This window comes from Bidens hawaiensis, unplaced genomic scaffold (genome assembly GCF_021521415.1).
Source record: "Bidens hawaiensis isolate Kalapana, Puna unplaced genomic scaffold, B.hawaiensis_p1.1 tig00008479_1, whole genome shotgun sequence".
NCBI classification, from domain to species: Eukaryota; Viridiplantae; Streptophyta; class Magnoliopsida; order Asterales; family Asteraceae; genus Bidens; species Bidens hawaiensis.
Window position 1 is genome coordinate 70428 of NW_027491602.1, and position 71937 is coordinate 142364.

The 71937-nt window shown below is 38.1% G+C and overlaps 7 protein-coding genes across 7 annotated transcripts; 5 read left to right on the forward strand and 2 right to left on the reverse strand.

Annotated features, from left to right (window-relative positions):
• Positions 1-8808: 8808 nt before the first annotated feature.
• LOC143529091 (disease resistance protein UNI-like) lies at positions 8809-11950 on the reverse strand. Its single transcript, XM_077024962.1, has one exon. The coding sequence runs from the start codon at positions 11842-11844 to the stop codon at positions 8977-8979; it is 2868 nt and encodes a 955-aa protein (XP_076881077.1). The 5' UTR covers positions 11845-11950; the 3' UTR covers positions 8809-8976.
• A 2475-nt stretch (positions 11951-14425) lies between these two features.
• LOC143529097 (probably inactive leucine-rich repeat receptor-like protein kinase At5g48380) lies at positions 14426-16917 on the reverse strand. The gene is made up of 2 exons (XM_077024967.1): positions 16110-16917; positions 14426-15503 (listed from the first exon to the last, which is right to left on the reverse strand). The coding sequence occupies exons 1-2, from the start codon at positions 16908-16910 to the stop codon at positions 14487-14489; spliced, it is 1818 nt and encodes a 605-aa protein (XP_076881082.1). The 5' UTR covers positions 16911-16917; the 3' UTR covers positions 14426-14486.
• A 14911-nt stretch (positions 16918-31828) lies between these two features.
• Positions 31829-34770, forward strand: LOC143529100 (ATP-dependent zinc metalloprotease FTSH 12, chloroplastic-like). The gene is made up of 4 exons (XM_077024969.1): positions 31829-31858; positions 31939-32181; positions 32282-32422; positions 34738-34770. The coding sequence occupies exons 1-4, from the start codon at positions 31829-31831 to the stop codon at positions 34768-34770; spliced, it is 447 nt and encodes a 148-aa protein (XP_076881084.1).
• Positions 34771-34935: 165 nt separating this feature from the next.
• Positions 34936-37210, forward strand: LOC143529101 (ubiquitin-like-conjugating enzyme ATG10). The gene is made up of 5 exons (XM_077024970.1): positions 34936-35163; positions 35921-35980; positions 36056-36161; positions 36802-36899; positions 37016-37210. The coding sequence occupies exons 1-5, from the start codon at positions 34936-34938 to the stop codon at positions 37208-37210; spliced, it is 687 nt and encodes a 228-aa protein (XP_076881085.1).
• A 1600-nt stretch (positions 37211-38810) lies between these two features.
• Positions 38811-40389, forward strand: LOC143529099 (photosystem I reaction center subunit XI, chloroplastic-like). Its single transcript, XM_077024968.1, has 2 exons — positions 38811-39118; positions 39804-40389. Exons 1-2 carry the CDS (start codon positions 38969-38971, stop codon positions 40293-40295), a joined length of 642 nt encoding a protein of 213 aa, XP_076881083.1. The 5' UTR covers positions 38811-38968; the 3' UTR covers positions 40296-40389.
• Positions 40390-42750: 2361 nt separating this feature from the next.
• LOC143529092 (glutamate receptor 1.4-like) lies at positions 42751-50026 on the forward strand. Its single transcript, XM_077024963.1, has 6 exons — positions 42751-42979; positions 43791-43832; positions 46762-47876; positions 48110-48413; positions 49194-49540; positions 49682-50026. The coding sequence occupies exons 1-6, from the start codon at positions 42751-42753 to the stop codon at positions 50024-50026; spliced, it is 2382 nt and encodes a 793-aa protein (XP_076881078.1).
• Positions 50027-56406: 6380 nt separating this feature from the next.
• On the forward strand, positions 56407-57498 carry LOC143529102 (uncharacterized). The gene is made up of 2 exons (XM_077024972.1): positions 56407-56675; positions 56811-57498. The coding sequence occupies exons 1-2, from the start codon at positions 56407-56409 to the stop codon at positions 57496-57498; spliced, it is 957 nt and encodes a 318-aa protein (XP_076881087.1).
• Positions 57499-71937: the final 14439 nt, after the last annotated feature.

Consider the following 71937-nt stretch of genomic DNA (forward strand, 5'->3'; position numbering starts at 1 on the left):
AAAAGGAAAATCGCAGGGGGGGGCTGGAGCTGCCGATCAGACTATGAAAGGGGTTAGGGTTAGGTTTATTTATGTTATAAACATTTTTCACATCTAGTCCCTCCAATTATAAAGAATTAACATTTTGGTTGAAAAGTTAAATGTTATAACGTACCGGGATGGCGAGAGGACTTCTGAGAAAGGTCGGTTAGACCCCGAGAATTATACATACTTTACAGGCTTTAATTCTTTTAAACCGGAAATTAACAGGTGTTACAATGGCTATGATTCACACGGCTATGATTCGCACGGGATGCGAATCAGAACTTGAAAACCATTCGCATAAGGTGCTTTCACACGTCAGATGATTCGCACGGTATGCGAATTATTTTCCGATAAGCCATTCGCACGAGGTGCGAATATTTTCCGGCACCCATTCGCACGAGGTGCGAATTCTTTCATGCAAAACAGATCTGGTTTTTACGTTAGTCTGCAACTCAGGCCATCATGGGTCCGGCTGGGTTTGGATCTAGTTCTGCTGGGTCGTGCATCGGGTTTCCAGTTCCGCCTGAACTCCGGCGATCGGAAAGTGTTCAACAAATATACAAACATGGTATAGGCTGAGGGTTCATTTCGGGTCTGATGGTTCGAACTCGTGCATCCACGGACCCGTTTGGGTTCTGTTCAAGCTCTCCGGTTCGAGTCCTGTTAGCCTTGGCCGATTGGTTTGGGATTCGGGTCTCGTTGAACTCCGTTTGTACCAAGTTACTATTTTTATTTGTATTTTGTCAACCTGTGTTATTGTTATTATTATTAGATTTGATTGAAACTCGTTTATCTTAGTTCGTTTATGTCGGTTTGACTAGGTTCACGTGTTGATAATCTTAACGAGAAACGAATTGCAATATATATAAAGTTTACCTTTTTGGTGTGGTTGAGCTAGATCTAGGATGGATGAAATTGGATTTGGAATGTTTGGTACAGGAGGTTGTTTGTGTGTGTATGGATATGTGTGACAATGATGGGAAGATGATGATGAAATGATGAGGATAAGGATTAAAATTAGGGTTTGGGGGTTTAAATAGGCAAAGCCCAAAGGCTTTTAGGCCCATAATTGTGTTCAAGTCCACTAACCTTAATAATCTCATCCTTTCTTATTATTTAATTAACTAAATAACGCAACACGACACGTAGCTAAAATAACTCGTTTATTTAATAAAACTAAATCTCAAAAACGCGGATGTTACAAACGTGCTGAATTTAACTGTGTTGTTGCTGAAACGAACTGAAATCTTATTAAACGTGCTGAATTTGCTGCTGAAACTGCTGCAAACGAGTTGTTTTGGTGCTGATTTTTGTCGAAAAGTGCTGAAACGAGCTTTAACCGGCTGGAAATACGCTGAATTTACTGTTTTAGCTGCTGTCCAGTGTCCACTGATAAAACGAGCTGTTAACGAACCGAAAATATGCTGAAACGGGCCAAAACGAGCTGAAACATGCAGATTTTGTTGTGATTTGCTGAAAAACTGGTTGAAACGAGCTTAAAACGCGCTGAAATGTGCTGAAATTGCTGAAAACGTGCTTAAACGCGCTGTTTAACATGCTGTTTGCTGTTTAAAACGCGCTGAAATGTGCTGAAATTGCTGAAAACATGCTTAAACGTGCTGTTTAACGTGCTGTTTGCTGTTTAAAAGCGCTGTTAACGTGCTGTTTGCTGTTTAAAAGCGCTTAAATGTGCTGAAATTGCTGAAAACGTGCTTAAACGCGCTGTTTAACGTGCTGAAACATGCTGAAACGTGCTGAAAGTTGCTGAATTTGCTTATAAACGAGCTAAAACGAACCAGAAAGTTGTTGAAATTTACTGTTTTGCTGATAAATGAGCCTAAACGAGTCAAAAAGTTGCTGAAATTTGTTGAATTTAGTTGTACAAAAATTTGAAAATTTTCAAAATGGAATTTTCGAGTTAGTTTAACGTTGAAGCTATACCGAGAAGAAACAGAATGAAAGTTTTGAAGAAAGAATTTAATGATTTTGAGATGATGACTGGAGAACCGTTTGATCGTTTAATCAAAACATATTGCAAGCTTGTTAGCGAAATAAAGCATATCAAGATTGAGAGACGAGAGTTCAAATACATTGACGGGTTATCCGATATACTTGTTGAAACTTCACCTGAAGATTTAGGTATAATCATTTTGTCAATACAATCAGACCCCAACACATACAATAGTCTCAATCTCTCCGGATTCATCGAGAAGCTAACGATGCACGAGGTAATTGAAATTTCTGAGAAGGTTGTGATGGTTGATGATGAGATTGAAGTTAAAAATGACCAGTCTGAAAAGTTTGAAATTATTGATCAACTTGCTGAAAAGATTGTCAAATCTGAAGAACTATCACTGCCAGAATTTGAGAACACTCCAAAATTCGATAATGATAGTGATTCAGAATTTGATGAAGAATTGGTTTTGGAATCATGGTGTCAGTCTACTTGTGATCCTCTAAAGTTGGAATTGAGGGAAATTAAGGTTGAGGATGAAGCTGAGAAAGCTGTTGCTGGAGCTAAGGGAACTGAACCTATTCTCAATCAAGTTAAAACAGAAAATTCAGACATCCCGACTGTGAAAGTCAAAGAGGTTAAGTTATTCGAGGTACACTCTGAACCTTCTGCTCATTATCATGCTAAAATCAAATCAGAGTCTAATCATGAGTCGTTAAACATTCATAACGTAAAGTCATGTGATAAATGTGAGTTACTTCATAAAGAATGTTTAGAAAAAGATGTGGAGAATAAATTGTTAAAAACAAACATGACTCTTTACTAAATGAGCTTAGACGTATTAAGGAAGCTTATGCTAAGCTTCAAACATGTGAAAAGGCACTGGGGAAAAGATTGATCAAAATGAGAAAACAATGTTTATGTTAAAACAAACTGTAAATGATAAATAGATTGCCATAAACAAACATATTGACGAAAATACTGCACTTAAACAACGTTATATTATTAGATCATTAAGAAAAAGGACTCAAATGTCAAACCTAAAGTTATTGAGGTTGTTGATTTGAAAGAGTGTGATGCAAAAAAGTTTGAAAGTTTGAAATTTTATGTGAAAAGATCCAAATCAACGTTATATTATTAGATCATTAAGAAAAAGGACTCAAATGTCAATTCCAAACAAGATTTTGTTGAAAAGGAGTCTTGTTCTAAAAATTCGGTAACATTGTCATATCTGTAAAATCCGAAACTTCAGAAAATTCAAATGTTTTAAATGTTAATTATGAGTGTTCAGACAGCAAGCATTTTGTTGTAACAAATTTGTCTGAAACTCCTAAAAATGTTGAGGATTTTGAAAATGTCATGAGGTCCAAGACCAAGAGGGCTTGGATTTCTCTGTTTTATTAAACTGTGTGTGCAGGGGGCCCCAAATTCATAATGTCTATCATTGGAGCATGGTTGTGCTAAACATTGTCAAATCAATGGAGGGCGGGGCATACACAAGAAATCTGAAAAAAAATGGAGCTCATATCGGTTTGCTTTTCATGTCCATTTTGGATTGCTTAACTGTTTATTCTTGTTAATGAGGCTGCCATTGTGATTAACTGAAAGTGATCTAAAAATATCTGTAGACCATATCAAACAGTTAAGTTTATTTTTGATAATGTTTTTTATTTTAGGGGGAGTAAATATTTTGAGAAAATTCAAAAATATTTAAAAAAATTTTCAAGAGTTTTTGAAACAAAAAGGGAAGATGATAGTACATTGATCATCTGGTCATAAGTCCGGTAAAAAGTAAGCAAAAAGGTTGTGTGCTTAAATGCATTAGTGCATTGGTAGGCCTTTAAACAAACAAGAAAAAGTGTATGATATAAACTTAAATACAACCGAATCTAGTGGATTAATATCTTGAAGCTTAGTTAATATCTGCTTTAAGAAATCGAGAAGTTTAACGATTACTGTGTGTACATGTGTTCATTTTGCAATGAAATTCAGCTTATTTTTCTATTTTATTTTGCAAAGAAATTCAGCTTATTTTTTCTTTATTTTTGCTTAAGTCTTGGATCCTCTCTGCGTGTAGTAATACCGATCTAAGGATTAAGACCTAAGTATTCTGCTTTATTTTCTTGATGTTTCGTATAAAGCTTTGGACTTTCTCAGCGCGATAATTTGGTATTATCCGACTTGATTGTTAAAGCCTTATACAACTACAACTTATTTTATCTTTTTATTTTGTTAAAATGGAACCTTATCTGCGTGTAGTAATACCGATCTTAAGGGAAAATTTTAACGTTCTGAGTTGTTTTGCTTTGTTATTTTTGCATGAGTCATGGCTAATCGATTTTAAGGATCAAATAAAAAATATACATGTGAAAAATTCACAATATAAAGATATACAAATTATGTCTTAGAGGTGGGGTCTACAGAAGATTCGTGCTTAATTGAACCAAATTAAATCATATCACAGAAATTTCAGAATCATTTGTTGGAAGGTTTAGGTGGACAACAATATCAATGACTGACTTAATGCCAGTCATAATAAAGCTGAAAATAAAACTGTGACAGAAGAGCAATTTGGTCAATGTGATTCTCTGCTCAAACTCACAAAAATATGTAATTGTTTATATTTTTGTAAATAGCTTGATGTTCATTTATTTACTGCCTTTATTGCTTTTCAATAAAACCAAAAAGATTTTATTTTTTCTATTTTATTTTCGATTGTTGATGTTGGAATACAAAATTTTATAAAATCAATTGGAAACATATTTAAATGTCAGTGTTTTTTTCAAGATCATTAATTTGGACTCGATAAACAATTTTTTGTTGATTTTTGTGGTGGTAAATTGTCAAACGGTTGAAAAATCTTTACTAGTATTGAGTATGCTTACATTGTTAATTAAAATTTTCAACTTACAATTATCATGAGTAGCAGGTCACATCAAGACATGAAGCTTGAGCTGGAGTCTGTTAGACGATCAAGAATTGAAGGGGAGAATTATTGAAGATTCAGTTCTGGAAAGTGTCAAAGACTATACAAACAGAGACGATAATGTTTAAACAATTTTTTGAAGCTTGATGCCAAATGTTCCTTGCACTTAAGGAAGGAATTGAGAATTTAAAAGAAATGTGACAAGCGATACCCAGAGCTAAAATGTTAAAGCACTTAATTTGAATGGAAAGACTCGGCAATATCCGGGGGGGTCTGTTAGTGCATACGTTTATTGCTTTCATCTTTTTCAAATGAAGGTGAGCGGAGCTTAAAGAAGCTAAATTGGAGTGTATTTTAATTGGAGTAGAAATGAAGATATTATTATATGGAGTGATAGAGAATTTGAATACGAGCACGTGGGCGAAAACGGCACATAAAACGGAGCTATAACGAAGAAGTTATGCGCAAAACAGTTTTCTGTTTTTCTGGAGCATAACTTATGCGCCCGGAAACATATGCACTGAAACATATGAACCAGGAAACATATGCACTGAAACATATGCGCTCGGATACATATGCGCCCCAACTTATGCGCCTGGATACGTACTTATGCGCCAGAAATGCTCTAACCTCCCTATAAATAATAATTTTGACATATGTATTCATAACTTTTTGGTCCAGAATGTACATATATTGATATTTGTCATATCTTGTTGTAAACCTTGATATATATGAGAAATAGAAAGAAGATAATGAAAAATCTTATTGTTTTCGATCACGTTTAGGGATTCCGCACCTTCAGGTTGATTCTAGATATCGGTCTACGTTTTGTTCATGACACGAACACGTTCCTACAGGCTGTCCAAACCGTTCATCGCTCGAACTCGCCCGTCGCTCGTTCGGAATTTACTCGGAAAATGCTCGCTCGTTTTTCGCTCGATTGTAAACGAGCCGCTCCTCTCGGTTCGGTTTGTAAACGAGTCGAGCAACGAGCAAAGGTCTGCTCGGTTTGGTGCGGCTCAAATATTTTTTAATTTATTTTATAATATTCATATACTCATAAATATATGTTTTGTTTTAATAATTATCTTGAATATTGAAAACTGAATATTAAATATAATATGTTTTAATTATTGAATATTTTGTAGTACTTTAAATATAAAAAATAATTATATTTAGTTTTTAATATTTTAGTATTAAAGATAATTATAAAAATAAGTTATATAATTGTGCATATATATTGATAAAAATAATTATTTTTTAATTATTAATTGTTTTATTACATTATATCTAACTTTAAACTTCAATTTTATCAAAAATTACAAGCTACTACTAGTTTTTCTAAAAACCACTAATTTATTTTTCATATATATTATATTCAACTTCAAACTTGTTTCTTATAAAATAATTTAAAGGGAAAAAAAGAAAAAAAAAGTAATAATCCGAACTCGCTCGAAAAATTCTCGGAAAATACTCGGTTCGATCTTTGCTCGGTTCGATTTGAAATGAGCCAAGTAACGAGCAAGTCCTCACTTGGTTCGGCTCGACTCGGCTCATGAACAGCCCTAATCTAAAGTCTAAAATGTAAATTGCGTTTGACGGCCCCAGGCCCCTAGATGTGAGAAGAAAATGTAGTTTTTTACAAGCGAACGTGGGTGCTCCTTTTAATTTACTACATTTAAAGAAAAAAAAAAAGAAAAAACAAATACATGTGTATTTATATGTTTGTTTTCTTTGGTCGTACACCTCAATCGCCACTTAGCATGAAGTGGATTGTGATTTTTGAGCATGCGATATTGGCAGGGGCGGATCTATAGTAGAAATGGGTGGTTCCCCGGAACCACCCGAGTTTCGAAATAATAGTGTATTTGTATATATAAAACATTAGAGGAACCACCTTATAAATTATGAAGGAACCACCTTAAAAACATTTGAAACGCTTGGCCAGCTGGTAAGGTGCTTGTTTTGTAACTTGAAGGTCACAAGTTCAATTCTGGATTTCCATATAATTTTTGAACTTTTTTTCTTGAACTCTTCCTTTTTACTAACTACTACACAACCCATTTAGGGTTTTATTAGTCAAAAAATAAAACACACCGACACTAAACACAATGGCGCCTGCTATCTCCCCTGTCCCCTCGTCCCCGTCGGCCGTTTCCCGACCACCACCGCAGCTTTTCCGGCCGTTCTCCAACCTCCTGCCTTCCTCTCCTCCTGTCTTCTACTCTTCCTCGAAGCTCGATTGCTCGAATCCTCCCACTTTGAAGGTAAGTTTGCATTCATTTGTTAAATGTTAATTGTTCTTGACTTGTTAATTGTTCTTGATTGCTAACTACTTAATTGTTAGGTTATTTGTTAAATTTAGTTTTAATGGCTTGTGGTCACGAATAATATATTTCAAATCATGGTTGTTGGTGTTGGGTGTTAAAATAGTTGGAAAGATAAGAGTGGTGGTGTTGGTGAATGTTTTTTGTTGAGGTAAGGTTAATTGTGTGAATATGGTTTCTAACCGGCTCGAACCTCAAACGGACCCGGAATTTATTATTGTATTTTTATTATGTAATGAACTTTGCCCGAACCATCTAACCGACCCGAACCTCAAACCGACCCGGAATTTTTTATACCCGATTCTATGAAATTGAATCATCTAAAAGTTGTGCACCACCTGAAAAAAATTCCTGGATCCGCCACTGAATATTGGCATAGACATGAGTTGCTTAGCGATGATAATGGGTCGGGTTTAGGTATCCCAAACCCATACATGCTTATTTTAGCATGTCCTAAACCCGTTTCTAACATGTCGGGTATTTATCGGCTCATTACCCGTCGGGTTTCAGGGATACCCATCAGGTTTCAGGTTTCTTATCAGGTTTTGACAAAATACCCATCGGGTATACCCAATCCAAAACCCATTGGGTTTCTATCGGGTTTTGACATGAACCACAATACTTGTCAACAAAGTTTCATCTTCCGACCCAAATTTCATGCAAAGCTACAAAATTCATTTATTCTGTTTAGCATTAGAATAATAAATAAATTGATTAAACTGTGGAACTAAATCAGTAAACTAAATAAAGTATCGATGATTAAATTATGTTGCAGATGCTTAATTTTTTTTTCTCGAAAAGTGCAGATGCTTATGAGACCTCCAAAAGGTAAAAGAAGTAAAAACAAATACAAACTAAAAATGTATATACAACCCTTCAAAAAGCTAACTGTATGTATACATGCTAGCAATTAGCAAACAACTTAAAAAAAGAGAGTTTTAATTATAATTTGTTAACTTAGAAGGAAATTAACTGTATGTATACATGCTAGCAAACAACTTAAAGAAAGAGAGTTGTAATTATAATTTATATAACTTAGAAGGAAATGAAAAGTCAGACTAATCCACGTACAAATTTCATATAGAATAATTGATTGATAATATGTTTAAATTAGAATGCATATATCTAAAAAATAAATATATATAAAAAGTTGTCGGGTATCTCGGGTATATAATCGGGTAAATGTGTCAATGTTATCGGGTAATCGGGTATAATACAAATTCCAAACCCATAAAAATTTCAAAGCTAATCCCAAACCCTAATGGGTCGGGTATTACCCGTCCCAATTATGTCGGGTTTCGGGTTTTCCCATTAAATTTGGGTTTCATTGTCATCCCTAGAGTTGCTAAACATTTAAGAATTTGAGATAAATTGATATATTGTTAAATGTGTAACCATAACTAGAAATATGAAATTACTTACTACAAACCAAAATATATAACTTTAATTAATACAGAATCAAGATCAGAAAATTCATATAAATACACATGTATTTGTTTTTTCTTTTTATTCTTTAGATGTAGTAAATTAAAAGGAGTTTAATCGTCTACCTTGTGGTAGAGGAAATACTGGCTTCTCCTTGCATGAACCCATTATTGTTGATTCTTGGATATATTGAACAATACCTCTCTATCATCCTGATGACTCTCCTATGCTCCACTTCACATTCATCTATAAAAATAACATGTTATTGCACATGTATATTATATAGCAAAGCAATATTATTACTATTAGGATATGTGTTTTCAGACCTTATGTTGTTGTACGACATAATCATTAATATTGCTATACTGTCTCTTTTTAAGCTCGAATCTGAAGATCGGCATATGGTTGTCTCCATAACTCCATCTCTCCATGTTAGGACAACCATAAGCCGCAACAAACTTCAAAGAAGGATATTTGATGATAGACCGGCCAGAGTAGAAGCTCTCGAGTTTGGGCAGCATTTGAAGGTAAATTTTGGTGAGGGGGAACACGATATTCAGATCCTTAGTTGCCATTTCAGTTTTACTTCCACCTCTTTGCTCATCTCCAGCCGAAATGACAACCACCAAACTCTCACAAGATGTAATATTTAAATATTTAAGATTGACAAGTCCTTTTGCTACACTTATGGGGAATAACTCTAATAAGGAGGAGCACTCTTCAATTATGATTTTTGCTAGATTAGAAAAGCTTAGATATTGATGTGGGCTATCCCATAGAAGCTCCAACCTATTCATACTACGCAACTTGATTTCTTCAACTCGAGAAAAATACTTTCCCTTTGTTTTCCTTTGATCGGGTTCATCCGATGTTACAGAGATCCGCATTGCATCGAGGTCACATGTCTTCACCAAGCTTCTAACATTGTCACACATTGTCAAATCAATATACTTTAATTTATCGAAATCTTCCTTGTAAAGAGATGGTAGAATGTGATTCATATCTTTAATGTTCTGCAAGTTGAACATTTCACATAGCTGAATCAATTTCATGATTGGCATCGCGAATGGGTAGCTAATTCCTGAAATCTCTAGGATGCGTTTATAATGATATTTATTAAACACGTAAAAATTGTTCTTAACGTAGAACTCTATCAAAGTTTCATAGTGGAAATCTTCAGGAATATACTTCAATTCGGAAACTGTTAAATGCAGAATTTTGAGCGACTTCAATTCACGTAGTTCCACAAGAAAATCACAATCCCCTTTCTTCATGTGAAAGTACAACTCTTCCAACCAAATTAGCTTTGATATAACACCAGGTGTTACATAAGATAGATCGCTGCAAAAGGAAACATCTAGCAACCTTAAACTGGTCAATTGGCCAATCTCTTTAGGGATATTTTTAATTCCAGTCCTTCTTAACTTTAAAATCTCTAGGCATGTTAACTCCCCAAGTATAGAAATTTCAAAGGGAGATTCATTTGAACTTAGATCTAGCATGACGAGCTCTCTAAGATGCTTTAATGATTGTGGGAGAGATGAAATGTGGTTACCCGACATATCCAAAACTTTAAGTTTTCCCATGCCTTGAAAGAATTCGTCAGGAATAACTAAAAGCCCATTATCTTGTATAAGAAATGTATCAAGGTGTGCAAACAGAAGCCCATGATTATGAAGCTTACGAATTTTATTTCCCATGAGCGATATCTTCTTGTAGTCTACTAAGTGTTTTTTCGGTTGCCATTCTATCAAACCTTCTCCAGACTGCACCCAAAACTTATCATCACCTTTAGAAGTAATGAGCATTGCCATATCACGAACAAGGTCATGCATTTTGAATTTTTTTTCCTTTTCAGGCAATAACAAGAAAGATGACTGAAGGGAGTCAACAGCCACTTGAACTCTATGTTTGGCATCCTGAATATTCGTATCAAGATTATTAAATATTCGTAAAGCGAACCCATAATGTGTCAACCTTCTTAAGCCAATGGTTTCATTAACTGGGAACATACTACATAACAAGAAGCATGATTTAGCAACTTCACTTTCAAGATTGTCATAGCTTAGCTTCAGCTGCATTATTCCTTTTCTTTTGAAAGGGGTATCCTCATCGGTTGGATCTCGTAGTCGACCAAGTGCCGCCTCCCAACTTTTCAAGCCTTTTTTTTTCAAAGCCTTTCCTGCAGCTTGAACAAAAAGCGGTAGTCCACCACATTTATCAACAATCCTCAATGCAACTTCTTTCAATGAATCGTCGAGTTCACTTTTACCCACCACACATTCAAAAAGGGTCCACGCTTCTTCATATTTCAAAGGGTATACCGTAATAATCTTCTGAGCATTCATTGCCTCACATACATCTTTCCTTCTAGTGGTAAACAAAATCTTGCAATTCATGTAGTCACTCCCACATGGAATGCCCACTTCCTCTAGCCTTAATTCCTCCCAAACATCATCAAGAATTATTAAAACCTTATCTCCATTGAGTATTCTATGTGCCGCGACTCGAATCTTTTCTTGAATCATTTTAGCATCAACAATTTGTGAGACTGTTATAAACACAATCACTGTAAATTGATTTTTCATTTTTGCAGCAACTTCACTGGCTAGTGTGGTTTTACCCACACCCCCCAAGCCATTAATTCCAATTATTTGTATCTTGTCATCTTCTATAGATTCAATGATCTCCTTCAAAGCTAACTTTTGGCTATCGATATTTTCAAGATTTTTTCTTCGGTAAAGGTCTACGAACCCTGGGGTGGGTGGAGGAAAGGAGACTGAAGTTTCATAATCCTTACCATCTCCTTGGTGTTGCCGAAGTAAAGAAATTTTTTTTGTTGATGCCTTACCGTAGTGACGGAGGGCGCTTAAATTGACACACAGTCGTAAGTTGAAGAATGTGTTCTTGGCTTCCGCTTCTTTGAGATAAAACTCCGTGGCATCAGATATTTCAGCATCTGCTTCCTTCATCCACTCTTCCACGCCTTCTAGGAGACGCTCCCCTTTAGATTTAGCCAAATCTATCTGTCGTTGAATCCTTCCCTTCATACTCGAGAGCTTATCAACTTCTTTTTTTAAATTTTTAACATTTTCAAAGGAATTCCAAATATAGGCCATCTCCATTTTAGCCACACCGCATAAGTAACCCACTACGTTTACGACTAGGGAGCTTACGACCTCGGTCATTTGTTTATGATGGTTTAGACTTTGGATGGAAAATAGCTAGTTTAAAGGGAAATTGGGAAGAAGATTATGAGGTGAACCAAGAAACAAAGACTGACACTAATTATCAATTAATTATGGATGAAGAAGATGGGTATGCATATTGGTAAAAGAAATAATAAAAGTTGTTGTAACAAAGCGGGGCGGCTGCTCGGTAGCAGGGGTGCTCGGCTTGTTTTAATGAAATGTTACGTTCAAAAAAGGAAAAACAAACAAACAAACAAAGCAAGGTGGATTTAGGTAGTTGGTTGCGGGTTCATCAGAACCCCTGAGTTTTGAAATTTTAATAGAACGGCTATATAAAAATTGGTGTGAACCCTAAAGAAAGTGAACAGGTGTTGTGGTCGTAAACAAAGTACAGTTTTGAGTTGATGTTTCTATTTTTAATTGGATGTCTCATTGCACAAGGAAAGAACTTAAGCTTTAGGATGTAAGACGACAATAAATAAGGGATATATTCTCAAATACATGTCTTGTTTTTAACTTTAGGTATCAAAAGTTGGAAAAATTGAGAAAAAAAAAATGTTATTTTCTGCAATGTTGTAAAAGTAGGTTTACAAAACCGAATACTCTCCAAGTACTTGCTACAAGGTATGTTGCCGACGCAAGTTTCTGTAACTCCGCCTAGTTACTAAGAATCGATCAAAGTTGGTCAACCTCAGCCATAATCGCATCTAGTCGGTGAACTTTGGCCAATTTTGACTTAGAAAAAATAGAACATTATTCGTATTTCTATAATATTAAAGAATAAATATCATTCTCTTAATTAATTATTAGTAATTTTTAGAATAATTTATTATTTAAGAATACATTTCTCTTATTTATATTAATATTTACGTATTTTGTTATAAATATTTGTAAACTTATGATGTTTGATATAATATCCAAAAATAAATTTTCTTTATATTTACCACGTCCAAATACTCTCCGAGTACTCCCTGAGTAATCCGAGTACACCCAACTCCCTAGTCGGCCGCCTAGAGTCCGCCTAGCGACTTTTGCAACCTTGATTTTCTGTTAACTTTAGATTAATAGAATTATACAATATATAACTTTTTGAATTGTGTTAGTCCAGCTGGAATGTCCATGAAGGGAAGCTCCTACATCAACCACTCCTTACTCGAGTTCAAATCCTCTTATAGTGGTGTTCTCCCTAGTAGTGGCTTATGAGAATCGAGCGTGGGACCTCGCCGGTCATAGTTCAACTTGTATACCCGAATTTTAGAAACACGCAGATCTACCTTACCATTTGAAAACATAATCTCCGCTCCAAAATCTAAACCCTAATCATGAATGGATAATTCCATCTTCTATCACACACTTCATCTTTCATCTCTACCTAGCCAATTCCATTCTGATTTTCATCTTTAAGGTAACCGTCTGTTTGAACTTTAATTAAAAAAAAGGCTCACTTTTTATAATCGTCTATTGGTTAACCAGTTTGTATAATAACCTAACGAGTTTTAAATGAGCTTATTTGGTTATGATTTAGGTTGTGCAATTTTTATATTTTATTTTTATAAAAATTAACTTAAATGAGTTGAGTAATTGAGTTTAAACATTAAAAATACATATTTTTTTCATAAAAATATATATAATTCTTCAAGAAAAAAATTGAGGTTACTAGGGAGATAGGGTCAGGGACTCTCGACGATTTGCTCTCCATCAAAGCTGGTCATACCTTTATGACACAAAGGCTAATATTTCAAGTTGGTTCGGATTTGTGTATAATTTAGGGTTTGTGAAATTACCGTATGAATTTTTGCTACATGTTTGTTTTCATTTGGGACGACTCAACTGTTTCAGACGCCCAAAACGAGGTAAAATGTGATGTCCTTTTCTTAAAAAAAAATTTTTCCTTTTTATTTTTTTTAACATTGTATTTACTATTTATCTTTGGCATAGAACAATAAAGTAAAAAATAAAACTAATGAATCACTAATAACAGAAGCAACAATTAAGCTAACTAAAATACAGTGAGTTGTGGATTTTTAAGACTTTCTTGTCATCATTTTTACCTACTAGAAATTTATGTTACACTTGTTTTGCAAGCAAACATGAGATCTTTCATTCTAATCTACTTTCAATATATACTATTTCTGCTGAATTCAAACAAGCATAGATTTATACACCTTATTTGATTTGGGTAATTCCACATTGTTGTCATCATGATTTTTATGCTTTTATATTTATGTCTCAGCTGATAAAATCATTTCACAATCATGAGATGATACAACAAAGGGGAACACAAATGTATATAAATTTGTATAATGTTTTACAAACTTTGATTATAGCTCATTTGGGTCAACTCTGTAGCGACCCAAACTTACGGAGAATCAACTTCAGTTTTCTTGTCCTCAAACCAACACAATACTTGGCGTGTAACCAAGTCCAGCAAAGAGGCGGGTCAGGTCAAAACGGGTTTAGAGAAAACCCTTGTTCGGGCCAAAATTAATAAACAAATAACTAACATACTATTTCACAACACAAAAAGTTGAACATTGCAATGAGTGAAGCTAAATATGTCTTGACTTGTAATATAAAAGTCAAACCTGAAACCTTGATCTGTAGATAATAATATCTATATAACACTTATTCACAGCACTTCAATACTTCTCTAGCGTATCACGGGCCACAATGAGTTCTATCTGACCTGCATCCCCACTATCAGTCGGCATCATCAAGATCTCATCATCTGTCGAGAAGTGATAATGCTCACCAATCGCCCGTAGCAATTGGTACACTTCAAACATAGTGGGCCTCTCTTTATGAGCTGGCCCGACACAACTACACGCCACTTTCAAAAACTGAAAAACCTCACTCGTATATCTCTTCTCCTTCAACGACTCGTCAATCGAGTCTTCAAGTCTCGACTCACCAGATAACTGAGTCACCCACTCAGCTAGACTCCCTTTAAACGTCTCAGGAGCTTTAGCCACATGGGTTGGTTTCTCGCCCGTCACTAGTTCTAAAAGCACCACCCCAAAGCTATAAACATCCCCTTTCGGTGTCGCCACGAGGGTCCGTGTATATTCCGGGGCCACGTAACCCAAGTCACCAAACTCACCATTTACAAAAGTACTCAAATGCGTATCGACTGGATTCATGAGCCTCGCGAGCCCAAAATCAGATATTTTGGGCTCGAGGTCTGCATCTAGTAAGATGCATTTTGAACTTATGTTTCTATGGAGGACACGCGGGTTGCAGTTATGATGTAACCACGCAAGCCCTTTGGCCGCACCAATCGCGATTTTTAGCCGTGAAGGCCAATCGAGGGGGTTCGGGTTGTCGGTGATTGTGTGTAGTTTATCATGGAGGGTTCCGTTTGACATGTACTTGTAGACTAAAAACCGTTCGGTTTTGGTGACACAAAAACCTAAAAGTGGGATCAGGTTTCGGTGTTTGACTTTCCCGAGTGTGGCCATTTCGGATGCGAATTCTTTCTCAGAATGTTGAGTGTCTTGTAATCTTTTTATCATGAGTGAGGTGCCATCTTCGAGTACTGCTTTGTATAAACAGCCCGTTCTTCCTGACCCGATTATATGGTCTTTGCTAAAACTGTCAGTAGCTTTCATTAAATCACTCAACCGCATTTTAGAAACCGGGTTTTCAAACATAGAAAGCTGCATGAACATCAGAAGTCATTTTTAGAATATATAAAAGATAACTAATGCGTTTGCATTCACTATTGTTAGTTAAAAAATATTTATTTTTTAAATCACACAAATTGACTGAGTGGGTCTCGGTCAGTTTCGGGTGGAACCAGCAAACACCTTTAGCTATATGGGTTGTGTTCGTGTCAACCCGGTGGCTTGTGGGTTGACCGGGTTTAACCCATTTACTTTTATAAAACATCTTCTTTAGGTAACTAATAACATTAATTATTTGGGTCATTTTTATGCCAAATTTCAAAAGTTGATAAAAAATTGGTACAGATTAAACAAAACTGCTTCAGAATAAAAAAACAAACATACAATACATAAATTTAAAATTTTAAAAATACCAACATGCAAATTCTTTTTTTTGGCCTAAAAGGGTCCTGCACATGTCAACCTGCGAATACACGTGTCAAGTTTCGGGTTCGTTTACTTGCGACGACTTTCATGTCCATGTCTTGTTCGGGTTCATGCAAAATTTTCAGGCCCAACCCACCAACCCGTGAACACGAACCCGAAAGATTTCTCATAGACAAAATAGAGATACAATTAACAAGGGATGAAATGTATTACCTTAATGGCTTTAGCTCCTTTAATATTCTTGGCCCATTTATTCCCATCAGGATCATCATCTTTCTTCTTTCTAACAACCTTACGCATAAACACCGTCATTCCCACACCGACAACGAACACCGCCAGAGCCGCCCCACCAATAGCCGCCCCGATAACAACACCCACACGGGTTTTCTTAGTCTGTGTACAACGACGCAAAGGCCGGCCACATAACTCAGGATTACCCGCATAGTCTACACTAATACTCCCATTCTGAAAAACCGGAACGGGCCCGGATAAAAGATTATTCGCAACACCAAATTCTTTCATCCGATCCAAACGACTTAACTCGAACGGAATCTGACCCGAAAACCGGTTGTTATCCAGTTTGAGGACATTAAGGTAAGAACAATCTGCAAAGGTTGCGGGTATCTGACCCGAGAAGCTGTTTGAGGAAAGGTCAAGAGTTGTTAAAAGCTTTAAAACTTTTGACACGTTTGCCGGGAGAGAACCGAACAAGTGGTTACTAGAAAGATCTAAACCCGTCATCGAGGTGCAATTTTCGAGCCCGAGGGGTAACATGCCTTTGAGTCCCATGTCAGCAAGGCGGATATTTAAAACTCTGCTTTCATCCGGATGCCAACATTCGATTCCAGTGAATTTACAAATGAACCCTTCGGTATTGTTATTGAAGTCCCAATTTGATAACATGTTATCGGGATCTTCAATCGAAGCTTTGAAGGATCTAAGACAGTTAATATCAGTTTGGACAGCATTGCTGAATGTGATTATTGTAAGTATCATGATACAAGTAGTTATCATCGGTACGCTACTCATTATGTTGAAATTGAGTAATATCAAACTCGAGGAATTAACAATGGCGCATATTCAAGTGCCTGCAAAAATAGTGAAAGAAACGGTTAAAAAGATAATAACTAATAACTATAATTCATTTTTATTAGAGTACTCTTTTGACTTATGTTGACTAAAGTTAGTTACATGACCTTGTTAGATTTAGTTGATTACTAACATACTTGTGCTAGTTTTCTTCTTATACAACATATATAATCAATGAAATACATACAACAGTTTTGGTGAGATTGTTACAATATAACAGAAGCTAAATAATCACTCTTTGATGCATATTCCACTGAATTTTAAGAAATAACACAGTTTTTGAAATTAGGAGCATTTGGATGCGAGTGTTCACAGTGATTATTGCGATCCAAACAATCAAAACCTTAATTTACACCATAAATTAGGGGTTCGTGGCGCACCTTGTTGCCCGTTTAGAAAAATATGATCTTGACTTCAAAATCTTATTACTATACGAAAATAAAATAATTATGTTAAATTTTGAATTCATAAAATTCAATTACATCATAATTAGATCAAAGCCAATCAAAACCCTAACTTAAATCCTAAATCATGTTAAAATATGTCATCATAAAATTCAAATTCCATCAGAATCATATCATAAGCAATAATAACCCTAATTTAAACCCAAAACGACATCAAATTTTAAAATAACGAAATTCAATCAAAACCCACATCAAATTCAACACGATAATGAGCAATTTACATAAATTTGAAGTTAAACTGCAACAAAAATGAAATATTATGAAGAACATACATAGAGGCTTTGAAGATGAGTAGCAGCAACAGAACCGGAATGTTAATTGAGGAAACAAGTGATGTTAAAAATAATATTAATAAGAGAAAGAAAAGAAAGAGGAGTGATGGTCAAAGAAGCGAAATTTAAGCGACGACTTGACTGAAAGCTGCTGCGTCCACTAATAATGGTATGATTGTCTTCCAGTTCTTGACTTCAGTCAAGTGGAAACCGTGTGAATCAATATTATTATTATTTTTTATTAAATAATATTAATATTGTTGTTGCTTTTTGTGGAATTTGGACTCAAGAAAGTGATTTTTGAATGCTACAGTTTTATATTTTATTGGCCGACTGATTTAGTAATTCACACTCTCCCACATATTTTCCATCATTTTTTCTCTCCATTCACATTTGTATACTTTAAAAAAATAGATTTCTATAAATTATTGATTTTTTTACATATATAGGTATTACATAAAAAAACAAATTATTAGTCTATGAAACGTTGAACTTACTAAGGTGTTGTTCATTTTTTTCAGAGATAAATGTCTGTAGTCTGTGGACCACATCTGTAGAAGAAGAGGTGCACCAAACCTCTGCAGTTTGTAAAAAGAATACTGTTTGTTTTTTAACGTCTGTAGATTGTTAAAATAAACTGTTAACGGTGTACAAACTATAGTAGTGGGTGTGGTGGTGGATGGTGATAGTGGTAGGTGGTGGTGGACGGTGGTGCTGGTGGGTGGTGGACATTGGTGATGGTGGACGATGGCGGTGGCGGACGGTGGGTAGTAGAAGGTTGTGTGGGTGGCGGACACTGGGTGATGGTGGTGGACGGTGGTGGCAGATGGTGGGTGGGGAGTTGGTGGTGGGGCGGACGGTGGTGGAAAACGGTGGGTGGTAGTGGTAGTGGTGGTGGACGGTGGCGGTGGCGAATGGTGGGTGGGAGGTGGACGGTGGTGGTGGTGAACGGTGGGTGGTGGTGGTGGTGGTGGTGGAGAGTGAGTGTTGGTAGGGTGTAGTGTTTTAACCCTCTGTACCTTAGAAGATCTCAGAAGTGGATGGACCAATGGACTGTTTGGCAAGTGCTAAGTCATTAATTGCTGAATCAATAAGATGTCTGAATGGTTTAGAGGCTCTGAGCCAATAAGTGCTTAACCAGGTAAGTCTGTTTGGTTGGATATCTGTATAACTATGTAAAATAACTATCTTAACCCTCTAAACTATTTCTTGCTGAATGAAATGTATCTATTTGGTTACGTATTTGAACGATAAATGATTATACAAAGAAACCACAAAACATCATAGAGAATCCAAATTACACATAATTACTTTAAAATCCATGGAAACACACTAAAATCCAAATAAAAATTAATGGTTTGCGTCACTTTGAATTTTACCCATGGAAACATACTATCCAAATAGAAAATAATATAAACTATCATAGCTATAACGAATTTGACAACCTTTATCCACCTTCTAAGGACCAATTACTTCTTTAGTAATTTACCAAAAGTTGTGGTTTCGCTAGTTGTCGCGTCATCACCCAATCATCTCCTATGCACATTTGGCTATTGTCTTCTAATCAATCACTAAAAGCGTTTGCATCCTTTTTCAGTCGAAAGCTGTCAATCGTTACATTCTTGTGTTGTCATCACCTGCGTCTGTCTAAGTAAACTCTTTGTTAGCGGAATGTTATGGGTCACATATTTTCTTTCAAATTGACAATTAGAGTAATGGAGTGACAGAAGTAAGAATTGCAATCAAGCACATTTGAATTTTCAAAAAGTAACTTTTAGGTATTTCAAATAATACCACAAACAAAGCAAGCATCAAGCACACATGTCCAATGGCCCAAAATGATGGTTGCGCGGGTTTGTGTTTTAGAAATTTTGACCTTACGCGTTGTGACCGGGAAACCTTGGAAAACCATATTGACAAATAAAATTGAGATTAAAAACAAAGAAATATTTACCCATGCGTGTTGCAGCGCATGAATACGTAGAGTTCCATTACATGTATGCCACATACATATACAAAGGCTATAACTCATTAGTGAACAAAACATGGAAAAACCTTGACACAAATAGAACTATCCTTCACTATTGTACTTGTATCCTTTAAAAGGAGCAGCTCTAAATTTGTATTTTAACTAGTAATTTGAACCCCGCGTTGCGGGGGCGGGGATAGACGATTTGAATGTCGTTTAGAGTTCGTGACAAAGCAAAACCACTGAAGTTTGTTGATGACATTTTATTTTTATATTTCTAGAGCTGGTACAAATGTACAACGGTTAAGAATATCAAATTTTACATCACTATTGTCGACTATATGGTAACAATTTGTGCATACCTTTGTGGGATTGCTTTTCCATTTGACGTTTTCGGATCACATGCACCACCCGAAGGACTTTAAATGCAATTCTGCTGCTGTCCACAAACTTATAACATGTTAAGGCATGAAAGTACATATAACATTAAAGTATGTTAGTTCAAATTGCATATCTAGCATCAAAGAATGCAATTGAAGATAAACCACAACTTCTGTGATACTTAAATATCTTCACTATTACTTTTTTATTAAACCCGTTGTCATTTTTAAGCATAGTCAGTTATCGAAACCGACCCGGAACCACCCAACCTGTACTTGATTACCAGGCCAGAACCAAAGTAACCCAAAACCATGTAAACAAAACCCAAATTACCCAATATAATTGAACCCGATTAAATGTAAATTAAACTACCCAAACCTGACCCGGTGTAGTCCTAAACCCGATTCGGGTCAGTTTCAGTTACCGATTATAGTTAAGAATGACACCGGGTTAAATAAATAAGAAAAAAGAAAGAAACTCGTAACTCGAGTTCTGGATCCATTTAGGTAATCGATTACGGCAAAAAAATATTAAATGTAAAAACAAACTCATCTTTATTCTCTGGTTTCGATTTTCACGGGTTTAGGTTGTTCAGGTATTGTTTAATCAGCTTTAGACTTAGGTCGGGTCCGGGTAAGTCAGATTTTTTTTCCTTGTGTTTCTTGTGGCTTCATGTTGGATTCAGTAATTGAGTTTAGGTCAGGTAGGTCAAGCATTGAGCCCAACCCATCTAAACAAACATAAGCAAAAACTCAACCAAAAAGAACGTTTACAGTTAAGAATAAAACAAAATTCATAAAATTGGAATTGAGAAGTGTTACAAATAGAAAGAAAATACCTTAATTTTTAGCAACATTGCAGTCATCCTTTTGATGCCTACACAAAAAGAAGATTATAATCAGCTTACAACCTTACAAAGTTAAAGTTTGATCAAAAAATTATGTAAAGTTTTCCATTTTTTTCTTTCCATCTCCAGATGATCCAACAAAGGATTATCAGCTATGATCAGCTACATCAAGATTTGGTAGAAATTCTTCTTTGCAAACTGTATAGATTTATTATCCAATTCAATAACTAAAAGTTGAACATTACAATAAATAAAGTATAAACTAAAAAATTGGACTCTTAAGCACAAATTAGCAGAGCTTAGACTCGAAATGAATGACAAAACACTATAACCAAATTTTCAAATTCATACCTTAGTAGTTCTCTATGATATAAATATGGATCGAACTCGTGAATAAAACTCTCAAACTTGATAAATATTTTAGTATGAGCAAGAATCAATTAAGATTTATACAATCTAACCTTATACAGTTTCAGACTTCAACATTTTCTTGTTGAGTAGCAGCCAGCTGAGCTGTTATACCTGCAGGAAACAATACAATAATGAATTCAGGTATGAGTATGAAATTGTAAACAAAGTGATAGCATTTAATGTGAAGAAAATACAAAACAAAGGTATCAATTCATAATTTACAGATAATAAATCATTGATAAGTACCCACACTTGGTGCTCTACTGATAAAGTTAATAATATATTTTCTATTTCCAGCTCCTTTGCAAGACTTCAACTTTCGGCTTGTAGACTTTCTTCCATCTAGTAATTTCAACTGATCCCTAGTGTAACGCCTAAGGGTAAGCACAAATTGATTGCCAAATATATAATTTACAAATATATAATAAATCATTGATAGGGGTTATGTTTGATTGAACCCGGCAACAGTGAGCGATGAATCAGAGAGTGAACAGAGTAACTAAAGAATCATCATGGTCACCGCTTCAGAGAAATAAATAAGAGAGAGAGATGGAGGCATTGATGATATCAAAGAAGCCTGGAGGCTGGAAGAAACAACGGTGAGTGGGATACAATTTCAACAGCAGGCCGTACAACTCTCAATGCCTAAGTTCACCTAAAATTGTATATATATAAATAAATGTGTTACGCTATTTTGAAATCAGCAGCTCCATACCAAAATGAAACAATTGATTCTTAAAATCAATACTACATTAGCGAAGACATCTAAAATGATGCCATGTCCTGCTGTGAGCATCTAATATCTTTGTTATTCTTCATTAATTTCAAACCAATGGTATAAACTATCAATACTAAATAGCATGTATCCCACAAAATTCTTTCTTAAGTTTCAATTAAGCTATATATATATATATTATGTTAGAATAAAAACCCACTTAAGTTGTGAAAACTCTAGAAAATCATTCTTAACCACATGTTTTTTATTAAAGATTAAATCTTATGGTCCACAATTAAAGTTAATAAAAAAATGTAAAAGTTAATTTACATTTTCACTCTTTTGAAAACATATATAAAAATTAGAAAAAAAATGTAAAAAAATAGCAAAACATTTTTTTTTATGTTTTCGATATTTTGTATTAAAGGTAACAACATATATTACATGTAACAAAAAAAAACGATGTTATATAAGGTTTTTACGGGTTTTCACAACTCAAGTGGGTTTTCATTCTATACTTCCCCTATATATATATATATATGAAAACCCACTTGAGTTGTGAAAACCCGTAAAAACCCTATGTAACATCGTTTTTTTTTTTTTTGATTTTTTTTTGCACACGTAGTATATGTTGTAGCATTTAATACAAAACATCGAAACATCAAAAAAAAAATTTGCTATTTTTTTACTAATTTTTTTATATGTTTTCAGGAGAGAGAAAAAATTATATTTATGTTTATATTTTTTATTAACTTTAATTGTGAAACACATGATTCAAACTTTAATTAAAAACATGTGGTTGAGAATGAGTTTCTAGGGTTTTCACAACTCAAGAAGGTTTTTATTTTAACCTAACCCTATATATAATATGGGGCTGTTAAGCATGTAACCTTGCATGCGAAACCATCAAAACTACGTCGTTTTGAATAAAACTTTCCAAAAAAGATTAATTCTATTATTTTAAATACTTGTTTCCTTCCATTAATATTACATCCCTAATTCTGAACCATGTCTTCATGTTCGAATATGTTATTTTCGTTATTAATACCGTCATAAAATATTAAACTATGTTTTTTTTAAAAAGAAAATATGAATTACTTTAACTAGAATTCATCGTTTTAGATTATGTTTTTGTTATTAATAATTATTTGTGGCATGAGGAAATGAAAATTCAAAGGTCAAATGAAAATGCAAAAGTTCTTATCTTCACAGGTAAGTTTTTGAGATGTTTTTTTTAATATCAATTTACTAAAAGCACAACGATACCAAACCAATTAATAATGCCGTGAATAATAAAAATTCAGTTCCATTAGCTTAGTAACAACCATGATTAATTAAACTTCTGAATTACGATACACAGGTGTAGAAATATATATAGTTGCTTTGGGAGTAAATTGACTTGATATTCATTTTTTGAGAAAACATGATTTTTATGATCAATTTTGTCAGAGATAATTCTTTAGAATGATTATTCAGAATTAGGTATGTAATATTAATGCAAGGAAACAAGCATTTAAAATAATAGAATTAATCTTTTTTGGAAAGTCTTATTCAAAACGATGTAGTTTTAATGGTTTCGCATATATATATATATATATATATATATATATATAGACACATTCTTGCATAGAACACGCATTCATGTTAACCTTTGACCTTTAATCCAGAATGTACCTCTTGTACAAAACTGTCAATAGTGCCTTTAATCCAGAATGTACCTCTTGTACAAAACTGTCAATAGTGTTGGCCAATTTTTCACAATTTTTTTTCTAATATTCATTAAATCTGTACACACACATACTAAGGTGCATATAAACGCAAACCTATATATAGTATCCAAATACTTACATATATTTATGGTTTTTTGTTTAACCAACTTATCTTTTGGCTTCCCTTTGACCCGTTATTTTTTTTTTTGCAAAAATCATTTATCATGAAAGAGCACTTTAGAAATATTTAACATCGCAACATCATGTATTCAAACCCAAAAGAGTAAAGGACAAAATCACTAGAGCACACCTTTAGCCTTTCTATTAGGCGACAGCGCATCTGCCTCTTACGCCATTAGGCCTCTTGTAATAAATCAAGAATAAACTGCATGGTTTTGAACAAATTAAGGAACGAATATGTTTGAATGAGTACTCAGAAAAAAAGGGTGTGGTTAAAATGCTCAGAAAAAGGGTGTGGCGTCTAACATCGACTGCTCCTACGTTTCGATATTTCACGTTTTCGTGTTATCACCGCTGGCAACATCATTCCCACCAAAATGATCATGTGATTTTTGGAAGAAATACATTTAGTTTATTTTAACAAATCATAACTATATAATATAATTATGCACTGTACTTCCAGCAACATAAGCAAATGATAGTAATCTAAGGCATTCAATTAAGTATTCTAGGTTACACCTTCTTTAATTCAAAGATTGAGGTTTCAAGAGGATGTACCTCATTTTTTTATCTCTAACTACAAATTAGTTGTTAGAGCCAAAGCAAGAATCGGCAAAACTGATCAATTAGCTTAAACTGAACATCAATTAGCCATTCGAACCATAAACCCTAGCTTCTAGGCCTAGCCATTCGAACCACAGAGACATAAATCAATGACGGCGGGGAAACAAAAGAGCATAAATCGAGTAAGGAAACAAAAATCATTCCTGTTTTGTGCTTGAAATCAGGTTAAAATCGAGTGGTGATCGAGCATCAAACTGCTTGGAAGAGCTTTCCAGGGGCTGAATTCGAGACCAAATTAAACCTTTCTCCTCTTTTTTGTGCTGGACATTCCTTGGCTCAGAATTCGTGCCTTGTTTTGATTTCTCTCGCCTCAGCAGTTTTTCTGTGGCTGTAAAGACCTTGGTCGCAGATATGATCCCTTCCCAAGTCTGAGGCATACCATCTCTCCCAGTCAAGCAACGAACCATTTTTGGCTCTTCGCGTTCACTCTGAATGCCCCCCTCAACATATCCTCGATGATTCCCCCAATATTCAGACTCTCGTTATTGAATCTAGTAATGAAACTTTCTAGTGACTCGTTGTCTCGACGGACAACACTCAGGATTTCTGAGGGATCCTGAGTATGTTTACGCTGTTGATTGAAGTGTTGTGAGAATTTGGCGACTAAGTCATCCCAGTTCTTGATTTGACCGTCCGGTAATTTCTCAAACCATTCTCTGGCTGCCCCTGTTAATTTCAATGCGAACATGTGACACCAATAGGGTAGCGTCCAGCCACTTACTCCACCAACTGCTGTGAAGTTTAGCAAATGGTCACTCGGATCCGACATTCCATAATATTTTCCCAGATTGCTTGGAATTTTAATGTTTGTCGGGAAGGGAGCGGTGGCTATCCGCAGAATGAACTTTGATTTTTCTGCAAAAGCAGTGGGATGGTAGGGTTGGTGAAACCTTCATCGGCATCACTGTAGTACTCAGTGTGCTTCGGTAGTGCCCGCGGGCGACTGGTGTCTTCCTTACCATACCCACGGCTATCTTCACTTACATAACTGTCCTCATAAGTAACATCTCGCTGCCCCCCGGGAAGCCAGGCTATGCTCGTGCGTAGTTCTTCGAGAAGGAGCTCGCTGAGTATGATAACTCCTGCCTTGACTTCTCGAGGATGGATGACCAACTGTCTGAGAGACATCTTCTAAATCTGGATCTTCAGTACGCCGTACCACCGGTGGTGGTGACAGAGACGGTGAGTCATAAGTCAGGGTTCTGGCTTGTAACTGACTAGTTCTCACTCGTCGTTCGTACTCTTCTTTCAGCCTCAGTTGTTCTTGCTTGTACCACTTATCAGGAGTAAAAGTAGTCCTTCCAGATCGAGTTTGGTGACAAACCCTAGTTTCTTCACCATCGAATCTGGGAAAATCTCCGGCTCAGTCTTCCAGAACCAGAGTACGAGTGCTACGACGAAGTTCAACATCTTCATGCCTCGGGAACTCTCCGGCCCCGTCTTCCAGGACCGGAGTTTGATTGCTCCGACAAGGCATAGTAACATCGAATCTCGGGAACTCTCCGGCCCTGTCTTCCAGGACCGGAGGTAAGTTGTTCCGACGAGATTCCACCAGCACTTGTCCTTCCAGGATTGAATCGCCCTGGATTTTGGTACATCGAACTCTCGCCGGTGTGGCTGCAGGAGGTTGCTGGTTCTGACTCATTTTCAGATCACGAAAAACTTTAGAAAAAACGTTCAAACAACTATACTTCTAGCTAAAAACGGATGGCGCCAATGAGTAACAATGGCGTCAGATCCCAGCTATCTGCCTGCAAAACAAAGCACCGTGAGTCTCGTCATGGGAAGAACACGATGGGGGGTCTTCCCGTAACCATCATCCGGCGTGAGAATTAGTACTGTATTCTGATAGGAATAATACAAGTACAAGTATATTGCGTAAGGCTTGAGAGTGTGAGTGTGTATACCTGAAGTGGATTAAGTTGGTATTTATAGCCGGAATGTGAGGAAAGGTGATTGGTGAAGTTGTCACTATCATAATATTCCTTTCTTAACTGAATGGACATGTGTCGAGCCATTATTGGATGTGACAGCCTGGCCCCGTCTGTTATTGTGCACGTCGTGGGACGTTCATTACGTGTCCAGGTGTCATCTTTTCGTTGGTCGATGTCGCTATCAGGTGGTTATGGAGGAACCTTCTAGAAATAGTTTGTTACAATTGCTCTCCCATATCACGTGGGGATCATGTGAGTCCCTTGTGTTGCTTGCGGGTTCCTTCCGCAGATGCACATTTAGTAATCCGCGGGTTATGATGGAGATCCGTGAAGCATGTCTTTATGAACCGTGGATGACTTCGCCAGTCCACGCGTTCTTCATGCAGATGCCTCCTAATGGTTCGCGGATGTCCCTTAACAATCCGCGGGCCAAGTTGGGGATTCACGGGTAGCTTTGCTACCCTACCTCCATAGTGGTGTTGTGCCTGGTTGCCAGAAGAGAAGGAGAAAGAAGAGCCAGCTATGGTGTTGTGCGTGGGTAAATTTGTCTATGAACCATTCAGCTTGAATTTTGATCTGAACGAATAAAAGGATGCTGAAACCATTCAGATGCATGATGTTAACAAACCAAACACCCTTAAATCTGAGCGAACCAGACATTGTAATCTGAATAGGCTCATTCAGACACAACCAAACACACTCCAAGTCTGCATCAAAAAGAGCTTGTGCAAATATTTTTAGTAAAGCGTCTTCGAGAAAACAAATAATCTGCAGATGGCAATGTCTGTGCGGCGCAGGCAAAAGAGCCTGCGAAGACCTTTTTTCAGAAAAACAAACAGCGCCTAAATTTGAGCAATCACTGTCATGCTTCTTTCTATCCCACTGGTTTACGCAAGAGTCTGTTGACTCAGACTCTTAGGGGTGTTCATTTAGGATCTGAATGATACTATTCATATGACATGTCTAATTCGCTCGGAGAAAAGGCTGTTTGGTTTGACAAAAGATACATATGAAGGATTCAATTATCCTCTTACCCATTCAGCTTTGAAGGAACGCTGAATAAAAAAATAGACCTAATTACCCATGTTCCCTTTCTTCTCCAGCTCTCCCCCATCTTCATCATCATTGCCACTGCTACAATCGTTCTTTTCCATCACCATCGCCAATCTGTTCAATCCTGTAATCTCGACCTAATTACCCACCCCTCCAAAGCACACATGTTCCTTATAATTTCTCCTACTCTTCTGGCGCCCGCATCAGTTATGATTTTTGTTTCCCTACTCGAGCTATTCTATTCTTTTTCCCCACCTTAGTCGAATTCTGTTTCCTGACCACTAGAGTTCAACTATGGCTCGAACTACTTGGCTTAGAAACTATGGCTTATCATTCGAACGACAAATTGATGTTTAGTTTATACTAACTGATGTTTAGTTTGGTTGAATCTTACTTTTATAATTAAGATAAATATTAATCAGCACATATTTGTGATAGAAAATGTTGGCTCTAATAATTAAGATAAATAGTTGTATCACAAGCTGCTTATCAGGTACTTAACTTAAGTTTTTATGCTTTAAATTGCATGTTAGTTTGTGCTTTTCTAAAAGAACAGGTCGTTTGCTTGATTTGTTTTCTTGATTTTTGTAGTTGTCGAATGTATTTGTTAATGTAGATTGTCTTCATCTGTCACTATATAACAGTTATTTTTTAGTGTTTGTTGTTTTCGTTTATCATTACATGATAATTTTTGTTAATGTAGGTTTCCTTTATGTTGAGTTGTTAGTGCACTATTGTTTATTGTATTTTGGTTACATGGATTTCATACTCTGTTTTAGGGTCTTTCACTTCATACTCTAATTATAGTTATAAACTCCTTTCAAATGTTATCACACAAGTAAAATGGACTAATGTGACAGTGCATAGTGGCCTTAGTTTTCACTTTTTCCAAATGAAAAACGTAATTTAACAATGTTACAATGCAAAAAGAGTCAAATTATTTGCACCATTCTCTGTAGGTATAATAATAATCATTAAGTTTTAATATTTGGTGATGTTTTATTAAAAGTTTAAAACAAGATTTGAGGTTTTTGAAACAAATATATTATATGCAGGGTGTTTAGGCCTTTAGGGGTTGTTAGTATAAACTATTTGCTTTAACTGTATTTTTTGGTTAACGTCTCATTAACATATTCTTTTTTTGTTATCAGGTCATGTTGATGATAGAAAAGTTAAACGTACAGTGGTTGACTTAAATCTAAAAAGGAGCTACGCACTCCACCACTTGCATCTATTTATGATTTTCAACTAATTTGTAAAAACTGGTGACATGCTTCTTAGTTTTTTTACTTTTTTTTTTTAATCTCAATGTGCTGTCTAACTTTAGTCTTAACAGGACATTTTTAACATGTTGTAAACGTGTGTTCATGGTTTCTTTTGGTACTTCGTCTTTGCAGGAAGCTATGAGAAAGCTTATAAAGACTATTCAAGCAAGCATGTGCATGAAAGAAGTTGGGACGATGTAGCTACAATGTTTCTTAAACAACTTATTTAGGTTCCGAAACATGAAGTGAACAAGGAGATATAGCTCAAGCGTTGTTTGATATTTATGGATTTTGTCTATTTGTGAGTGTATTGCTAAGTTATTTGTGTGAGTGTATTGGTGAACTATTTTTAATATGTATTTTGGATGGTTATAATGAAAGTTTGTTTTAAAATGTATCTTGGTTGGTTATATTTGGTCATTCAGTATGGATATTAAGCTCTCTGACTAAACAAATATATTTCATTCAACACAAAATAGTTAAATGGGGTAAAATAGTCATTCTATGGAGTTATTCAAAGGTCTAACCAAATAACACTTACTGGTTCAGCACTTACCGGCTCAGAGTCACTTAATCATTCAGACCTCTTACTAGTTCACACTTAATGGTTCAACACTTTAACCCCTAAATCTTTAGTCTTGGATCATATGCTCATAAGTAAAAACCTTAACCTTATCAATCTTTTTGTTACAAAAAATTAGACTATTATAAATGAAATAGAAAAAACTTGCACATTGGTCAATTTAGAATTTAGAGAACAGTCTCATTATAATCTCATGCATTTTTTAAATTTTATTCAATTCCCCTATTGTTTTTTTTTAGGTTTGTTTGATCTTGTTGTCAGGTGGCACCAAGTACTTGTTGCCATGGGATTTGGGGGTGTTCGGGTGAGCTTTTAGATTTGCTTATTTACTTATTTGCTTTTTGGAAAGCAAAAACCATTTTTAAAAGCTTCATTTTGAAGTTTTGGATGAGCTTTGCCAAATATCTTTTGCTTTTCAACAAATAAATAAGCAAGTTTGGGATTGAGTTTGAAAAATCTTTATTAGCTTATTAGCTTTTTCAAAAAGCCATTTTGAAAAGCCAGGATTTAGGGCTTTTGAAAAACTGCTTTTTAACCTTTTCAAAAAGCTAAAATAAAAAAAGATTTTTGTGATTGCCAAACACATTTTAACTTATTGGTCTTTTGAAAACACCAATAAGCTAATAAGCATTTTTCAAACTCAATCCCAAACATGCTCATAATAAGCTTTTAGGGGGTGTTTGGTAGAGGGAATTGAGGGGTGAGAAATGGAATTGGAAAGAATTCTCTTGTTTGTTTATGAAAGAAAGAGGTGAGAAATGGAAATAAACCATTTCCATTTCTCTGATTTCGTTTCTCTAAAAAAAGCGGAGAAATGGATTTCTAAGGTTCCATTTCTCAGTCTCATTCCAGGGTTTCCTCCATCGATCTGCTAGGTATGATTCTTCCATCCTCTCTTTCTTCTTTAACAACATATCTTTGATTTTTGAAACCCTACTTTACGATTTTGCTTGCTTCTACTCCTTCACTCTTCCGTCACATTAACATGTTCTTTATAACTACGATTTCTTCATCTTCGTATCAGTTTCTCTGTATATCTATTTGAACCAAGGATGAAAGCCATTTTATATATGGGGTTTCAGTATATTACCCATGACCCAGGTACTTTTCATTCTTACTTGATACATAAAGTTGTAACATGAGTAAATGGTCGATTACAAGGGCTGTGTGCATCCGGCGATTTAAGTTCCTATCAAGTAACACGATTTAACTTAACTTCAATCTTCATCCAATTTGGTTAGAAAAAGGTCACACGTACATAAATTTATAGTTTTGTGTAATTTGTAGCTTTAAAGGTGAGGATGAAAATGAAAACATGAGCTTTCAGGTTGTGAAATTGAAGACACAGGATAAGAATAAACTTCAGGAAGAATTAGGGCTTTCAGGTTAGTTTTAGAAATGCCATTTTTGTATCTAATGTTTAGGCCTTTAAATGAATCGAATGAACACAAACGGAGCATGTTCATGTTCGTTCATTCGTTTAGCTTTAACCGAACAAGCGTTTGAACACGAACAAATAAATGAACAGGGTTTTCTTGTGTGTGTTTGTTTGTTAAGAAAATGAACGTATTCGTCTATGTTTGTTTGTTAACAGCATAAAGTATAAACGAACGGTTCAGGAACTTAAACAAACAAACATAACTGAACATAGATGAACAACATAACTGAACTAAAACCTATTAAAAGTAAATGTCAACAACAATGTTTGTGGTCTAAAAAGTTATTTAGACTAGAGTAAACTTTAATGGGCCTAAAAATTTAAATGAATATGTTAACGACCTAAAAAATTCGTAAACCAACGAACATAAAATAATTTAAATGAAAAAACGTAAACGAACGTTCATGAACATAAATGAGCGAACGGGACAAGTAATCATGTTCGTTCGTTTAACTAAATGAACAAAACTTTGTGTCCATGTTCGTACGTAAATAAACGAACATAAACGAATGGTTCACGAACTGTTCATTGAGCGTTTGGTTTGTTTACAAGTCTACTAATGTTTAGTAAAAATATCTGATGGTTTTCTGTTGCTAGATAATAATCAAGAAACTAAAGGAACATGGCAAGAAAGCCTGCAAATATGGAAAGATATTCTGAGAATGGAGCAATTAGCCGAACAGTTAGATTCATCACGTGCTAAATATGCAATTGAATTTGACATGAAAGAGGTTGAAAAAAGTCTTCGTGAAGAAGATGCAAAGGCGAAAGCCAAAGGCACACAAGGCGTTAGAGCACTTTGGATATCAAAAAGATGGTGGCGTTACCGCCCTAAACTGCCTTACACTTATTTTCTTGAAAAACTTGAACATTCTGAGGTCAGACATGTGACTTTTTCTTAGATTTCTCTTTCTGAACACCTCATTTTTCTCAATATAGAGCTTTGACAGGTGGCTGCTGTTGTGTTCACCGAGGACCTGAAAACATTATATGTAACAATGAATGAAGGGTTCCCTCTAGAATATGTTGTAAGTTTCATACTTTTAATATATTAAAAACTCTGCAACTTTTTCCTTTGACTTTGACTGATTCGGGTTGTTTTCTATAGGTTGATATGTCTCTTGATCCATACCTTTTTGAAATGATCACAAATTCAGGAGCTGAAGTTGACTTACTTCAAAGGAAGCAAAGCTATTACTTATTAAAGTTTATAATTGCATTACTTCCCGGAATCTTGGTTTTGTGGTTTTTAAGGGAATCGCTAATGCTTTTACACATTACTTCAAAAAGATTCCTCTACAAGAAGTATAATCAGCTTTTTGACATGGCTTATGCCGAAAACTTTATCATGGTAACGTTATAATCTTCATATAAAACTTACTTTCTTGTTAGATATATATATATTTCATGGCCAATTTTTTTTTTATGTTAAATTCATTTTACAACTGCAGCTAGTTAGAGAAGTTGATGAAACAAAATCAATGTATAAGGATGTAGTATTAGGTGGAGATGTTTGGGATCTTTTGGATGAATTAATGATTTACATGCGGAATCCTATGCAATATTATGAGAAAGAAGTCAAGTTTGTTCGGGTAATTTTAAATATTTTTGTATGATCAAATATTTGAAATAGGCCTGCAAACGAACTGAACGTTCAGTCATTTGTTCGGCATGAAGTTCGTTTCATTACTAAATATTTGGTTGGAATTTATGCATCTTTTTATATGTTTTTTATTTTTTAATAAATATTTGTTATGAAAAAAATACTTGTGCTAATGATAAAGTTGATATAATTCTCTGTTTATTTCCTATGTACCAAACAAGAGAAATGATTCTTAGCTATATTTCTCTACTGAAATCTCTGTACTACCAAACAGAACAGTCAATTCTCATTCTCCAGACCAATTCCCTTTCTCTGCAATTCCATTTCTCTATTCCATTTCTCTACAATTCCATTCTCTGTACCAAACACCCCCTTAGTGTTGAGTTTTTCTACAAATGGTAACAAAAAGAGAAGGATGAGAAGTCATAGTTGATTCCATGTGTCAAGTGAGGACCAAAAGAGGAAGGGCATAAAAGAAAAAAACACATATTTTCTCAAGTCATATGCTAAGCATATGTCAAATCCCCTATCATTTTGAAATGTTTATAACTTTTCGTACGACATTTTTTTTAAAGTTCATCATAATAACAAACGTTTTTATCTTTAATATGAGTATGACTATGTTTTATAAAATAAAAAAAACTTACGTCATTGTGTCTTTCTGTTTATCATTGTGTCTTATGTTCATCTTTGTACTATCATTGTGTCTTATATTCATCTTTGTACCTCTCTGTTTATCATTGTGTTTTTGTGCTTATCAGTGTGTTTTTTTTTCAAAAGTGATGAAATCTAAAAATTGTAATAGTGAAATAGCACCGTTGTGTAATTTTAATATGTAAATACAATAATAAAATATCAACCATATCTAATACATAAAACACAATGATTAATACATATTACACAATAACATAAAACGTAAAACACAATGGTGAATACATATTTTTACATAATAATCTAAAACGTAAAACACAATGGTAAATACATAATACACAATGACCTTAACATAATACACAATAAATGTAATACACAATGATGAGTATAAAGATACTATAACGAACAATAGACAAAATGATGAGCATAAAGACACAATGACGAGCAAAAGACACAATGATGTACTTTTTGTTTTAAATTTAATCTTTAATATGTGTATCGATTATAAAACATAATGATCATAACCTATAATACAATGTAGAAAACTCAATTACAAAACACACACACACACACACAATGACAAATCAATAACACAATGTATAAAAACCCACTATTTTTTTTAATTGTTTTACAATAATATGGTACTCATATTAAAGATGAAAAAAACGTTTGTTATCATGATGAATTTTTTTTGGAAAAAATTGTCATATGAAAAAATTATGGATGTTTAAAATGATGGGGATATCGATATTTGCTTTGCAAGTGGAGAAAGAAAGTCAACAAATATGGACTATTCAATATATGCCAATTCTATCATTTTTTTATTCTCATTTCATCATAGTCATTCAAATCAAAGATCAATGCACTAGATGATTTCTCACATTTCTCATTTTTTGTTTACTTTGTATTATAACATAATCCTAAGCTCTTAATATTATTATGGGGTTTTTTTTAGTTCATCACATCATTTACTCAAACATTTGTCAATGTGTTTGTGGTGGAGTGATAAATAAAAGACCTGATGTTTCATGTGACTCAGGTTTGATCACTGCCCCCATCATTTAGTTTCGGCAGCACCAGGCGATGATGAGAGACTAGGCAAGTAGGTGGCGCTCACTGACTGGATCCTTGAACTGAACGAGTTTTATCTCACCACATTGCCGCCAGGGCATTGACCTTAGATGAGAGTTTTCACCAAATCCAAAGACAAGTGTATCTAAAGTGATAAATTTAGCCGGAAGCTCATTTAAGAGCATCCTTGAACTGAACGGGTTTTATCTCACCACATTGCCGCCAGTGTTCAAGGGCATTGACCTTAGATGAGAGTTTTCACCAAATCCAAAGACAAGTGTATCTAAAGTGATAAATTTAGCCGGAAGCTCATTTAAGAGCATTCTAAACCCATCCCCTAAAATCATGTGAGGAGAATTTGCAAATTATATGATGGGGTTGTGAGTGGTTGTGGGTGCAATTTATAGGGTAGATAGAGTAAATGTAGTGATTTTTTGTAAATTTAAGGAAACTTTGTTAGTCCATGTTTATTTTTTAATATTTGTTGAATTGGTTATGAGTAGAAGAAAGAAAACACTGTAATGATAAAGATATAAGAAATTATTATTTAATTAAACATGACACTAATATAATGCTTTGTAGTGTAATTACAAACCCAAGAAAGAGAATGCTTAAAGGAGTTAAAAAAAGGGATTTAGTCAAACATTCCCCAACAAAGATACTCCTCTCAAACCCAATCTCTAATTTCCCTCTAAAGCGATTATTGTTTCAGTGATAAACAATTAACAAGAAGAGAGTGGCCGTTGTATGTTCCCCCAAATCTGAAAGTAATACGTACTAATGATTTCCAACAAAACAAAAACAAATTGCAACGGAAGCCTCTCATCGCCCGATTTTGAGATCGCCGCCAATGCTTTTGGTACCAAGTGGAAGACTTTCAATTCCGATTATCCCGAATGGATATGGGTCGATTGCTCCAACAGATTAGGGGGGTTTGCAGCTCATGGAGTCACTGAAGGATATTTGTCTTTACAGAATCTCTTCTTTAAAAGTCAAAACCCTCTCAAGGTTTGACTTTTACATTATTACCACTTCAATTTCAAACACACTCAATATGCAATATGAATCTTCTATGTATTTCTTTCCAGCCGAGCTCGACCCGAGCTTTGGCTTGTTTAATATACTACATGAGCTTAGGTTTATTTAATGTTTTTCTTAAAATATATAAAAATAATAACTAAGTCACAAATCAACTATTAAAAACAGTGATTACATAAGTTGAGCCGCCACCCCTTTTTAATTACAAAACCCAATTTTTTAGAAATAATAATTAAAAAAAGTTTATAAATTAATTAATAAATAATAAACGAGCCAAGGCTCAACTTACGAGAGCTTGAGCTTGGCTTGTTTCGAGCTCAGCTCATGAGTTGTTTATTCAACCTCAGGCTTAGCTCGGGCTTGGCTTGTTTATAAATTATAAATTAATTTAATATACCTTTTTAAATATTTATATATATTTTGAAAAAAAAAAAACCTTAAACGAGCCTAAGCTTCGCTCGAGCTCGTGTAGTATCTTAACTCTTAAATGCGCAAAAGCTCGGCTCGAACTCGGCTGTGCAAGGTGAAATCAATACATAGAAGTCCAAAAGAGTTAAAACTTAAAAATACACAAGGCTTAAGCTCGGGTTTGTTGATAAGTAAACGGGCCTTATTTGAGGCTGAGGTCTTGGCTCGTACTGAGCTTTTTATGGATTTGATCTCCAGTAGCTCGCAAGCGGCTCTCCTCGTTGGTCACCCCTAATTTGACTCTATTTTTCTTATGCAGGAAGAACACTGTGAATGTAGTTCAGTTGATTATGAAGAACCTGTTGATGATGCCACTTTGGTATATACATATTTGATTACTAGTATTATTGACAAAATAGAGGATTCTTGATGAAAATTAGTTTGAATTTTGAAGGTGCAGAGTACTGGTGATGATGATGATGGATATTGGTATGATTTTCATGTTGTATACAGTTCTTCGTATGGTGTTCCGGTGCTCTACTTTCGTGCACGCATTAGTGGTATGCTAATCTCTACACCTGTCTGATTTAACGTGTATGCGTGGCAAGATGAGCGGGTTGGGTAACAGGTCACTACAGTCTACAGGTTTGGATTGTAACGCCCAACGGGGTATTTATGGTAGTATGGTACTGACCTGTACGGGTCTGGTTGGGTACTTGGGTTCTTAAATAGCTTCATGAATCTTGAAAACTCTTGTTTTTAATATTCTTGAAGCTAATTGGCATGATATATATAATTAGGGGTGTTAATTGTGTCCGGTTGGTGGGTTGAATTGGTCAATCTGTTTTATTCGTGTAAAAAGTATCAACCCTAACCCGCACCCACTTAAAATTGTGTAAACTGAACACGAACCATTTAACTCTTTTATCTAAACATGTTAATAGGTTGGCAGGCAAGAATAATGACGTTGCAAACATGTAAAAAATGGGTTAAACGGGCCATAAACAGTTCATTGGGTCGACCTGTTTAACCAAACACGACTTATTTTTTTTAAATGATGCCAACTCAAAACCTGATTTTGTCGCGTCGTGAATTGTCACCTAATATAATGGTACTTAGTTATTTGATCCCTGATTACATTCAAAATTAGTTACATTTTCGGTCTATGATTTTCAAAACTGATGCTTGTCAAATGTGTAGATGGACAACCTTTGAACAAGGATGAAATCGAAAAGAATCTACCAACCGAATCCGCCAAGGTGATGACAGAATCCAAATGGACCTTCATAACCCAACAAGTAAGCTTTTATTTTCCTCAAATTCATTGATTATTTGCATGTAATAATTATAACAATATTCTATTTCACATAATGGTTTGATGTTCATTTATGCTTTCACTTTTTTTTAACTGTAGGAGCACCCGTATTTGAATAGACCATGGTACACGCTACATCCGTGTGGAACAAGCGAGTGGATGACGCTACTTCTTGCTTGTGAGAACTCAACAACCGAAAACCGAAACGAGCAATACTTGATATCGTGGTTTTCAATTGTTGGCCAAGTTTTTGGTCTGAAATTGCCCTTTGAAATGCTGAAAAGCGTTAGCTGACTGATTTATGAAAAGAGTTGGTTGGTTAATGACTTGATTCCTTATGAGAATTACATAATTAATACAAAAATAATTTTACTTAGTTAAGATAGTCTGTTATTTTGTTTTTCTAGTTAATTTATATGTGGCATTATCTGTTTATATCCTACATCAAGAGCCACCTTTCCAAAAACATCAACAGCATTACACCAAGTTGTTTAATGGAAGCTTTTATATTATGTCATGTTCTAAAGTAAATGTTAGTTTATAATAAAACATAAAAGCATAAATGGCAAGATAGGACATGGGCCGAAGCCATTTCGTTTGATCATCTTTTGTACTGGTCGGCGTTGTTGAAGAACTTATAATAATTGTTGGGTTAGCCATGAATACGAAGCAATTTTGTTCAACTAGTTATCTAGATTTTCGAACAAAACAAGTTTAAAGGTTGTACGCGTTAAAAATACTTGGCTGGTTTTTATCTCTTGACCCATTTGACCTCACATTTATTTACTGATAGCAGGTGTGTGGGAGATTTTATTCCATTGGTAGGACTTAAATACAAAGCATATGATTCCACTTCCAGGCCCTAAATACTACCTAAATGAGAAACAGACCACTGGTGGAGCTTAGAGGTGCACACAGAAACCGGTTAACAGGTTTTTAACCGAAAGTCTAACCGGTTAGTAACCGGTCCAATCCTAACCGGTTACTAACTGATCCTAACCGTCGGTTAGTAATCTGTTTATATTATTGATTTCAACCGGTTACTAACCAGTTAACCGAACCGGTTAACCGATTTTTTTTATTATTTTATTAAAAACCGGTTTTTAACCGGTTAATACCCAACCGGTTAACCGATTTTCTTTTTTTATTAATTTTTCAGAATCGGTTAGTACCCGACCCGATTAACCGGTCTAACCGGTTATTTCCCACCAAAAAAAACCGGTTAGGAAATTAACCGGTTATAGGTTAACCAGTTAACCGATTTGTGCACCTCTAACCGGTTATAGAGCTAATCCACTCGCAAAGCTGCAACAGGAAACAGAGACCACTTCAGCAATTTCAACACCATTCATGTGCTTTATGTGAGTGGAAGTAGGGGTGTAAACGGGTTGAGCAACTCGTGAGCTTATCGAGATGGGCTTGGTAAAAGCTTGACTCAAGCTAAATTTAAAAGAGTTCGAGACGGAGCTCGAGTTTATATTGGAGCTCATCCAATCAACTGGCTCAAACTAGCTTCATTTTGAACTTGCCTACGCTTGTAAAAGGTAAACCCAAGTGAACATATTACTTGTCTACGCTCAAGTTTGAAAAATTATTCACTAGTCGAGTTCAAGTTCTTTTAAGTTAAACGAGTCGAGTTAGCTGCCAACTCATGTAAATTCATTTACACATCAAGTAAAAATAACACCAAACCAGAAATGGGCTGCTGTTAGGCCTACTTTACAATGAAACTGGCCTTCTAATATTTAAAATAACCCTACTACCCAAGTATCTCTTTACTTTTGTTATGTTATCACTCATATTGAATATGTATAATTTTATTTTCTTTATTATACAAAAAATCATATGCCACTTAACAATTGTCATCCATATACTACACTATCTACTCACAAGATATGGGATAAGGTGGCAAGCCATCCAAATATTCATTATCCAATAAGGGCCACCCATGTATACAGAATCATCTTTGGAGGTGAACCCACATCTCTCTTAACAAAGTTGTCATAATAAGTTACACAAAATTGAAGAAACTGATCACAACAAGCACCAACCATGGCTAGCCTCCAGCTCAAGACCGGCTTGACCTCCTCATTGACCACCACAAGGCCGGTTGCACCCAAAGGCCTTTCTGGTTCACCTCTTAGGGCCTTCCCTTCTTCCAGGAGATCTTCCTCCACCATCAAAGCCGTTCAGAGTGAGAAGGTAACTTTTATTGATCTTCTAACTTTTAAATTGAGAAATAATACATTATGAATTAAATTTTATGTTTTGTATCTGAGTGAGTTCTGTATTTGGCCCATCTAATGCACCTATCAGTTTAGTTTAGTTTAGATGTTAAGGGTTAATACCATAAAAAACCAACATACTTTTTTATTTTTCAGAAAAAAAGTCAGTTCACAATTTTTGGTTGGTATACTAAAGTCCCTCTACTTGTAAAAAATATATGAAAAAGCCACTAAACTAAATTTTATATGTTAAAGTCCTTCAACTTGTATAAAACACCATGCTTTTTAATATTTTTAAAACAAGTTAACTCTTAAATTTATCAAAATAAGATGATATAATTCATTTTTTATGTCATTTTATTAAATTTTGACCAATATATCAAATTCTTTGTTAGAATGATATAATTCTTGTATGTATATTTTTACAGATCTAGTGACTTTAATATATCAAAATTAGGTTGAGTGATTTTTTTTTATTTTATTTCTAAAGTAAGAAAGAAAATTGGTTTTTTATAGTATTAAGTATTAACCCTTCGTAGTAATGAGTTGAAATTGACTACCTTTAGAAATAATGTTTATGCTGAACTCTTGAACATATAGTCACATATTTTATCTCTTTGAATTTTGTACTTCTGCTTGTCTAATATGATAAAATTGTGCAGCCTACATACCAAGTGATCCAGCCCATCAATGGCGACCCATTCATTGGAAGCCTCGAGACTCCAGTGACATCAAGCCCGTTAATCGCATGGTACCTCTCAAACCTTCCCGGATACAGGACTGCAGTGAACCCCTTGCTTCGTGGCATTGAGGTCGGGCTAGCCCATGGGTTCTTTCTAGTGGGCCCATTTGTGAAGGCCGGCCCATTGAGGAACACAGAGTATGCAGGTGCAGCCGGATCACTAGCAGCGGGTGGGCTAGTGGTAATTCTTAGCATTTGCTTGACAATGTACGGGATTGCATCGTTTAAAGAAGGCGAGCCGTCAATTGCACCATCGTTGACCTTGACCGGGAGGAAGAAGGAGCCGGACCAGCTTCAAACAGCTGACGGTTGGGCCAAGTTTAGTGGTGGTTTCTTCTTTGGTGGGATCTCTGGTGTCATTTGGGCTTATTTCCTTCTTTATGTTCTTGACCTTCCTTACTATGTGAAGTAGGTGAAATTACTATTTGGGCCTTCTTAAATTTGTATGGAAACTTGATCACTTCACTGTATGATATACTTTCTTTATTCTATTGTTTAAATTGCAAGACTTTTAGGCTTTTAAACATTACAATGCATATAATATAAAATTAAAGGGTTGACTAAATGTACCCAAGCTACCCAATGGGAGTATTTTGTTTTCTTCTGTTCTGATTTATGGCAAAATGACATCAAGATGTTCGGGCTGGGTTGGCTCACATAATAAAAGACAATACCATATGTGCAAACACAATAAAAATACGAAGTCATTTGAAATAGTAAAGAAACTAATTTAACTTAGCTTTAATTAGTGTTCAGCTTGATTACTTTGATAGTTCAAACCAAATCGCTTGCTTTCTCTAGATTTCGTTTGGTCGTCGGACCAAATTGCCGCTAGTTGGCTTGCTCAATTTGGCTTTAAGGCATGGTCGATTAGTCACTTTGGGAGAATTGGGTAACATTGTAACAGGTAATAGGTAATGGGTTATTGTGTAGATAAACAAAGCGGGATTTTAAATATGGCATTTAAAAAAGATATGATTTTTTTATATTTGGTCAACCGTTTATATAATTTTTGTATATACTAAAAATAGATAACTTTTTCAAAAAATCAATGGGTAGTAATGAGGGCAAATTTGTTTTTTCATAAAACCAATGAGGTCGATCAGGGAAGAAGATTAGTATAGTCCGAAATTTCGGTGGCATACGCTCTACATGAAACGTAAAAAAGATCGGTTTCAGAGTACCTCTGTTAACTTTGAATTTCTTTGAAAAGATCTACTCGCTTTTGAAAAATTATTTTCTATCCTATCCGATTATTGATTTTGTTAGACGCAAAATAATAAAAATATGAAAGCAGTGGCAAAGTTTACGCTAAATCATAGAGGTGACCGAAGTCATAGACCCAAAAGTTTTCGAGTCAGCGATTCGGTTCGGGTCGGGTAAAATAATATAAAATATAAATATATAATTTTTCTTCATTCATCCAAAGGACTGGTCTTACAATAAAATACAAAAACCAGATAAATTTTTAACAAACAAGTACCTAAAATATGTATGATAATGCGAGAATGGTGAGTACCTGGAAAAAAAAAATATTTCAAAGCAGTCCGACGACCTTTAAGTTCTTTGAACTCATCAATTACGGATTTTGAATCAAATGTTTCGGTAAGTTCTTATTATGTAAATCACCAAGTTATAATTGAGATACTTATCTTATATCTTATTGCAAAGACGATTCTTGAATATTTTTATTGGTGAAAATCCCCTCACTGTAAGTGTCAAGATTAGCCGAACCACTCTATCAGCCAAATAGTGCATCTCACGTTTCTGAGTTTCCACAAGATTTTTGCATAGATCAGAAATAGTTGATACACCACTTAGCTTGGTATTCTTTGTCATCTCAATGTTAAAAATCTTCAATTGATATCTTGAAAGAACCCCCTCAAGCTTCGTAAACTCTTCAGGATAATACTTCTCAAACAAATCTTATTAAAATTAATCACTTTTGTAACTAAACTAGAACTAAGAGATAACAACTCCATCGCAGGCTCATTGAATCTACAATTCAACTCTTCTAGTTTTTTGTTCAATGGATGTAAAGAGATCTACTTGGTAATAATGTTCAAATGTAACATGAAAATCTATTTTATAAGGTCGATACCGAGTATAAGTATACGAAGCGTTCATGTTTGGCATTTCTATTAGATGCTTGTTACTAAAAAAAGTAACTTTTGTAATAAAAGAATTCCATCCATTATTTCCATAATCATTCGGATTAACCTTATTTGTTGAAGAAACTAAGTCAGTGACATTAAAAAAAATCAAGGGTAACCAATAGCTTTTTGGTAAAAATACTCAATGGTAACCGGGCTCAATACCTATATAAATTTTGGAACGAAGTCGCGAAAATTTGCCATACTAAGTGAAAAAACAGGGGTGACCGGGGACACCCGGGTCCCTCATAACCTTTGCCCTTGTCTGAAAGTGAATTCCATATATAATTCAGAACTGAAAGCTATCCAAGTCATATACAAAATCTATGGAACCTACAGTTTTGTTAATCTAGATGATTTCTAAAGTTGCATGTAGAATCTTAACCACTATTTTCTCTTGAAGAGATCTTCAATATTGATGCTGATAGCTTTGACCAGTTCATCTTTATTTAACCAAATTCAATAATTTAGACTCGAGACTAATTAAAGAATACACTAAATCTTTTGGCGATAGTCAATAACAATAATTTCATGGCGGCCAGAACTAAACAATTATATTGTATCAACCATCCCAGTTTGTTTAAATCTGTTTATAATGTTCCAATTTAATTAGTAACGTCTCAGTGGCGCATAATAAACCATCTCATATATCATACATAAAAGTTTCGGTTGACGATGGAAACTAGAAGATTGAAGCAAACTGCGTATTCATTTATGATGATATTATTAATGCTTAGCTTTCAAACACTTCTACCAGCACAAGAAGTTCTATCTCACAAAGAGATGCAGGTGGGAGTGATTCTTAACATGGATTCAGGGGTAGGAAAGTTAATATATCACTGCATTTTCATCGCTATATCTGATTTTTACCAAGCAAACCCTCATTACATAACACGAATAGTTTTCAACATGAGGGATACCAAACTGACTGCATTATCCTCTGGTACGCCTTTTGCAGCCTATTTCAAATTAGATTTTCGGGTTTTTTGTTATAAATAAGTTAATAGGTTTGGGGTCTCTAGGACTTCTTCATTTTCCGACAGGCGACAACAACATATGAATAATAGAGTTAGGATGATTGGCTGGTCGAGTAATGAGTCAAAATGAATTCGGGTTTCAACAAGAATTTTTTAGTACATGTAACCGGTTAACAACACATTTTGTCCATTAACCTTTCATATATTCTAAGAGTAAAAATTTGATAAAAAAAAAGTTAATAAACCATTTATTTAGATTACAAATCCATAACCTAGTAGAATGGCGCTTGCCCACCATAAAACTGATGTGGCTTCGAATTCTAGCAAGTGATATCTAGGTGTAAAAATTTATTGCTAATAATAATAATAATAATAATAATAACCATTACAAGAGCTGACATTTTATAGGGATTTTCTAAATTCGCAACTTTGCCAAATATTCAAAATTAGAAATTGACTAGAAAATCTTGAAATTAAAACCATAAACTCAGTGTAAATTATGCTCTTCAATGATTTACTCCATTTAAGCAAAAACGGAAAACTATTGAAGATTGGAAAAATCAGAGCTTTAAATCAACGAATTAGGGTATGACAGTGCCAAACCACATTGATCCGGCACGTCAGGGCATTTTCTTTCGTTGGCTATGTTTGTTTAACGTTTGGGCATTTCCTATCCTGCTTACCATTTCCAAATGATCCAAATAAGAGTATGCTAATGCTTGGTTGTTTAACACGTTTTATAAACTAAACGCTGATATAGTGTTCATGGCAATTCAGCTCTTGAACTTTTGGAGAACACCAAAGTGCAAGCAATAATAGGTCTGTTGTTTATATAGAGACTGAACTAGGGTTAGTAAATTATTATGCAAGAAATCTAAACCGGGCCGGGCTTGGGCCCGACCGCCCACACCCGTCTCCTCTTTTGACTTCATATAATAAACCGGGCCAACAAGGCCTACGAACCCAACAATCTCCCACTCGGAGGCCTTGAGTACTCTCGTCTGCACTCCTGATTGTACTTCTGTAATCTGAACATTAAACTTCTTCTAGTTGCCACCGCCTTCTCATCAATTAACCTGAAGGCCCGTTGAAGCTCCCCGGAGCTCCAACACGTCAGTCATGGCTGAAACTGCCCCTGACCCGTTCTCTGTCCCTACCGGCTCCCACTGTAACGAACTACCGGATCCTGAGATAACCTGAGAACAAACACTCTCCATATTCAGCAAGTAATTCATTGGAGAGACTTTTACAGCTGGAATACTGGTTTTCTTAATCCACTGTCGACCTGGAACTGTAACTGAAACACGACCTGTGCTCCCACTGTCACGATGTCCCCCAACTGATTTAACCTTCCTAGCTCGTTCATCCTGAATCTTCACTTTGGCTCTGGGTTTGTTACTTGCAAAACGAACCTTCTTCTGCCCACGAGATTCTGTGAACCGGACTTTGTCTTTCACCAAAACTGGATCCACTCCTTTCGGTGACATATCGACCATATACAACGAACCCATTTTCTTGCCACGAGCAACCACGAGATTCCCTTTGACTACTTTCCACTGCCCATTCCCGAACTTAACATCGTGCCCTTGGTCATCCAACTGCCCAACTGATATCAAACGTTTCTTCAAACTTGGAATAACCCTCACGTCTTTCAAAGTCCAAGAAGTACCGGCTGAAGTTATCAAATCAACGTCTCCCATACCCGTAACCTCTAAAATATCATCATTCGCTAGTCGAACCTTTCCAAAATCCCCAAATTTAAGATTCTTCATCGTTTCACTACAGTGAGTGGCATGAAACGATGCACCAGAATCCATCACCCAAGCATCAACGCTACTCTCAACACTACAAACCAAAGCCTCATCACTTCTGACCCCGTCATCTGTGTCGTCTTCTGTAACGTTCACCTCTTTCTTACCATTCGGACACTGATTCCTGAAGTGTCCTTTCTCTTTACAACCCCAACATTCAATATCCTTACGAGTCTTAGACTGACTCCTCTTCCTGCTCCCACTGCCTCGCTGTTTTCCCCTACCTCTACCTTCTGTGACTAGCATATTGCCTGATGATTCACCTGAACTTCTGCGTCTTGAATCTTCTCCCAGAATCAGATCTCGAATCCCATCGAAAGTAATATTTGTAGACGAACTACAAACTGCAGTCACTGTTTGCGACCAACTGTCGGGCAAAGAGGATAATAACAAGAGGCCTTGAACTTCATCATCAAACTTAATGTCAACTGACACTAAGCGGGACAAGATCGAATTAAGATTATTGATATGAGTTGTAACTGACCCACCCTCTTTCATTCGAGTTGTCACTAGCTCTCTGATAAGATAGACCTTATTCGCTGCCGAAGGCTTCTCATACATGTTGGATAGTGCGTCCATCATACCACGGGCTGTGGTTTCTTTCATGACGTTAAACGCCACATCTTCCGACAATGACAATGTAATACAAGCCCTAGCTTTCTTGTCTAACTTCTTCCAATCTGCTTCTGACAACTTTTCTGGTTTTTTATCCTCAAACACTACATCCAAGTCTTTCTGACAAAGGAGTGCCTCAATCTGCATCTTCCACCAACCGAACTTCTGTCCGTCAAACTTCTGTATCGAAACCTTTCCGTCTTCTGCCATAACAATGACTAAAACGAAAAACTGGATAAAAACAGAGACAGACACAACAATGGCACGAGCCTGAACTTAACGATTGTTCTACTGAACTCTGTTAAAAAAAAATCAACCTATTTAAACGTGTAGCGGAATAACGAACTGAAAATCAAAAAACTGAAACTTTAAACTGAAACGATAAAACCTGACAAACGCGGTTGGCACTGGTTTTGGTTTCTTTAATGCTTCTTCTGATTTGACGACTATTCTTCAACAGAAATAGGATCTTGATATAATCTTTCTTGGCTCACACCGCGCAAAAAATATCGACCCAATATGTTTCCGGGCTAAGCTGCCCAAGTTTTTGGCCCACAAAAAAAGTTTAACAAAGCTTTGCTCAAGTAATTCTTCCCTGTCAAAATCTCTTTTGGCATGAACTCCAAGAAGTTAAAATAACAATCTTGATTTCTTGCTCCTTTCGTCAAACCTCAAGAACAACAAACTTCAAGAAATAATAAATAATAACTTCCTCCTTTATGGTCAATCATATACAGCCAAACAAACTGGAAACGAATAAACGGTGACCAAACGATCGGTGGCGGAAAGCAGCACAACTATGGTGGTGATGCGGTGCTTGACTGAACCCTAGTCGCGATTGGTCGGGCTGGGTTTAGCGGCGGCGAAACAGCGGCGGCGTATACCCTAACGACAATCGGAAAACCGTAGCGGCGGCGGAACCCTAGCGCAGTAGGGTGGCGGCGGCTGGATGGTTTGGCGGCGACTCGGCAGGTTCAACGTGTTCTTCGCGTGATCTGAACCTAAGCTCTAGATACCACTTGTTAGGATTAAACGCACACACGAAACTGAACACACACACGAAAGCAGTAAAACGAACACGAGGATTTAACGTGGTTCGGTCTAAACTGACCTACGTCCACGGGTGGCAACTAGGTATATCTTTATTGAGTGACAAATATTACAAGTACATAATGTTGTTTATATAGAGACTGAACTAGGGTTAGTAAATTATTATGCAAGAAATCTAAACCGGGCCGGGCTTGGGCCCGACCGCCCACACCCGTCTCCTCTTTTGACTTCATATAATAAACCGGGCCAACAAGGCCTACGAACCCAACAAGGTCCAGACCCAACAGTTGAAGCAAGATTCTTGGAAGTTTTAGAAGAAAAAGCAAATGTACCAATTCTTTCGTTTTCAACAAGTTTGTTTTCTAATCCGAATCCTTATCTTGTTCAAATTGCACAAGAAGAAACAACTCAAATTAAAGCCATTGCTGAAATGATAGAATTGTATGAATTGACGAGCATTGTACTTATCTGTGAAGACACTACAGATGGGAGGCAAATGGCTGCTTATATTATTACTGCGTTTCAAGATAAAAATATACATGTTGCGTATACTAGCCAAATTCCAACAGTTGCCAGTGATGAACAAATCCGTGAAGAATTTCTTAAGTTTCAGCATATGCAAGCCACTACATTTGTAATGCATGCGCGTCCTTCTCTTGCAACCAATATATTTTCAAGGGCGAAAGAGGTAGGCATGATGGATGAAGGATACGTGTGGATTATAACCGACAAAATGGCCAACTTCTTGAATTTCATGAACGATGATGCCATTGAATCAATACAAGGGGTGGTCGGTTTCAAATCATATTTTCCAAAATCAAGAGAGCTTCATAAATTCATTCCGAAATGGATAAATGAATATTACGGCATTTTGGCATATGATGTAGTTTATGCACTAGCTATGGCATTTGAGAAGGTGCACACTAAATTTATAGGTGCATCACTTATAAATATAATGTTGAATACGAGAACTGCTTCAAATGCCCTAGAAGTTGTAAACGTGATCGGTAAGGGTGATAGGATGGTCGGGTTTTGGATGCTTACTGGTGAGTTTGTTAAAGAAATAGGAAAAACAAACTCGTCTTCTAATAATGGCCTAGAAGATATCATATTTCCTGGAGGAACTACAAGTATTTTAAAGCGTAGGAGGCTGCAAATGAAGGGCAAGAAGCTAAGAATTATTGTTCCTGGTTTTGGTGTATTCCCAAATTTGATAAAAATGGCGGTTGATCATAGAACAAATCAACCGACACTTAGCGGGTTTTGCGGGGATGTTTTCAATGCTGCACTTAATGCATTAAACTCTGGAGTAGAGCCTGAATTTACTCAATATCCTTATGAAGAAGGAAGGGCTTACAGTGATCTAATTGACAAAGTCTACTTTAAGGTATGTATGTTTTCACTAAGAGTCTATTTGGTATGAGGTAATTGAATGGATGAGGGAATGGAATACAATACTTCCGGCAACTATTTCAGCTAATTTATTTTTATGATCCATTTAACATAAAACGCAACTCAATGGACCCATTTTAAATTGGATGGTTGAAATTGTGTTTTAAATTAAAGCATCATATTATTTCTGGAATTCTATGATAATCTTGTATGTGTTCATTGCATCAGGAATTTGATGCTGCCATTGGGGATATAACGATCACATGGAACAGAAGTCTCTATGTTGACTTCACGATGCCATTCAGTGATACGGGAGTTGGCACCATAACACGAAATTCAAAGAGAAGCATATGGATCTTCTTAGATCCTCTTAGTTCAGATCTTTGGCTCACTAGTGGTGGTTTCTTTCTCATTTTGGCGTTTGTCATTTGGTTTATCGAACATCACATAAATGAAGAGTTTCAAGGTTCAACACTAGAGCAAGTTGGAACAGCCCTCTGGTTTGCCTTTTCTACTCTTGCCTTTGCTCACCGTAAGCTCTCTAACTCTAATATAGTTTAGTTATAAGATTTGATTTTTCGGAATATTAAGATCCATTTTTGATTTCCTAGAAAATATCCATTTAATGTTAAGTTTATCACAAGTGAATATCAACACAGACCGAAAGATAGACACATTATATTCCCTATCGAACAAGCTACTCTTTTCTTATGTTTGATCGACTCACGAAAAATTACAATGCAACTTAGGGAACAAGAAAAGAATTAAATTAGGAAACACAATCCTAAAAAACCTTCAAATTAAAATATAACTTGGCCCTCAAGGAACCAAGCCTTGATCTCCTCTATAAACCCCGTGAGATCGAACTGAACCACCCTTCTGAGCCAAGTGTTGCTCGTTTTATATTTAATTTCTTTATAGATTAAAATAATAGATCTTTGGTGAGTTAAGATCAAATGTGCTAGCGTTAGGTAAGATCATAAGCGTTTAGGATAGAATGGGTCTTTTTTAGCACATGCCAAGTTGGGATCTGGCTCCGGTTAGGTTGCCATCCCAACACATTATTTGTGTCCATCTTAAATAAAATTAATGTATTGACTATGTTTACAAACAATAGTTTAACAATGAAAATCTCTAAATAAGAAAGCTCTATGGTTGTATGCATAACAAGTATAATTTTGGGTGAATTTTAACCAATTTGACTAGTTCCTCACGTAGCCAATTTTTTAGTTGACCCGTTAGATATGAAACACAGCCCAAAATGACTTGATAGAAACACAACCCAAAATGACTTGATAATTTGAAACAACATGGGAGAAGCTGAAAAGTAATCTATCAAGATTCATGGTCATGGTTTGGGTTTTCGTAGTGCTTGTTCTGACATCAAGTTACACAGGGACGTTAAGTTCACTTTTAACCGTACAAGAGATTGCATCAAATGGAGGGATGGCCCAACTCCCAAGTATTTCATATGAACTCTTAAATAGGTCGGCGAAGCTAAAATCACCAGCTGACTATGCTAAAGTGTTAAGAAGTGGAGAAGCAGGCGCTGTCATTGATGAGATCTTGTATGTTAAAACATTCATTTCATTGTATCCAGCTGACGAATTCTCCTTGGTGGCCGCATCAACATCAACAATCACCAATGGTTTCGCCTTTGTAAGTTTATTTACTAATCCATTTCAATCATATCATGCACTTTCAAGCAAACAAAATTGATCTTAAAAGACAACTAATTTTAAGCTAATTTTAATTTATATGAGAAAGAACACACAAGAATAAGTCTTCCTTAATTTACAGGTGTTCCAAAAGGATTCAACATTGACAAGAAAAATGTCGGTTGAGATAGCAAAGCTTCGTGAAGACGGGACACTGAAAGCATTAGAGGATAAATGGTTAAAACAACCATCTTCATTGATATCAAACGACATCTCTGCCCCTTCACGAAACAATTTGGATCTTTATGGGTTTAGGGGTCTTTTTCTTACAAGTGCATTGTCCATGGCGCTGGCACTTTTAGGATCCATGATCTATCTTTATAGTGAAAAATGGAATGGAAAAAGTAAGATGGAGATATTAAGGAGCATCTTACGAAGATCAGATGTGATGCAATCACAAGAAAGTGTTAGGGAGCCAACACTTTAATCTGTATTTTCTGACTTCTTTTATTGAGTCACAGACAGACATTGAAAATATTTAGCTTCATTTAATATAAGAAATTTCATGTGCTAAGTAGCCAACAAATACTAAATAAATTTCATTTAATATAAAATTTGCAATTCATATTTTTTATTCATACTGAGAATAACCAATAAATTATCGCCCTCATTTTCTTGGATGAACGGACGAACATCCGGCAAAATTTATTAACAAAATCAATTGAAGAGTACAGAACAAACAAGGAAATTATAGAGGGAGGGTAGCAAAGCTACCCACGGATCCCTTATCCTACCCGCGGATCGTCAAAGGCATCTGCATCCCACGGATCCATCAACCAATCCGCGGATCGCCAAAAGACATCCGCACAAGGAATAAGTGGACTGGTAAAGCCATCCACAATCCAAGACACTTCGTGGAACTCCGCCATAACCCGCGGATGGTCACGCGAGCATCCGCGGAAGAAACCCACAAACAAACTCAAGGGACTCATCACACGTATGATCCCCTACGTGATATGGAAGAGCAGTTGTAACAAACTACTTCTAGAAGATCCCCTCAAAACCTCCCGATAGCGACATCGGTTAATGGAAAGAAGACATTTGGACACGTAATGGCCATCCCACGACGTGCACAAATAATGGCTACACCATAAACGGGTCCAGGCTGTCACATCCAATAAACGCCCGACACGTGTCCGTTCAGGTAGAGAGGGAATAATGTGATAACGACAACTCCACCAATCACCTTCCCTCCCCATTCGGCTATAAATACGAAGACTTCAAGGTATTGAGATATACTCTTAAGCCTTAAGCAATTACATATTGAGTCCTACTTTACTCCGTTCAAAGTACGATACTTATTCTCACGCCGCAGGGTGGTTACGGGAAGACCCCCCACTATGTTCTTCCCATAACGAGACTCAACGGTGTTCTGTTTTGCAGGCATCAGCTTGGATCTGTTCTCAGTACTTCAGTATACTCACATCTGGGAAAATACCCGATCGGACTACCCAGTTTGATATAGTGTTTCTTCATTGGCGCCATCCGGTTTTAGCTAGATACACGATTTTTTACGGTTTTTTCGATTCACTGTGATCTGAAAATGAGTCAGAACCAACAGCCTTCTGCTGCTCCGGCAAGGCCCTATCGTACTGAAATTCTGGACGAATCAGTCCACGAAGGAAAAGTGTCGGAGGAACTTCACCGGAACACCAGAACTCCGGTCTTCGAGAATAGGAACGGAGAAGTTCCAAGGTTTGAAGACTTTGCACCTCGTAGAAACACCAGAACCCCGGCCCGAGAAGACCGAGCAGGAGAGTTCTCGAGGCACAAAGTCACTGAGATCCAATGGACCAGTCAAACCTCGGCTCTGGAAGACGGAGCCGGAGAATTTCCCAGATTTGACGGGGACGAAACGAGAACTTACCAGGAGAGATCTGGTAAAAACATTATCACCCCAGAAGAGTGGTACCAACAAGAGAAGCATCGGCTAAAAGAGGAGTACGAGTGAAGGGTGAGGGGAGATCAGGTCCAACACAGGACGCTGACGTACGACTCGCCATCTCCGCCTCCGCCACCAGTACGACACACTCAAGATCTAGAGTTAGAAAACTCACGATCAGCAGGTCGTTCACTGGCAAAGATCCACGAAAGAAGTTATCACACCCAGCGTACTCTATCCCGCAGAACTCCACGGGATACCCGACAGAAAGAAACATTTCAAGAGGAAGAATACGCGAGTGATGGTAGTTGGGATTATGGTAGAGAAACCTCCAGCCGTCCCAAGCCGTTAGTCAAACATGCGGAGTAATTCAGCGATGCGGAAGAAGACTTCACCAAGCCATACCGCCCCGCTGCATTCGCGGAAAAATCGAAGTTCATTCCGTGGATAGCAACCGCTCTCTTCCCAACTAACATTAAGATCCCGAGCAATTTGGGTAAATACAATGGGATGACTGATCCAAGGGATCATCTGTTGAACTTCACAGCGGTTGGGGGAGTAAGCGGATAGACCTTGCCCTATTGGTGTCATATGTTTGCATTGACACTAACAGGAGCAGCCAGGGAATGGTTCGAGAAACTACCGGACGGTCAAATCAGCAGCTGGGACGACCTGGTAGCAAAATTTTCGCAACATTTCAGTCAACAGCGTAAACATACCAGGGATCCGTCGGAAATCCTGAGTGTTGTCCGACGTGATAATGAATCGCTGGAAAACTTCATCACCAGGTTCAACAATGAAAGCTTGAACATTGGTGGAATTAGTGAAGACATGCTAAGAGGAGCGTTCCGAGTGAATGCAAGGAGCCCTGAGATGGTCAGATGTTTGACGGGCCAGGATGGCATGCCCCAAAATTGGGACGCGATCATGTCCGCGGCCAAGGTCTTCGTAGACACAGCAGGCAAAAACTAAGCCGCGAAACACTCAGTCGAAAAAGGAAGAGAAAGGTTCGATATGGTCAAGGATACAACCCCCGGAAAGCTCTTCCAAATAGTTTGATGCCAGATCACTGATCGGACAGAAACAAAAGGATAGAGCAGCGGGTAAGTCCGACCGACAACATTGGACACCCTTAAAGAAGACCCCGTCCGAAATCCTAACAACAGAGAATATCGAGTTCAGGAAACCTCAACCGCTGATCAAGTGGGTAAACTTGAATCTAAACAAGCATTGCATGTTCCACGAGGACATCGGGCATGACACAAATGAATGCATAAGCTTGAAAAATGAGATCGAGTCCGCCATCAAATCTGGAAAACTTGATCATCTGCTTAAAAACGTGCGACAAGATCCGCGGAAGAACGCAGCTCCAGCAGACAAGGGTCCCCCAGCGAAAGCAGATCAAGGACTTGAATGTACACATGATCTAGGGAGGACCCCCTCGGAAGTTCAAGCGGAGAGAAGCAGATGAAGAAGAATGGGAAAATGAACCCCTAGTTTTTCCAAGAGTGAAAGGAGGGCCATGCATGAAACAGCCTCTAATTGTCACGGCCTTGTTCGGTCATTATCGGTCTCAATATGTCTTCTTCGATACTGGGAGTACGTCCGACATAATGTACGAACAGTGTTTTGAGCAGCTAGACGAAGAAGACTGTAAGGTCCCGTCCCTGGTAACCCTACTTTGGTGTTGGATTTACTCATAAACACAGTTCTAAAATCAGAGTTAATTAAAAACTTTTCGCGGAATACTTAATATTAAACATTCTTACATAACATAAGTACTTGTCTTAACAAAATACATTAAGTCTTAAACAATAACATAAACGACACGTGAATCTTCCGTCTTCGATGCCAGTCTCCATCCGTTTGCCACGTGTCCCACCTCAAGCAACATGCCTCATCCTACTCACCTGCGTGCATACTAAAAGTCAGCTACGCTGAGTGAGTTCTATTTAATCAATTAACATACATTACATTCATACCATACTCATACGTGTCTGGAGATACGTATTTATACCTTATTTACTATCACTTCTTTCGTACATACTTTACATATATGCATACGTTCTTACATACTTTCTTTCATGAAACCCTATGGTATACCATAAGCTATTCTATCTTAAACATCGCAGATATTATAAGGGTCTGGTCCCTATCATCACAGATATTATAAGGGTTTGGTCCCTAACATCACATATATTATAAGGGTCTGGTCCCTTCTGTCTCGAATAACTGTACCTTTATCATGCGTGCATACTTTACATATCTTCTAGTTATAAATATATATACGCACTCATTCATACAATCATTTATGTAACAATACATTCAATACACAATCATACACGTATCATACACTTACCAATCAAGTAAGTGAATTATCTACTACATAGGAGTATGCACACAGCCCCGAAAACATAACAGATATAGGGTCTAGAACTCACTTGGAGTCGGTTTCTCTCGTTGTTAATGGTAATGCCCTTCCTTAGTTGCGCACGGCTAATTGTACAACACATTACGCGTGTCAATTATCCATTACTACTAATTCCTACATCTAAGTTAGTGAAACCCTCAACTAACGAGGGTCTGGGGGCAGCGCCCCTGGTAGCGGGGTCTAGGGGCGGCAGCCCCTAGCAGGGTCAAGGGGCAGAGCCCCTGGCTGTGGTCGACTTTTTCGCACGGAAGATTTCGCTTCGCATGGAATTTTGCTTCGCATGGAATTTCGCTTCGCATGACTTTTTCGCTTCGCATGGAATTTCGCTTCGCATGACTTTGCGATTCGAAAATATTGATTTCGCTTCGCATGGCTGTGCGATGCGAAATTATTGTTGATTTCGCTTCGCATGACTTTTTCGCTTCGTATGACTGTGCGATGCGAAAATATTGATTTCGCTTCGCATGGCTGTGCGATGCGAAATTGTTGATTTCGCTTCGCATGGCTGTGCGATGCGAAATTCCCGCCTTTCGTCGTTTTTACCATTGTAAAGCCATTTTTCTCCTTGTTTCCTCCTTAGGACCCAATTCTACTCTTTTTATGGGTTTTGGGTTGTACCAACTTTGTATACCCGTGTTTCTCATAGTCCAGACGTCACCTTTTTTTGTTATATAATACACCCGTGAGGCTAAAACTCACCAAGTTCATGTTTTTCTTACATTTCACAACCAGATCTATCATTTCATCTGTTTGCATGTCGATTCTAACCATAAAAGTTAACCCTTTGGCCGAAGCTTACCTTTTTGCTCTGGGTTCGGTTCAGATCTGGACAACCCCGAAGATCCTGACGTTTTCTTGATGTTTGAGATACTCGAACACCAAGATCTTCCTTGCTTTAGCCCGGATTCGGATTCGGGTCTTGAGAGAAAATGTGTGTGTTCTTGAGTGTGTGTGTGTGGTGGAAGGGAAGAAGGTGGTTAAGGGAAGGAGGGGTTGGGTTTATATAGGGGACTATGGGCCCCACAACCCACTCACACTTCTAATTCCATTTATTATCCAAACATTAACACACCTAATTAAGTTAACGACACACAGTTAATTATAGAACTTTCGGTTATTTATAATTCTCAGAAAAGCGAATGTTACAAAGACAAAGCCAAGTTGAAACCTGTGCACGCCCAAGTTTCTGGATTTGGGTACGAGGTTATGCACCTTAAAGGGGTCATAAATTTCCCTGTCACGCTGAGTGACGGGATCCACTCAAGGACCGAGAATGTCGAGTTCCTTGTCCTACCCGCGAGATCCAAACATGATATAATCTTAGGGCGGGAAGTGATCGGTGACTTCAACGCCAATCCTTCCACAGCACATGGTGCAGTGGGTTTCCCCACAAGAACAGGAGTAGCAATCATCCGAGTCAACCAACATTGCTACGCAACAGAGGGATCAAAGCCTACGAAGGTGCCCAAGAAAGCACTGTGGACGGAACCCAAAAAGTGTGTTGTCAATCCGGAGTACCCGGAGCAAACCGTCACAATCGGGGCGACTATCTCAGAAACAGTGCACGTCTTCCTGAAACAGTTGCTGATCAAAAACGCATATATCTTCGCCTGGAAGCCTTCCGATATGACAGGCGTTCCACGAGATATTTCAGAACATCGGCTATGGGTCAACCCGGCGTATACACCTATCATTCAGAAAAAAGGTAGATGGGTCCCGAACAAACAAAAGCCATGAACGAGCGAGTGCAAGATCTGTTGAACGCGGGAATCATCCGAGAAATTCAATATCAAACCTGGGTGGCAAACTCGGTGATGGTCCCTAAAAGCAACGGCTCATGGCGGATGTGTATCGACTTTAAGGACCTGAACAAAGCCTGCCCCAAGGATTGTTACCCGCTTCCAGAGATCGACCTCAAGGTAGATGCAGTGGCACCCTTCAAATTCAAGTGTTTCCTGGATGCTTACAAGGGTTACCACCAGGTACGTATGGCGGCCCGCGATGAAGATAAAACCGCTTTTCAAACCAACCAAGGCACGTTCTGTTACAAGATGATGCCTTTCGGTCTAAAAAATGCGGGAGCCACGTATCAGCGTTTGATGGACAACACTTTCCGAGGTTAGATCGGGAAGAACCTGGAGGTATACATGGATGATCTGGTCATCAAGAGTGTGGAGGAAGACCAAATGCTTCGAGACATCGAAGAAGTTTTCTCCACACTCAGGAAAATCAATATGAAACTTAACCCTTCAAAATGCTCCTTCGGCATGGAAGAAGGAAAGTTTCTGGGAGTAATTGTAACCGGGGAGGGATTCAAAGCAAACCCGGAGAAGGTGCAAGCCATCGCCTGGATGCCGTCCCCGTCTTCACTAAAAGAGGTCCAAACACTGAATGGAAGATTAGTGGCCCTAAACAGATTTCTGGCAAATCATGCGGCTAAGTCTTACCCATTCGTGTCAACATTGTGAAATTGCTTGAAAAAGGCACATTTCAAATGGACACCGGAAGCAGAGATGGCATTCCTAGAAGTGAAAAAATGCCTCATGGAGCTTCCAACATTAACCGCACCCCGGAAGGAGAACCTCTCATTTTGTACCTGTCTGCTCCAGACATTGCAATTGGAGCAGTCCTCCTAACAGATCGGAAAGCTGTCCAAACGCCGATATACTACGTCAGAAGAACGCTAGCAGACGCCGAAACCCGGTACTCGATGCTGGAAAAGCTGGTGCTGGCGCTAGTCTATGCGGCACGGAGGTTAAAAAGGTACTTCCAAGGTCACCCTATACAAGTTTTGACAGACTACAAGCTGAAAAATGTGTGGGCAAAACCCGAGTTATCCGGGAGATTGACCAAATAGGCAATCGAGTTGGGCGAACACTCCATTAAATACAAGCCCAGACCTGCGATCAAAGGCCAAGTCTTGGCAGATTTTATCACAGAAGTACCCACAGGCAAAGTCCAGGCATGCCTGCTTGAACAACAACCCCCGATCCCTTCTGACGATAGCCAACAATGGACTCTGTTTACGGAAGGAGCGTCAAGTGGGGAGGGATCTGGGGCGGGTCTGAAGTTGATCAATCCAGATGGCCAAGAGTTCACCTATTCCATCAAGTTAAACATCAAAAGTACGAACAATGAAGCCGAGTATGAAGCATTTTTGGCCGGATTGCGGATTGCGAGGAAGCTGGGCGTAAAATTTTTGGAGGCTCGGGTCGATTCTATGCTTATTACAGGACAGGTATCAGGGACTTATGAAGCAAAGAATGATGTCATGGCTTCATACTTGTCCCATGCTAAAGACCTTATGCAACAATTCACTTCATGTAAAGTAGTGCACATCAAAATAAGTGAGAATCGACCCGTGGATGCGTTTCCAAAAAGTGGGCAATGGACATCATGGGACCATGGACATCATTGGACCATTCCCCAAGGCTCCAGGACGAGTAAAGTTCCTATTGGTCGCTATAGATTACTTCACAAAGTGGGTGGAGGCCAAGCCGCTGGCCAATATAACAGCAACGAATGTGAAGAAATTCCTGTGGGAATACATCATTTGCCGGTTCGGCCTCCCTCGGACATTGGTTAGCGACAATGGTACTCAGTTCGCTGACAAGCACCTCCAGGAATGGTTATCCGAGTTATAAATCAAGCAGGTGTTCACATCGGTTGCCCACCCCCAGGCTAATGGGCAAGTTGAGCGAGCCAATCGTAGCATCAAAGAAGGCATCAAAGCCAAACTGGGAACCAAAAGAATAGGATGGGTTGACGAGTTGCCTCATGTACTGTGGGCGTATCGTACCAGTAAAAAAACCAGCAACTCGGAAACACAATTCAGCTTAACATATGGCACGGAAGCAATGATTCCTACCGAAATTGGCCTCTCATCCGCAAGAATTCTCTCAATAGAGGACAACGAAAGAGAACTCAGGATGAACTTAGACCTCCTGGAGGAAAGACGTGAGTTGGCAGCTATACGTGAAAGCAGGCACTGTCGGAGGAAGCCTCCTCGGCACTTAACTTCAATGCGCCCTGCTCACCAACGTGCTTGGTGTTTTCCTTGATCAAGTCTTCAATTAATTGATCCTTCTCAGTAGCGGCAGCACGAAGATCACTGATAACTTCCTCTTGAGATGCAAGGCGAGCTTCGATATCACTCTTGGCTTCTTCTGCCTTAGCAAGCTCAGCTTCCCGTGCCCGGGTCAGAGCGCGTGCAGCCTCGAGTGCAGCATTTTGTCGTCGGCACGCCTCCTCCCAATCCTTGGCAGTAGCAGCTTGCCGTGCCCTCTCTTGTTCAAGAGCCCGTTCAGAATCTCTCAACTTCCACCTATCGGTGGAAGTTGCGAGACGATATTTTTCCCTTTCTGCCAGGAGTTCTTCCAACAGGTTCTCCTGAGAACCCCAGTTCCACCCCATGAAATTCCAGTCCCGGTATATTTCCTGGGTTGTGGAAACCAGGTGGGCCAAATGATATATATACGAATTGCCAACAGATACCCGGGACCGGTTCCGCTGGTACTCGTGCTTCGCAGGAGGCACGCCCTCATGAAGGAAATTAAAACACACTTCCCCGTCAGAAAACCGCGAGGAAGGAGCCAGATTCCATTCAGGGACGTACCGAGCGACACCATCCTGCATAACACGAGCCCCCTCCTCCCTCTCGGACTCATGAGGAGGCGAAGGAGGTACCACCACCCGCTAGGCAGGTTCTTCAGCTTCATGAGCAGGTGGCGAAGGCGCCAGCTCCAACCCCCTAGACACCAGCGGAGGTTGAATCCTACTTATCCTGCCCCTTACCCGCAACAGGCCGCCGACTAAGGTCACCCTTAGGCGGTGGAGAGTCCAGGAGGATAACAGGGGCTGCACAAGAATAAAACAACCAAGTAAGCAACCAAAGAATAAACACAGGTCCATAAATATGAGATACCTTTTGCACGGACCACAATGCGGTCACTAAGGTGGACCTTCTTCGCCTTCGGCGGAGGGGGAGGAAGACCCACTTCCTGCTGTCCGTTAGCCACCTCCAACGGAGTATGGCCGGACGAAGTCTCATTCCTCTTGCGACTAAAGGGTGTGTCATAAAACATATTCAGCAATTGGCAATAATACACAGGGAACTATCCGTGGTTATATCAAAGTTAAGTTACCTGTCGCAAACATACCCTCGGAGACTACAGGCTTCGGACGGGTTCGATTAGGAAACAAAAAATTATCCATGGTCCTATCAAGGATGGGGAGCTCTTTCTGGTCACGGGCAGCAATGTGCATGAGCCCAGGCACACCCGCCACAAGAACAGACAAGAGAAGACCTTCAGCTGCATAATAAACCAAATTTAGAAACCAGAATAAACTCAGAAAGTACAATAAGGCTACTTACATCTATCCGGATTTCGGAAATATGGCACATCGTCCGGATAAGGCCACAGGCGACTCATCCCAGCTCTCACAAGAGTAGATTCAGGGATGGGGCGCATAAGAGTAGGGGTATGGGTCAATTTTTTATACCATCCATGCCTCTCCGGATGCTCAACAAACGGCAAGACAAGTGAAGGCTGATCCATCGGATGCCAATACATGGGCGACGGGATCACGTCCTCCCGTATCCAGAAAAATTTTCTAGCCCACTGTGGGTTGAGAGGCGTGTCCACAGCAATAGCCTTCTGGTCAGTCAGAAGGCAAATGTAGCGGCTTCCTCTGCCATGCAGGCGATAGAACACGCCAAACTTGTCAATAGTAGGAACAATGCCATGCAACCGACAACAAAACTCAAAGTGATGCATGCGCATCACCGCCGAAGCATGAAGCTGGGAAATATGAATCATATTCCCAGTTATCAGCTTACCCAGAAACCGGGTAATAAGAAATCGGAGATTCCCGGTGCTGAAATACTCGACGAACACGGCCATTTTCCCTGCTGGAGAATGGCTTGCCGTCGAACCAGGAGCTGGAAATTTCGGCTCCCATTCGGGAGCTATGCCGTAAGCATTGACGACGTCTTCAAAGCCCTTGACGTCCCAGTCAATGGTTACAGAGTCGATGGTCTGATAATCAGGCCTCATCGACGTCATATGTTCGGCTAAAAATCTACTACACCGAGCTATGGTCGCCGGAGTAGAAGATGAAGAAGACTTTCTGGTTAGAAGAGAGAATACCTCAAGAATTCCGGCGAAGTTATCTTCGATTTTACAAATACAAAGTGAGGAGATAAAATAGAAGCAACATTAAATGCGTGAAATAATGCGAAACAGCTGTTCACTAATCAGATCGTGCCATGTCAGGCTGGAAAATCAAAGGTCGAAAAATTTAAACTCCCAAGGTACGGCTGACGCCAGCCTACAGACCTTTTTCGGCGCTGTGCAGACCTGTCACTCCTGTCAAAATTCAGATATAATCGGCTGACGCCACCGGCCAGACCTTTTTCGGCGCCGTGTAGCTGTCACACCCCAACTAGCACAATGCGGAAGCGTAAAACGGGAATGTAACAGACACCTCTGGTATCAACACATTGTTTATAAAGAAACATTACAAACTAATTTACAATTTATTACATTTCATTGTTCTATCATTGTTTTACAGTCTAGGTGATTCAAACAAAACTAGTTCGTTAACTATACGATCTTACTACTAGTATCCTTGCTTCTATTCACATAGCATCAACCACACACCTTGGGCAACTAACAGATCACCAAATCATTCCGATTTAGGTACACCTGAAAAGCAGTTTAAAACGGGTCAACTACTAGAGTTGGTGAGTTTCACGAGTTTCAAGAAAACAGTAATGAGTATTCACAAGTCAACACTTGTAATCATGAAATAAGTATGTATGTATGTAAATGATGTAATTATGCTAAGCTACAGTGAAGCCTTGACTGTATGTGCCGCGTGCATCCATTTCCCACGCTCAATCAACCACTGTGGCCCCTTTCCGCCCACAACATGCCCCAAGTAGCTATGTCTAACACTACATAGCGTGTTTTATAATTATGGTCATGTGCAAACGGGGTAAAGTCTCAGCAATACATGCCGGCTCCGTTTGGGTTTGTCAAACCAATAGTATTATTCACAAGCCACCGGCTCGAAGTTAATCACCGTGTTAGTGGGGACTTTCTTGTGTTAGCACTTAGATAATTCACATCAATACATGTTTCAGGTATGTATATGTAATCAAACATGCTTTTCACCCCAAAAGTTCGTAAAACTGTTTAAAGAGTGGGGTCATGAAACTCACGGTTTAGTAGATAATCAGTACTGTATCAGCTCGTGGTTTGTTCGGTCCGCTATCAGTAGTTCCTATAATCAATATTATAATAATATTAATATTTTAATATTATTATAATCTCAATACTAAACTGGGCTGTATAACTAATCTGGGTGTAGCTGGAACGCCCAGAAAGTGGCAATAGGCTTAGGTTGTGATGTTGTTCAATGTCTAATACTTAAAACTGAACTTGGCTCAGATTCCCGTTTTCCCAGCCGGGCCAAGTTGTTCGTTTACACGTTCAGAAAACAGTTATGGGAAAATAAGCTTGGGTAAATGTATTGGTGAATAAAATGATTAAGTTATAAAGAAGGATCACATACTGGGGTCCCGGATTAGCCACGGGGCCCGTTTCCGTTTATTCAGTTTGATATAAGAAGAAACGCGCACAATCCACCCGGATTGTCCAGGTTTCTTATAGAAAAGTTCGTTTTTACTTAATTAATCCAAAATATGATTTTTGATCACTCTTGGTGTTTTGATATTCCCGCAGGTTCGCTAGTCGCAAACTTGCCGGTTTTTATAAAAACTGAATTTGTTTAATATTCAAATTAGCATAATTAATTAACCGTTAATCATTAAATTATGAAAATTTAGCCACTTATCAATTAAAATATGCAGATTTTTATAAAAATATTTCTGGAATTACTTACTGATTTATTAATTTATAAAAATTTATTTTATCAGCTATATTTCGTCTGAAAATCGTCCGTTTACCCCAAACAACTTCCAAAACTTCCACAAAAATTCCCGAATACTCAAATCATGTCCCAAAATAACCTGTATCAATTCCAGAATGTAAAAATTCGTGCGATATTCTTTTCGGCTCAAATTCGGCTGTAAAAATTCACACGAACGCATATAAATAAAACATTATTAAACTTCTCCAAATGATCCTAAAATTCATATGTGATCAAAATACATCAAATCTGAGTTCCCAGAAAAAATTCATAATTTTTGAAGTTTTTTAGCTATTTTTCCCAAATAAACATCCCAATTCGGTAATAAATTCGCCAAATATTTTTGGATGGTCGAAAAATTACCAAATTTGAACAGGGACTCATTGACATGGTCCCTTATGTCCCTGAAAAATTTCAAGGGATAATAATATGCACATCATAACCTTAACCTAAATAGCCTGTAAGCGAGTGTTTCGGCATTACCTTAGAGGGTTTGGCTCGTTTCCGACTTTCTAATCATGTTTTCAGGTTCTTGTGCTTCTATGCAAGCTATATACAAGTCCTATATCACAAAACAAGCAGGTTTCATCAATAAAACAGCCCTTTAACTTAGGGTTTCGGCTAGTGCACAAAAACGAACTTTTGAACCGTAAAAACGCCGTTTCAACCCTTTAATCCGTGTTTATGGCCCAAAAATCTATCAAAACAGGTTCCTTACCATGTGTATGATCAAAACATGTTTATGGACCATTTTTAGGATTTTTACATGGTTAAGAATGATTTTTAGCAATTAAGACATGTTTTTATGGTATTAATCAAGGTTAAACAAGTACAAAAGTTATTTATTTAAGCTCCTTATCTTAGGGTTTGAAGGATTCTGGAAAAATCAGGTTGCAACTGCTTGGACCTCAACTTTTATAAACTAGAATGAATAAACAAGCTTGCAAAACAAGTTTTATAAAAAGAATGGGGGGTTGGGGTGGGCTGGTCCGATCGGAAGGCTTATGGGCCCATTTTGGCCCAAGTTTTTGATTCTAAAGGCCCAAAAATGAAAAGTCCAGTCCAAATTTAGTTCGGGTTCGGTTTTTGGCGTGAAAAACTCATCGGGTGCGTTAAACAGTGCGAAAACGAGTGTTTTTGGGCTAGTTTTGAGTAAAATTATAAAAACATACTATATGTTTGTAAAAATCAAAAATATTTTCACGGATCGCTTAAAACATTTCAAAGAAGTTTTTGGTAAGTCTTTTTCGGCTTAACGGTTGATACAATGCTTGGTTTGTAACTATCTTTCGCGTTTAAATCTATAGCGGGTAGTTAAACGAGCATGTTTTCGTTTAACTTGTTTGCTATCAAACTAAGGCCATATTACTAATATTTTAGCTTGTATAGATCGTATATCACTTATAGATGGCCCCCCGAGATATCTGGGTCATAACCCGACCCGTTCGGTTAATCGTTCGTTTGTTACGTAAAAGGCGTTTATTTGCTTAATCGGTAAATACGTACTGAGGTGTACCTTGTTTTGGCTCAAATGTCACATGCAGACCTGTCACATCTGTCAGAATCCAGATATAATCGGCGAACTACTAGTTCTTCAATAACTAGACAAGCTAAATGTTTTGGCTGACACGTCAGGTGTCATTGGAATACAACTTAAAAGATAAAGACAAGTTATAATAGTAAGCGGAAGGATCACAAACAAGGTAGTCACCCGCGACTGAGACAACCCATCAAACAAAGTCAGAAGATAAAGACGATATAATTCAACACAATAGAAGAAAAAAAAATATAGTTTCATTTCATTTACAAATATTTACAGGAAGAAAGGAAATACAACATTATAAATTATTCGTAGTCTTCCTTGGGGGCTTAATTTCCTTCGGCTTCCGCGATCAACCGGTTCACGTGAAGACGTAGCTCCCCAACCGCGGTAGGCTCGCGACGGTTCTCCTCAATATACTTCAGGATGTCAAAGGAAAGGTTATCAAAAGAATCCATCCGTGCCTCATATTCCTTTTGACAATCCTGGCCGTGAAGCTCGAACTCGGATGGCGGACGTCCCTCGCGAGCCATGGAGTAACCCTCCGAAAAACCAGCTTAGCGCCCTACCCGCGAAGAGCTGACCAGTAGGTCAGCAAGGCAATCCCCAAGCTCAGGACCATCCTTGATAAGCCAGAAAATCTGTTCCAAAGAAAGTTAATAATGATCCCAATATGAGAATAAATCGAAATATTTACCTTGGAGATGCCAAATTTCATAAGCCAATGCCGCTCATCCGAAGCATTGGTGAAGGCCACCTCCAGATCCTCCTTCTCCTTAGAAACAGAAGCAAGGAGATCGTCCTTTCCCTTCACCTCCGCCGCAAGCCTCCGGACATCTTCGTCCCGGGTAGCGACAAACTTGACTTGAGCGGCCACCCGCTCCTCCAGGCGCTTGTTCTTCTCCTGGGCAGCTAGGAGAGCAGCTTCAGCCTTCCTGGCCTCTGCCAGGGCAGCATCCCTCGCCGCTTCAGCTCCGTCCATACACTGAACGGCGCGCTCAAGGTCGCCTTGACCAACCACCCAGCACTTAAATACCTCACGGCTAGTTGACAACAGTTAGCCAAGTGATAGCTAAGTGATTGAGCCAGACTAGCCTGGGTTTGGGAGTGTATCTATTACACTCAGAGGGCGGGAGACAGTGCTCGAAGAACTCTTGGCACACACGCGGATCAGTAAATAGCGCGTCGGGACCAAGGTTCCATGAGGGACGAAAGAGGGGACCCCTTTGATTAGAGGACTCCGCCCCTTCACCCGTAGAAGCCGGAGGGGTTACAAATATATCCTTTGGAGGTACAACATCCATTTCCACCACTACCTCGGGTGGCGGCATAATAATGTCCTCAGGAGGCACAGCCTCACTATCCTTCTGCAAAACCTCCGGAGGCGGAGAAGGCGGACGTACAGTGGACGCAACTGCAGATGCGGAAACGAAAGTTAGAAGATACAACACAAGCCCATAAATACAAAGTACAGTTACCTTCGGGTGGGCGTACAACACTCCGGCTCTTGACCCGGTCCTGAAGCCGGGTCAGCTTGATTTTCTTCGGGGGTGGTTCCTCACCCCCGACTTTGGAAGCCTACCCACCGGCGGGATCATCGGCGTTCCTGGGTGCCTCCCCTACAGCAGGGTCATCAGCACCCCTAGATGCCTCCCTATCGGTAGTCTTGGTAATCTCCCTGTCAGCGAGATCCTCATCCACGTCAGCCTCCCCACCAGTGGGTTCATCGGCATCAGAATCCCGGTTCAGGCCGTATACACCGGCCATGTCTGCCCTCTTCCTGCGGCGGGCAATATCTGCAATAGCACGCAACACACCAGCGTAAATACTCTCTGGAGTACCGGGTGGGGAACCCTCACTAGTTGAATCCTCACTAGAAGATTCATCACTAGAAGAAAGGACTATTGTCCTATCCGGATGCATAACACTAAGAGGTCGAGGGTTAAGAATGTACACACCTTGTACCACCACGGAATTAGTGACCACCGGCTTTATGCGGCTGTGGGTGGGAAAAAGGAAGTTTCCCTTGAAGTGATCAAGGATGGGCTCTTCATACATCCCCAAGGGCATCCTAACCATATCCCGCATGACGGTGGGGATAAGAACCTTAAATGACGAACACTTCCCTGAAAGGAAAGAAAACAAACCTTTTAAGGAAAAGCATTAAAAGCACTAACGGGTGTAGAAGTAGAGAAGCTTACGTCCGTCATCACGTGAGAAGTATGGCTGCTCCGCAGGATATGGCCAAAGGCGGCTCATCCCCACCTGAACCAACGCGGACTCATGAATCAGGCCCATAGGGGTAGGAGTCTGCGTCAACTCCTGGAACCACTCATCACCCTCGGTGTTGGCAGCAGGAAGGGAGAACTTTGAGGTCAGTGAGTAGCGGGTTATGGCCAACGGAATAACGTCCGCATTGACCCACAAAAATTTGTTTTTCCACTCGTGAGCGCTCCTTGGAGGCTCAGTACCTATCGCCCTCCCCTTGACGGCGAAGCTAAACCAGCTGCCGCGGGTCTGAATCTTATAGATCGCGAGAAAGTGATCTACGGTAGGCTCTATTTCCAGATCCCTGCAACAAAACTCGAAATGTCAGAGCCTCATTACTCCGAATGGGTGCAACTAGGAGATATGAATCCCAGTTGCAACCAAGAAATCACCAAAAAACGTGGTGATGGGCAACCGGAAGTTACCTGCGGTTAAGGATTCTCCGTACAAGGCAATTTTTCTGGTAGGTGGCTGATCGGCAGTGGAACCCAGAGAAGGGAGCTCCGGCCCCCCACTCCGGCGCTAACCCATACAGGTTAACAATATCTTCAAAGTTGGCGACCTTCCAGTATATGAAAATATTCTCTACAAGCCCCTTAGAGGAGTCTTTCTTGCTTTCCCGACCTCTCTTCGTACCTTTCTTACTACCAGCCATGGTTGATCGAAACGATAAGTTAGAATGAAGAAGATGAAGAAAGAAGAAGATTAAGAGAAATTTTTGCAAGTAGTTTCAGAAAGTGGAACGCCTCCCCCTATATATTCACACCGCAATTAATATGAAGAAAGAGGGATCCAGCTCACGTACTGAAAACTATCCAATGGCAAAGCGACACGTTAGCGGGAACTAAACAAAATAATTTTGAATCAGCCGCCTAAAACCTCGTACACCAACCTCGAGCACCACTCCTGACATGACTCAGACAGGAGACGTCACATCGCAGACTCTTAAAATAGTACCCCAGTTCAAAAGCAACAGGAATACTAAAGGACTAGTAGTTGCAACCCGCGACAAAAGACAGAAGTCCATAATTCCACCCGCGACATCGACTCTCGGAAGCAACAATGGACTGGGGGAACTTATAGAGGGAGGGTAGCAAAGCTACCCACGGATCCCTTATCCAACCTGTGGATCATCAAAGACTTCCGCATCCCACGGATCCATCAACCAACCCCCGGATCACCAAAAGACATCTGCACAAGGAATAAGTGGACTGGTAAAGCCATCCACAATCCAAGACACTTCGTGGAACTCCGTCATAACCCACGGATGGTCACGCGAGCATCCGCGGAAGGAAACCACAAACAAACTCTAGGGACTTATCACACGTATGATCCACCATGTGATATGGAAGAGTAGTTGTAACAAACTACTTCTAGAAGATCCCCTTAAAACCTCCTGATAGCAACATCGGCCATGGAAAGAAGACACCTGGACACGTAATGGCCATCCCACGACGTGCACAGATAATGGCTACACCATAAACGGGTCCAGGCTGTCACATCCAATAAACGCCTGACACGTGTCCGTTCAGGTAGAGAGGGAATAACGTGATAACGACAACTCCACCAATCACCTTCCCTCCCCCTTCGGCTATAAATACGAAGACCATATCTTCAAGGTATTGAGATATACTCTTAAGCCTTAAGCAATTACATATTGAGTCCTACTTTACTCCGTTCAAAGTACGATACTTATTCTCACGCCGGAGGGTGGTTACGGGAAGACCCCCTTCTCTGTTCTTCCTGTAACGAGACTCAACGGTGTTCTGTTTTGCAGGCATTAGCTTGGATCTGTTCTCAGTACTTCATTATACTCACATCTGGGGAAATACCCGATCGGACTACCTAGTTTGATATAGTGTTTATTCAGGAATAGAAAGCACAATGACACTCATATTGAAAAAAAAACATACAGAGTACGTAAAAAAAAATTTATGGTATGTGATATCTGCCATATAGATGGGATTCCTGTTCTCGGTCATCGTCTACTGGCCCATACATATTTGAACTAACATAGCCAACATACGAGTTTGAAATACGATTTTTTTTAATCTGTACCTCCGCTTAATGGTATGTGTTATGTATGGTTATAAATTGGGGTGTGAAAGCCAGCCACATATTAGCACCAAACAAGAAAACATATCACAAGAGTAACGGCGCAACCCCATTTGGTGTCACCAGCTCATGGGCGTATCAACAATAAAAATTATTTACTTATTTGTTAACTAATTATTAAACCATATATTTATCTACATACCTACTGTTGTGAAATTGGATCGATAATTGAATCAAGAATAAACGAAATAAGAAATCTATTAACTCGAATCAAATGATTTAACGATTATAGAAAGAATTTACAAGGAATTAATCAAACAAAAAGTGAAACCCTAAACCTAATTTCACCCCCTTATATAATTGTTCACTATCAGTCATTAACGACGATCTTCCATATTGACAATAACACCCCCTGAAGTTTTGTTCACTTAACACTCTGCATCTAAAAACTAGAATATACTATGAGCACTTGGCATTTATGCTATGAGTATCTAATAATCTCCACATTAACATCAATGTAACATATGTTTAGAAGATCTAAACAAGACTGAAAATTTGAACATGGTAGAACTTTAGTGAACACATTAGCACCATTCTCTAAAGTGTCCACCTCTTGAATTATCACCTCCTTAGCTTTTACAATATCTCTAATGAAGTGAAGCTTAACATTTATATGTTTAGTTCTTTCATGATATATAGCATTTCTGGTCAACAAAACAACACCCTGATTATCACAAAATACCTCATGAATGACCAAAATGCCCCTTAGTTCATAAATGAAACCTTTAAGCCAAATTGCTTTTTACAGCTTTAGTAAGTGCAACATACTTTGCTTCAGTAGTAGATAGAGTTATTATTTGTTGTAGAGATGCCTTCCAACTAACCAAAGATCCCCAGACTTTGAATGCATATTCACTCATTAATCTGCCTTTATCAAAGTCTTTGGCAATGTCAGCCAATGCAATCACCAAGATTCTTTTCCAAAGGTCAGCCTAACCTCCTTAGTAACTTTAAGATACCAAAGTAAGTATCCACTTTACCGCATCCCAGTGAGGCTTACCAAGATTAGAAACATACCTATTAACAAGACTCACTGCATAGCCTATGTCAGGCCTTGTGTAGAACATAAGGTACACAAGCTACCCATCACCTTGGCATATGGAATCTTGTCCATATACTCAATTTCTTCTTCTGATATAGGAGAACCCATATCATATAATTTAAAATGTTGTCCCAATGGAGTACCCACATACTTTCTATCTTTCATTACATAGTTATATAATACCATTTTAATATAAGTTGTATCAGTAAAATACAACAAACCTTGAGCTTTATCTCTGTTGATCCCCATACCCAAGATCTTCTTTGATTCACCAAGCTTTTTCATATCAAATTCTTTCTTCAACAGTTCTTTTGTTTTTTGAATAATATGCTTGTCTTGACATGCCACCAACATGTCATCTACATATACACATATTTGTCCTTCTCACACTCTTTGAAATACACACAACTATCATACTTGCCTCTGTTTAAACCACAAGATATCATATACTCATCAAACCTTAGGTACAACTGCCTTGGGGACTGTTTTAGCCCGTATAGTGACCTCAACAATAAGCACATTTTACCATTTTGCCTTTCAACCTCAAAACCCCAAGGTTGATTCATATAGACCTTTTCTTCCAAGTTACCATGAAGAAAATTTGTTTTAACATATAACTGCTCTAGTTCAAACCCTTTTGAAGCAGTTAATGCAAGTATCACCCTTATAAATGTATGTCGTGCCATTGAAGAGAAGATTTCACTATAATCCACACCATATCTCTGTGTGAATCCTTTAGCCACCAATCTAGCCTTATATCTAGGTTTCTCACCAGCTAAGCCTTCCTTTATCTTATAAATCCATTTGCAGGACACTAACTTGTGATCCCTGGGCTTATCAACAATTTTGCAGGTCTGATTCTTGTACAAAGAATCCATTTCTTCTTGCATAGCTTGAATCCATTTTTCTTTATCAATTGAATTTGCAGCTTTACTATAAGATAAAGGCTCAACATAACGTTCTTGTTTTACAATACATAAATGCTGATATATCATCAACATTCCTAAATCTTGCAGGAGGAATTACTTGACTTCTTGTTCTATCTCTTGTTAGCCAATAATCATTTTTATTAACGTGTCTTAATTCTTGTCCACTCGTTTTCCCTTTATTCATTATGTCTATTCATTTTCACTTTATTTATTGTATGTTGTTTTGTATCTGTGTATATATAGATGTAATCCTCCATATTGTGAGGCATTCCAATTCAATCTATCCACATGGTATAGAGCTAGTCTATCTTTCTCACTTTCTTCTCTCGTATTTCCCCCCTCCCCTTCGACTTCCTTTCAGTCCATGGCCTCCTCTTCTGGCCCTAATATTTCTGCACCTATGAACTCCATCATGCACATGATAGCCTAAAACTCACTCCCATAAATTACCTCTATTGGAAAAACCAAATGCTTCCGGTGTTCAATGTGCAAAATCTGAGTGCACATATTAATGGTTCCGATCCACCCTCTGCTGAGATCGTTGATGGTGATAAACGCACCCCTAACCCTGAATATCTTTCGTGGCAGATTGATGATCAAAAAGCTGTTATGCTTCTAAATCCGAAGAAGTCTTAGGGGAATTTAGTGTCCTGTTGATCGGATTAAGAACTTGCGCGATCATTGGTCTCCCCATAACATATTCTATCTGACAGGCACTTGAGCAGGCCTTTAATAATACATCTGTTGATCGGATTCACAACCTGCGTGATCAATTGCGTCTGATTTCGAAGGGTACCTCTACCGTGGCCGACTTTGGTCGCCGGTTCAAGCACATCCTGGACAAACTTACTACCGCCGGTCAACCCGTTGAAGATGCTTAGAAATCAGACCTGTTTCTCCGTGGTCTAGGCCCTGGATTTGAGATGTTTTCCATTGCCACTCGCACCGTCAAGCCCCTGCCATCTCTTCATCATATCATAACGCAGGCCGAATCATATGAACAGTTCCATTCGTCAATTCATGGTACCGGTTCCCCTCCAGTTGCTTTTAATGCTAATCGGGGACATGGTAATCGTAGTGGAGGTCGTGGTGTCAGGACTGTAAGTCGGGTGAAACCTTAGAAAGGTTGACAAGAACACATAGACTCAATAACCCAAAGGCCTATTGAATATCCCGACGGAATCAGGATATTCAACGGATGGGAACGAAGGTGTGATATAGCAAACACGAAACAATAAATGATAGTCAATAAGAACACAATCAAAGACAAAGATTCACTGTATTTAATACATCATTCAATGAAACAGTGAAAGGAATGTCTAGGGTTTCGTGACGGCGGCGGCGGTACGAGGAAACAAATAGAATATTCTTTGGAATGTTTCTCGTATTGTGTGCGTCGTTATCCGTGCCCTAAATGGAAACCTAGGACCCTATTTATAGACCCTGACATTCCTTCTAGAATCCCTATCTATTACATAATGAAAGATAAAAACAAATACAAGTGTAAGAGTCTTCGAGCATGATAAAGTATCTTGCTCGAGCAGACTCACTATGCTAGGTATGCTCGATAAGTGTCTTCGAGCATACTTTACTTAGAATATCTTCAGTGAAGATATTCTCCTCCAGAAAGCGTCATTCCTCTTGAACAATCCTTGCTTTGCACGAACTAGTCCATCGAGCAAGCTCATTCTTCTTGATGTCTTCAGTCTTGTCCTTAGACTTATTAAACAATCTTTAGCATGCTCGGATGTAAATCTTGCTCGGGGAACTGAACTATGCTCGTAGTCCTTGCTTTAAACACATGACATCTTCTTTTTGCATCCATGCTTGTCCCCATGTGCTCGACCATCCTGTTCTCGTAAAACTTGGTTGAAACTTGTATGATCAAGCTGTTTGCTCGATTGGCAATTCATGCTCGATAGAAAAATACTCTTGCTCGTTGAAGTGTTGCTTGCTCGAAGCCTTAACACTTAGAAGAATCAACCATAAATGATTCCGAAGACCTTACTCGAGGTAGTAAAACCATGCTTGATAGTCTAGGCTTGCTCGAAGTCCATACTTTGCCGTTTCCTGAGGAGGTTGAGAATATTTCAATCTTCCTTATAAAAAATCCGACCCAACAATCTCCCCTAGATTGGAACAAGCTCAGATGCACCAAAACACACCTACATAGAGTTACACATGTATCATATATCA

Coding starts and splice junctions, on each gene's coding strand:
- LOC143529091 (XM_077024962.1), bottom strand. CDS start 11,844: ATGACCGAGGTCGTAAGCTCCCTAGTCGTAAACGTAGTGGGTTACTTA.
- LOC143529097 (XM_077024967.1), bottom strand. CDS start 16,910: ATGATAACTACTTGTATCATGATACTTACAATAATCACATTCAGCAAT. Junction 15,504..16,109: donor AAGGAGCTAAAGCCATTAAG/GTAATACATTTC, acceptor ATGTTCATGCAG/CTTTCTATGTTTGAAAACCC.
- LOC143529100 (XM_077024969.1), top strand. CDS start 31,829: ATGAATGAAGGGTTCCCTCTAGAATATGTT. Junction 31,859..31,938: donor GGTTCCCTCTAGAATATGTT/GTAAGTTTCATA, acceptor TGTTTTCTATAG/GTTGATATGTCTCTTGATCC. Junction 32,182..32,281: donor ATGCCGAAAACTTTATCATG/GTAACGTTATAA, acceptor TTACAACTGCAG/CTAGTTAGAGAAGTTGATGA.
- LOC143529101 (XM_077024970.1), top strand. CDS start 34,936: ATGATTTCCAACAAAACAAAAACAAATTGCAACGGAAGCCTCTCATCG. Junction 35,164..35,920: donor AAAGTCAAAACCCTCTCAAG/GTTTGACTTTTA, acceptor TTTCTTATGCAG/GAAGAACACTGTGAATGTAG. Junction 36,162..36,801: donor CTTTCGTGCACGCATTAGTG/GTATGCTAATCT, acceptor TCAAATGTGTAG/ATGGACAACCTTTGAACAAG.
- LOC143529099 (XM_077024968.1), top strand. CDS start 38,969: ATGGCTAGCCTCCAGCTCAAGACCGGCTTGACCTCCTCATTGACCACC. Junction 39,119..39,803: donor AAGCCGTTCAGAGTGAGAAG/GTAACTTTTATT, acceptor AAAATTGTGCAG/CCTACATACCAAGTGATCCA.
- LOC143529092 (XM_077024963.1), top strand. CDS start 42,751: ATGATGATATTATTAATGCTTAGCTTTCAAACACTTCTACCAGCACAA. Junction 48,414..49,193: donor TACTCTTGCCTTTGCTCACC/GTAAGCTCTCTA, acceptor TTGAAACAACAT/GGGAGAAGCTGAAAAGTAAT. Junction 49,541..49,681: donor TCACCAATGGTTTCGCCTTT/GTAAGTTTATTT, acceptor CTTAATTTACAG/GTGTTCCAAAAGGATTCAAC.
- LOC143529102 (XM_077024972.1), top strand. CDS start 56,407: ATGGACACCGGAAGCAGAGATGGCATTCCTAGAAGTGAAAAAATGCCT. Junction 56,676..56,810: donor GCGGCACGGAGGTTAAAAAG/GTACTTCCAAGG, acceptor ATACAAGCCCAG/ACCTGCGATCAAAGGCCAAG.